The 72,089-nt window shown below is 40.0% G+C and overlaps 2 protein-coding genes, 1 long non-coding RNA gene and 1 other non-coding gene across 4 annotated transcripts; 1 reads left to right on the top strand and 3 right to left on the bottom strand.

The window, feature by feature from the left end:
* Positions 1-352: 352 nt before the first annotated feature.
* LOC138892790 (uncharacterized) lies at positions 353-697 on the bottom strand. The gene has a single exon (XM_070176529.1). It carries the CDS (start codon positions 695-697, stop codon positions 353-355), a length of 345 nt encoding a protein of 114 aa, XP_070032630.1.
* A 25,918-nt stretch (positions 698-26,615) lies between these two features.
* LOC117276384 (small nucleolar RNA R71) lies at positions 26,616-26,722 on the bottom strand. The gene has a single exon (XR_004506653.1). It is a non-coding gene; the product is annotated as a small nucleolar RNA R71 (small nucleolar RNA).
* Positions 26,723-27,650: 928 nt separating this feature from the next.
* LOC138892789 (uncharacterized) lies at positions 27,651-53,145 on the top strand. Its single transcript, XM_070176528.1, has 9 exons — positions 27,651-27,993; positions 28,116-28,383; positions 28,599-28,658; positions 29,066-29,910; positions 30,255-30,493; positions 32,758-32,832; positions 45,569-45,686; positions 45,769-45,913; positions 52,956-53,145. The coding sequence occupies exons 1-9, from the start codon at positions 27,651-27,653 to the stop codon at positions 53,143-53,145; spliced, it is 2,283 nt and encodes a 760-aa protein (XP_070032629.1).
* A 1,753-nt stretch (positions 53,146-54,898) lies between these two features.
* LOC104094675 (uncharacterized) lies at positions 54,899-57,660 on the bottom strand. The gene is made up of 2 exons (XR_001969001.3): positions 56,445-57,660; positions 54,899-55,448 (listed from the first exon to the last, which is right to left on the bottom strand). It is a non-coding gene; the product is annotated as an uncharacterized lncRNA (long non-coding RNA).
* Between the last annotated feature and the right edge of the window lie 14,429 nt (positions 57,661-72,089).

Genomic DNA, 72,089 nt, shown 5'->3' with positions numbered 1-72,089 from the left:
TGGTCTTGTGAGATTCAACATATTGTCGATCTAGACAATCTTGATTGAGCTTTAATTCATAAGTCTCCAAATTACCAATGAGATCATCAAGAGTCATTATGTTCAAATTTCTTGCTTCAGTAACTGCATTGACCTTGCTATCCCATGAGGAGGGCACAGTGCTTATTATTTTCCTCACAATTGTGTTTCGAGGGATAACTTCTCCAAGATATGTCAATTCATTGATAATCGATGTGAGCCTTGTATGCATCTCCAAGATGGTTTCCCCCTCTTTTATCTTAAACAATTCATATTGCCTAGTTAGCATATCAATCTTTAACTGTTTCACTTGAGATGTACCGTCATGAGCACACTACAAAGCATCCCATATAGATTTTGTATTTCTACATGCTGAGATCCTATTGTATTCATCTAGACTAAAATCACATATCAAAATCTTCTTGGCTTTAGCATTCTTTTGAACTCCTTTAACATCATTTTCTGAATATTTTTCTCTTGGCTTTGGTTCAGTGGAGATGCCTTTTTTATTAACCATCATGGGTTTATTTGGTCCCTTTTCAACAATATCCCAAAGCTTTAGGTCTTCACCTTCCAAAAAATCATGCATCCTTTCCTTCCACCAACCGTAGTATTTTCCACTAAACAGTGGTGGCATGATAATTGATTTTCCTTCTTGAGCATCTGGTGGTGCAGCCATTATAGATCCTTTCAAGGTGTTGGCCTCTTTAGAAAGAACTATACCAATTGTTATATTAAGACGCAACTTGACACAATAATGGGGGGGTTAAAGTGTGTCTTACCCGATTTTTGCGATTTCAAAGAACCTGGTTCTTTTAATTATGCAAATAGACACAAACATAAACAATTGCAAAAATTAATCAACACAGAGATTTTTACGTGGAAAACCTCCTTGCTCAAGGAAATAAAAACCACGACCTACCTAGTAGGATCTTTCTCAAAACTTCAAAGAGCAGTTTTAGGTTACAACTCTATAACCAAGGGGACTAACTCAAGTATCCTAACCCCTATAATTAACTCAATTGTAGCAACCCCAAACTAACTCTTGTATAGGAAGCTAACAAAAACTCAAAGTTTCTACACTAACCTATTGATTACACTTCTCAAAAAGCAAATAGGTTATAGTTTAGAACAATTTGCTCAACCTAACAACTAAATAGCTTGAGCAGCTTCATCTTCAAGAACTGGTTCTTTAGTCGATTAGCTTGAGTCTCTAGAAGTATCTTTTTACCGTGATTGCTATTGTTAAAAGTGATTCTATATGATTTATCTCAATAGAAGTAGTCTTGAATTGAGACAAAAAGTCTCCTTTTATAGTTGCAAAGTTGGCCAAAGATCTTCTTCAAGTAATGCTCCAAAACATAGAATATTTCGGTTAAGGAAAACCTCTCCTCTTTTGATTTGGTTTCCTTATTTGTTTCCAACACTTCAACTTCTCTTTCTACGCAAGTCTTTCCCTTAAATACAATACATAATCGTTTTTTATCACAAACTCCTTCAATTGACATATTCCTTTTAGGGCACGGACAAGACTTTTTGAGGAATCCAAATTGCAAGGGTATTTTGACATTACGCATTTCATCAGCATTCTACCATTGATCTGCAACAAACCTGGTTCACTTGTGATTCGTATCTTTTGTATGCTTACCAATCTAGTAGCACATCAACCTACAACATGAAACCTTGTTCTCTGCTATGGTTTGTTAATCATCAAAACATAAGCCCATACTCAGCTCAACACGAAGGATACTCAATGAGTTCAAATAATGCTATAGAAATCAATCCCATATGAAAATGATTCAATCTTAATTAAAATCTCAAAAGTCAATTAAAATTCAAACTTGAGTCCTCAAGGTCAACTCCAAAACCAAAGTGAAATCCCATTGACCCATAATCCCATGAATCGAAATCTACGCTTAAATTTTCAATTTAAGGTCATTTAAACATTCAAATAATCATTTAGGCGATTCGAGGTTTGTTTCCAAATATACATCTTGATTTCACCGTAATCCTTATTTCTAAGATGAAATTGGCGATAGAATATAATAAAGGTGACAGGGGGTCGGGCCTGTCCGGTCCGGGTGACTGGAAAAGTTGATCAGTCGGTCACCGAACTGGGCCGGTTACCGATTTTTCCATATCTAGTTTACCGAGTCTGAGTCCATCCGATTATTTAATGAACCAGAATGGTCCCGGGCCTAATGGGCCGAGCCGAGCCGGTTTTGTTTAATTGTTTTAATTTTTTGATATTTTGTATGAACCGGAAAGGTCCCGAGCCCAAAGGTTAGCAGAATGCGATTATGCGACCAATTATGTGACCATTTTGCGATCGCAGAAGTGATTATGTGACCGCAAATTGGTCGCAGAATGGACCAGAACATCCCAGTTCTGGGCACCAATTTTTGCGACCACTGTGCGGCCCGCATACCCATTCTGTGGTCCATTATGCGATCGCAGACCTGCGTTCGAAGGTTTAGTTTTTCTATTTTCATAACCCGACCCCATTTTGATAAATAGGCTTTGGGGTTTATTTTGGGGCAATTATCTGAGGGATTTTAGAGAGAAGTGAGAGTGTTCTAGAGAGATAAAGTAGATGAAGTGTTTTGTTCATCAAGATCTTTCCCAAGCTTCGAAATCCAACAAGAAAATCTCACAAGATCTTCATCTAAGAGGTAAGATTCAAACCCCTAGTCTTCAATTTCGAGTTTGGGGTAAAAGATGGGTGATTGGGATTATGATTCTTGGGTGTAAGAGTATTATGTATATATTCTTGTACCAATAAGGTTTGTGGGAAGATTGTTGAGCTCAAATAAGTAAGGATTGGGTTGTGGAGTGAAGGAAATCTTGTAGAAGAACCTTGTAATCAAATTTGCACACCTAGTGTTTGGTAAAATGCTCAAATGAGCTGAAGCCATTAAATTCTTCCTAATTATGATTCACTTTTGTTATGTTTCTAAATAGATTGAAGTTACTAGGATTTCTGGAACCTCGTAGTAATGTAAGGAAGGCTCAAGAAAGATTGGAGCCGTCCGGAGGTCAATTCACGTGAGAAAGCTATTTTGGAATATCGGCCTAACTTAAAAAAGGTAAGTATCTTGCCTAACCTTGAGTGGGAAAATTACCCCTTAGGCATTGAGTCTTATGTGGAAATTGTATAATTGAAAACCATGTACGTGAGGTGACAAGTACGTACTTGGTTTAGATGTGCAAACTATATCGGTTGAAATTCGTAGACGCCCTTATCTATTAAATTGGAAAATCGTTGGAACTTAGTAAATCCTTGATTTGTCATGCCTCGTTCCCCGTTTGTCGAATTTGTATTTATATGATAATTTTGTGTTATTATCGCTTGGATTTTTATGTGAATTCTGTGCGTTGTTGATTTGATCTTTCTTGGAAATAATCACATTATGAATTTTTCATCAGCAAATAATTCATAAAATAAGATTAAATTGAGGAGTTTATATATTTATCAAAAAGTTGGATTAAAGAAGGCGTTGTCCTGTGATGAGTTATTTTCTCATCCTTGTGGTTGTTTTTGAGATCTTATATACGTTGTGTGGAGCCTTGGGCTATTTGTTGAGAAATTTATTGATTCTACTACATATTTGGAATTTGGTTGTGGTTAGTGGCAAATTGTGATATGAATTGTTGTATTGTGTTGTGGTTTAAACACTCTCCTTGAGGTTATTTATGCTTCCTAACTTGCTTGTTAACGATATAAATGTGCTTGGTAAGGAAGAGTGTAAATCACAAAGGCTGATGATGTGCCATTGAGAGCGTAAAGCACGAAGGGTGATGCCGTGCCAATTGAGAGTGTAAAGCATGAAGGGTGATGCCGTACCATTGAGAGTCTAAATCACGAAGGGTGATGTCGTGCCAATTGAGAGTGTAAAGCACGAAGGGTGATGTCGTGCTAATTCAACTATATTATCACGTGAGGATGAGAGTAAAATCATGAATGGTGATGTCGTGCCATTAGTTTTATATTATCATATGTTTATGGCACGAAGGGTGTTTCTGTGCAGGCGAGGATAAGAGACATACATTATATTGCGATATTTTTTTGTTGTGTATTCATTCAGTCCTTTATCTTGAGATGTTATTGTGCACCTATATTTTCTATGTGACTTGTAGCCGTTGTTGCTTCATTTGTGCCTCCCACTTTATTTCCTTTATTGTTATTGGCATTTTTCCCATCTAGTTGGTACTGTTATATGTATGCACGGTGAGAAAGAGACAAATGCACGAAGGGTGTTGCTGTGCCAATTGATTTGATCTACATATATACATTGGGTTAGAGTGAGACAAGTGCACGATGGTATTGCCATGCTATTTGATGTAATATATCGAATATATTTATCACACCAAGAAAGGTAAATGAGGTGTCACATGGTGACTTTTATTTGAAAGAATTATATTTGAAGATATTTATTTGAATGAATTATATTTGAAAGAGATTTATTTGAAAGAATTATATTTGAAGATATTTACTTGAAGGAATTATATTTGAAAGATATTTATTTGAAAGAACTATATTTAAAGATATTTATTTGAAGGAATTATATTTGAAAGAATTATATTTGAAGATATTTATTTGAAGGAATTATAGTTGAAAGATATTTATTTGAAGGGAGTATATTCGAGATATATTTATTGGAAAGTATTATTTGAAAAGAATATAGGTGAAAGATTCGTAATTGAAGGACTTGATTAATTGGTTGTACTTGTATTCATTATTTGTTGAGCAACATTAATGGTGTTCTTATTGTCCTGCTGTGTATATCACTGGTTGATTAGTGTTTCCATCATTTTTATTTGTTTTCTATTATATTTTGTATACTATATCGCACAGGTTATTAGACTAGTGAGTGTCTTGAATGTACCTCGTCACTACTCCACTGAGGTTAGTCTTGATACTTACTGGATACCGACTCTGGTGTACTCATACTACACTTCTGCATATTTGTTTTGTGCAGAACCAGGTATTGGAGATATCGGACTCGGATAGAGTTAAAGTGTGATCACAAATATTCAAGGTAGAGCTTCTTGGTCACCGCAGTCCCTTGGAATCTTTCCATTTTTATTGTACTGTTAATTTCTTATTCAAACTGTATTGTACATTCGGTCCTCGAGATCATTTCATGTATTCAGTCAGAGTTCGTGACACAGTATTACCAGTCTTGGGAGGTTGTTTGAATATTTCCGTTGTTGGGTTCGACATGTGAATTTGATTATCTATTTAAACAAAATGGCTTGAATTGTTAGTATAATTGGCTTACCTAGTCTTAAGAGACTAAGTGCCATCACTTATCTTATGTGACAAGTTGGTATCAGGGCTCTAGGTTCATAGGTCGTACGAGTCACGAATGAATTTAGTAGAGTCTTGCCGATCAGTACGGAGACGTCTGTACTTATCTTCGAGAGACTACAGTGCTAGTAGGAAAAAATTTCACTTCTTTCATTCCTTATCGTGCGGCATTTATTCAGCTTGAAGCATATATCTTATGTTCTTTTGAATCCACTCGTGTATGAAATTGTGCACTCAGTATCAACTATGCGCCAACGGTTCGTGATACTACAGAGGGGTTATAAGGGAGCTAGGGTTGCTCAACCATTATTACAACGTGTCATCCAGATCGAGGATGTGGAAGTATTGAGAGATCATTCAGTTGTGCACATTGGGGTGCAACAGATTCTAACATCTAGTTGATAAGTATGATATCAAGAAGGTTTAATTAATTGCCTAATCATCACAATTGTGGTGGGGTCACGAGGTGGATGTAGATTTGAAATAGTTGGTGGTATTAGAGACTATGTAGTTCGTATGGGATTTCTATTTAGCGAAGGGTACATACGCAGCCAAGGCACTGGAGGAAGCGAGTTTAACAGTCACGAGGATGACATGCGCCAAATAAATGGCTTGATGTGTATTATGACCGGTGTCCTACGAGCGATGAAGGTTAGTATTGTGGATGTGTTGTTAGGAGTTATTTTGGTGTTACGCTAGCAGGTGGATAGGCCCCATTTACAAGGGAGACTCTGTCGAAATTTTTGAAAACATTGGGAGTTAGTAAAATTTGGGGGATTGAGATGTGCGAAAGAAGAGATAAGTTATGTTATGTGTTTGAGGGCGGACTCTACTTCTCATTCAAGGGCGAATGATCCTAAGTGGGGGAGAACGTAACACCACGGAAAAATTTCGAAGTACTTTAACACTATCAAGAAAGTTGATGTGTGCATAGGCACACGTTGCTATAGCCAGTTGAGACTAATACCATGCGTTGATGTGAAAATCAGGCATTTTGAAAATGTTTGGAGTGTAAGACATTGGTTTTAAAGTTTATATGTATGAATAAAAGAAATAATCTCAACTGAGATGGTGTTGTCGGACCCATGTTAAATTGCAGAACGTAGAATCACCCACGAGTATGTGTGTAAGAATACACTCAGTAATTTAATGTCCTCAGAAAGATTCTTGGCACGTTCGAGGACGAACGTATGTTTAAGAGGTAGAGAATGTAACGACCCGACTTGTCGTTTTAAGAATTAACACCCCGTTCAGTGACTTAAGGTCTCGAGCAGCTTCGTAATATGTATTATGACTCGCGGGTGTGGTTGTGATGACCCAAAAGGTCATCTTTAAATTTGATAATTAAAGACAAGAGGGGTTGCTCTAATGGTAAGCAACCTCCACTTCCAACCAAGAGGTTGTAAGTTCGAGTCACCCCAAGAGCAAGGTGGGGAGTTCTTGGAGGGAAGGATGCCGAGGGTCTATTGGAAACAGCCTCTCTACCTCATGGTAGGGGTAAGGTCTGCGTACACACTACCCTACCCAGACCCCACTAGTGGTATTATACTAGGTTGTTGTTGTTGTTGTAATCTTGTGTTCTAAGACCTCGAAAAATACTATTTACCACTCCTCGACTTACGTGCGAAGTCCATACAATTTTCCGGAAAGTGTTTATGTGAAAAATGGATTAAAATGTGAAATAGAGCTTTAAAACTCAACTGAGTTGACTTTGGTCAACATTTCAAATAAACGGACTCGGATTAGTGTTTTGATAGTTCTGGTAGGTCCGTATCGTGATTTTGGATTTGGGTGTATGCCTAGAATCGAAGTTCGAGGTCCCTAGCCCGAGATATAGAATTTTAATAAAAAATTAAAAGTTTGAAAGTTTGATGATTTTAAGAATTGACCGATGTTGGATCTTGTTATACCGCGTACACATTGTGGTTCCGGAGCCCGGTACAGGTGCACTAAAATATTTATGACTTGTCTGTCGAATTTGGTGAAAAACGGAGTTGATTTGACGTGATTCACACGTCCGATTGTGAAAATATAAGCTTTAAAGTTTTCTTGAAAATTTCCTTTGATTTGGTTTCCGATTCGTAGTTCTAGGTGTTATTTTGATGATTTGATCACGCGAGCAGGTTCGTATGATGTTTTAGGACTTGGGTGCATGTTTGGTTTGGAGTCCCGAGGGCTCGAGTTGATTTCGGGTGGTTAACGGATCAATTATGGACTTGGGAAAATTGTAGAAATCTTCTTCTGGTTTCCTTCTTCGCGTTCACGAGAGGGGTCTCGTGTTCACGAAGGAAAAAAGGCTGGTCAGGAAAATTAGCCTTCGCGTTCGCGAAGGGCATCTCACCTTCGTGAAGGTCAATCCAGGAAAGCATCACGTTCGCGAAGTAGGCCTCGCATTCGCGAAGGGTAAAATTTGGACTGGCACATTTTGTACTTCGCGTTCGCGACCAAGGGCACGCGTTCGCGAAGGGTTGAGGTGCAAAGCTTTGCGTTCACGAGGTTGCCTTCATGTTCTCGAAGGGCAATGTTTGGCAGCACAAAAATGTTCTTCATGAACACGAGGGTACTATCTCGTTCGCAAAGAAGAAAAATCCGAAAAACAGAACGTTAGTTCTAGAAATGGGATTTCGTCCCATTTTCAACCATTTTCCATTTTTGAGCTCGGGTAAGGCGATTGTTGGGCGATTTTTACGGGAAAAAAATTAGGGTTAGTGTTCCTTATGCTATATTGATTATATCGCATGATTTCATACTCATTTATATCATGAATCCGTGAAATTATGGGAGAAAAATCAGATTTTTATAAAATCTTCCAAAAACGAAAATTTAAGATACGAATTAATTGTTATAATAATTGTTTCTCTCATATTTCTTGTCAAATATTAATTCTTGAATTCCTGCAATAATTGTTACATGATTATTTGATTTATGTGCCCTAATTGCTACTTGACATTTAGCTTATTAAATATTAAACTGTCTATTTTCTCCTTGATTTCCACAATTAATTGCTACTTGTCATTATTTATTTTATAAGTAAATTATAATTACTGTATGACTTGATGCTTAATTGTTTCTCATTGAACGTGATAATTATTAGAGTATTTTTATTACATTTAAGAGTTGTATGAATATATTGGAGAAACAGGTTGCAGGCCGCAACAGAATTGATTGAAATAAATATATTGGAGGAACGGGTTGCATGCCGCAACAGACTTATTAAAAGTCATATTGGGGGTTCGGGTTGCACGCCGAAACAGACTTATTATAAGTGTATATTGGGGGATCGGGTTGCACGCCGCAACAGACTTGTTTAAAAGTCTATATATATTGGGGGATCGGGTTGCACGCCGCAAAAGACTTGATTAAAATAAATATATTGGAGGAACATGGTTGCACGCCGCAACAGAATTGAATATGAATATATTGTGGGAGCGGGTTGCACGCTGCAACAGAAATTGATTAAAATAATAATTGGTTATGACTGCTGAGTTGGCTTCAACTATTAAAATGAGTTTCCTGATTTATTTCTATTATTGTGGTTATTACTATTATTGCGTACAGGTTAATGTAAGTGATCCGCCTTAGCCTTGTCACTACTTTGTCGAGGTTAGGCTCGGCATTTACCGGTACATGTGGTCGGTTGTACTGATACTACACTTTACACTTCTTGTGTAGATTTCGGAGTTGGTCCCAGCGGCGTACTATAGACTTGCTCGGATTTTAGCTATTCAGAGGAGACTTGAGGTATAACTGCACAGCGTCCGCGGTTCTGAAGTTCCCATCTACCTTATTTTAGCTGTGTGTTTACTTTCAGACAGCTTTATTTTATTCAGACCTGTATTTGTATTATTCTAGAAGCTCGTGCACTTGTGACACCAATTCTGGGATGGTATTTATACATCGCTATTTTTATGGATTAATCACTACATTTGAAACTTTAATTCCGCATTAGTTTCTTTGTTATTAATTAATTTAAAATTATTTTAAAATGGCTAATATTATTCTAACGTTGTCTTGCCTAGCAAGTGAATTGTTAGGCGCTATCACGGTCCCGAAGGTGGAAATTTCGGGTCGTGACAGTTGGTATCAGAGCACTAGGTTACATAAGTCTCATGAGTCACGAGAAAACATAGTAAGAGTCTGAAGGATCGGTACGGAGACGCCTGTACTTATCTTTCAGAGGCTATGAAGTTTAGGAACAATGTCACTTCTTTCTTATTCTGTCATGCGATTTTATTTCTATCATCGATAATTGAACCATTCTATTCTTATTCGCTCGTAGATGGTGAGAACACGTAATACATCTACCGATGGACATGAACCAGAGCGCCCAGTGGCAACTATGGCCAGGAGTAGAGGTTGAGGCCGAGGTCATGCTAGAGGAAGAGGTAGAGCTCAGTCTAGAGCTCGAGCAACTGCACCTGTTGTAGAACCTCAGGTGGATCTTCAGGAGGAGGTTCCAGTTCAGAATGTATCAGTTGGACCAGTTCAGGTCCCGAATGGATTCATAGCTACTCTAGTGCTTCAGGATGCTCTAGTCCGTTTGGTGTGTCTTATGGAGGGCGTGACCCAGAATGGTACATTTCCAGTTGCACTAGCCGTCTCACAGGCTGAAGGAGGAGCACAAACTCCCACTACTCCCGCTCCGGAGTAGATGGCTCCAGCAGCCCCGCCAGTTGGGGTAGTTCAGCCAGTTGTTGCAGCACAGACCGGTGATAGGCCCGCCATGTCTTTTGAAGCCTTATTGAGACTTGATAAGTTTACTAAGCTCTTTCTAGTTCACTTCAATTGTACACCTTCTGAGGACCCACAGGATTATCTTGACCGTTGTCATGAGGTGCTGCGAAACATGGGTATAGTTGAGACCAATGGGGTCGATTTTGCTGTATTTCAGATGACGGGTTCCGCCAAGAGGTGGTGGAGAGATTATACATTGACCAGACCAGTTGGATCACCTGCACTTACCTGGGAGCAGTTCTCGCAGCTATTTCTGGAGAAGTTCCTTCCTATCACACTAAGAGAGGATTATCGCAAGTAATTTGAGCTTCTACAGCAGGGCAGTATGACTGTTACTCAATATGAGTCCTTTTTTGTGGATTTAGCACGTCATGCTCTCTTTATAATACCTACTGAGGGAGAGAGAGTGAGGAGGTTTATGGAGGGACTCACTCACCCTATCAAGTTTTAGATGGCCAAGGAAACCGGAAGTGAGATTTCCTTTTAGGCGGCTGCTAATGTCGCGAGGAGGATCCAGATGGTTCTTACACGGGAGAGAGGGTAGAGGTCCGATAAGAGGCCTCGTCAGTTCGGTGGTTTCAATGGTGCCTCATCTAGAGGCAGGGGTAATTTTAGTAGGGCTCATCCTCCCAGACCGTTTCATTTAGCACTTCAGGTATCTCCCAGTGCTTTTGGGAGTCACGGTCCTATTATGCCTTACTCTGGGCAGCCAACATTTAGTGCACATTCAGCTCATATTAGTGCACCACTACTCTATAGTCACTACAGTGGTTATCCAGCCCATTCAGGTCAGCTTCAGCTTCAGCAGCCATGACATCAGGATGGTTGTTATGAGTGTGGGAGCATTGGTCACATCAGGAGGTATTGCCATTGGTTGTCGAGTAACAGATCTCGGTAGGATTCTCGTTCCATCATACTGGCACCGGTTGTTTCACCGTCTTCTCAGCCAGCTAGAGGTAGGGGTCAGAAAGCTAGAGGTGGAGGTCGGTCCATTAGAGGTGGAGGTCAGACAGTTAGAGGTGGAGGCCAGCCAGTTAGAGGTCATCCTAGAGACGCAGTTCAGAGTGGTGGGCCTAAACCCAAATTTATGCTTTACCAGCTAGGCCTGAGGCTGAGTCATCTGATGCTGTGATCACAGGTATTATTCCAGTTTTCCATAGAGATGCTTCAGTTCTATTTGATCCAGGATCTATTTATTCCTATGTGTCCTCCTATTTTGCTTCATATTTGATTGTGCCTTGTGATTCTCTGGGTGCTTTTGTGTGTGTATCTGTACCGGTGGGAGACTCTGTTGTAGTAGATCATATCTATCGTTCGTGTGTGGTTACTATTAGTAGTCTTGAGACTAGTGTGGATCTTCTACTTCTTGATATGGTAGATTTTGATGTCATCTTGAGTATGGATTGGTTGTCACCTTATCATGCTATATTGGATATGCCAAGACAGTGACCCTAGCCATGCTGGGGTTACCTCGGTTAGAGTGGAAAGTAACTCCTGGTCATTCTACCAGCAAGGTTATTTCTTATATTAAAGCTCGGCGTATGGTCGAGAAAAGGTATCTAGCCTATTTGTCTTATATTTTCGATCCCAGTGCAGATGTTTCTTCTATGGACTCAGTACCAGTTGTTCGTGAATATCCAGAAGTATTTCCTGCATATTTGTCGGTGATGCCACCCGACAGAGATATTGACTTTTTATTAATTTAGCTCCGGCACTCAGCCCATTTCTATCCCACCATACCGTATGGCCCGCCAGAGTTGAAAGAATTGAAGGAGTAGCTACAAGACTTGCTTGATCAGGGATTCATTAGACCCAGTGTCTCGCCCTAGGGTGCACCAGTATTATTTGTAAAGAAGAAAGATGGTTCAATGCGAATGTGCATAGATTATTGGCAGTTGAACAAGGCTATTATCAAGAACAAGTATCCACTGCCAAGAATTGATGACTTATTCGATCAGCTTCAAAGTGTTACATGGTGTATTACCTATCAAATAAAAGATCTTTGAGTCTAGTTTCTAACTCTTCAAACCGTTCGTTATTTGGACATTCGTACAAGAAGTTATTACAAAATTTCCAAAGGTTGGTAGAATACGATTCTGCGACCAATTCTGTGACCATTATGCGATCGCAGAAGTGATTATGCGACCGAAAACTGGTCGCAGAATGGACCAGAATAGCCCAGTTCTGGGTATCGATTTATGCGACCATTGTGCTTCCTTCATACCCATTATGTGGTCCATTATGTGACCGCAGACCTGCTTTCGGAGGGTTAATTTTCCTATTTTCCTAACCCGACCCCATTTTGCTAAATAGGCTTTGGGGTTCATTTTGGGGCAATTATCTGAGGTTTTTTAGAGAGAAGTGAGAGTGTTCTACAGAGATAAAGTAGATGAAGTGTTTTGGTCATCAAGAATTTGCCCAAGCTTTGAAATCCAGCAAGGAAAGCTCACAAGATCTTCATCTAAGAGGTAAGATTCAAATTCCTAGTCTTCAATTTCGAGTTTGGGGTAAAAGATGGGTGATTGGGAGTATGATTCTTGGGTGTAAGAGTATTATGTATATATTCTTGAACCAATAAGGTTTGTGGGAAGATTGTTGAGCCCAAATAAGTAAGGATTAGGTTGTGGAGTGAAGAAAATCTTGTAGAAGAACCTTGTAACCAAATTTGCTCGCCCAGTGTTTGATAAAATGCTCAAATGAGCTGAAGCCATAAAAATCTTCCTAATTATGGTTCACTTTTGTTATGCTTCTAAATAGATTGAAGTTACTAGGATTTTTGAAATCTCGTAGTAATGTAAGGAAGTCTCAAGAAAGATTGGAGCCGTCCAGAGTTCAATTCACATGAGAAAGCTATTTTGGAATATCGACCTGACTTCAAAAAGGTAAGTATCTTGCCTAACCTTGAGTGGGGGAATTACCCCTTAGGCATTGAGTCTTATGTGGAAATTGTGTACTTGAAAATCATGTACGCGAGGTGACAAGTGCGTACGTGGTTTAGATGTGCAAACTATATCGGCTGAAATTCGTAGACGCCCTTATGTATTAAATTGAAAAATCGTTGGAACTTAGTAAATCCTTGATTTGTCATGCCTCATTCCTTGTTTGTCAAATTTATATTTATATGATAATTTGGTGTTATTTTCGCTTGGATTTTTATGTGAATTCCCTGTGTTGTTGACTTGAGCTTTCTTAGAAATAATCACATTATGGATTTTTCATCAGCAAACAATTAATTAAATAAGATTAAATTGAGGCGTTCATATATTTATCAAAAAGTTGGATTAAAGAAGGCGTTGTCCTGTGATGAGTTATTTTCTCATCCTTGTGGTTGTTTTTGAGATCTTATATATGTTGTGTGGAGCCTTGGTCTATTTGTTGAGAAATATTTTGATTCTACTACATATTTGGAATTTGGTTGTGGTCAGTGGAAAATTGTGATATGGATTGTTGTATTGTGTTATGGTTTAAACACTCTCCTTGATGTTATTTATGCGTCCTACCTTGCTTGTTAACGATATATATGTGCTTGGTAAGGAAGAGTGTAAAGCATGAAGGGTGATGTCGTGCCATTGAGAGTGTAAAGCACAAAGGGTGATGTCGTGCCATTGAGAGTGTAAAGCACGAAGGGTGATGCCGTGCCAATTGAGAGTGTAAAGAACGAAGGGTGATGCTGTGCCATTAAGAGTGTTAAGCACGAAGGGTGATGCCATGCCATTGTGAGTGTAAAGCACGAAGGGTGATGTCATGCCAGTTGAGAGTGTAAAGCACGAAGGGTGATGTCGTGCCATTGAGAGTGTGAAGAACGAAGGGTGATGTTGTGCCACTTCAATTATATTATCACATGAGGATGAGAGTAAAAGCACGAATGGTGATGACGTGCCATTATTTTTATATTATCATATGTTCATGGCACGAAGGGTGTTTCTGTGCAGGCGAGGATAAGAGATATACATTATATTGTGATATCATTTTGTTGTGTATTAATTCAGTCCTTTATCTTTAGATGTTATTGTGCACCTACATTTTCTATGTGGTTTGTAGTCGTTGTTGCTTCATGTGTGCCTCCCACTTTATTTTCTTTATTGTTATTGGCATTTCTCCCACCTAGTTGGTACTGTTATATGTATGCACAGTGAGAAAGAGACAAATGCACGAAGGGTGTTGTCATGCCAATTGATTTGATCTACATATATACATTGGGTGAGAATGAGACAAGTTCACGAAGGTATTGCCGTGCCATTTGATGTGATATATCGAATATATTTCTCACACCAGGAAAGTTAAATGAGGTGTCACATGGTGACTTTTCTTTGAAAGAATTATATTTGAAAGAGATTTATTTGAAAGAATTATATTTGAAGATATTTACTTGAAGGAATTATATTTGAAAGAGATTTATTTGAAATAATTATATTTGAAGATATTTATTTAAAGGAATTATATTTGAATATATTTATTTGAAGGAATTATAGTTGAAAGATATTTATTTGAAGGAATTATAGTTGAAAGATATTTATTTGAAGGGAATATATTCGATATATATTTATTGGAAAGTATTATTTGAAAAGCATATAGGTAAAATATTCGTATTTGAAGGACTTGATTAATTGGTTGTACTTGTATTCATAATTTGTTGAGCAACATTAATGGTGTTCTTATTGTCCTGTTGTGTATATCACTGGTTGATTAGTGTTGCCATCATTGTTATTTGTTTTTTATTATATTTTGTATACTATATTGCACAGGATATTAGACTAGTGAGTGTCTTGAATGTACCTCGTCACTACTCCACTGAGGTTAGTCTTGATACTTACTGGATACCGACTCTGGTGTACTCATACTACACTTCTGCATATTTGTTTTGTGCAGAACCAGGTATTGGATATATCGGGCTCGGATAGAGTTAAAGTGTAATCGCAAATATTCAAGGTAGAGCTTCTTGGTCACCATAGTCCCTTGGAGTCTTTCCATTTTTATTGTACTATTAATTTCTTATTCGAACCGTATTGTACATTCGGTCCTCGAGATCATTTCAAGTATTCAGTTAGAGTTCGTGACACAGTATTACCAGTCTTGGGAGGTTGTTTGAATATTTCCGTTGCTGGGTTTGACATGTGAATTCGATTATCTATTTTTTTTTAAACGGCTTGAATTATTATTATAATCGGTTTACCTAGTCTTAAGAGACTAAGTTCCATCACGACGCCTGTAGTGGGATTTTGGGTCGTGACACTCATGCCGCCATCCCAACGGTGAAAATTCCTTTGTGCGAGGCTCTGTTTGCTTTTGCAAGTAGAATTGAAGTTAATCAATGTTCCTGCTACTGGTTTGAATGGAAGGAAATGTAGAACAAATATTATAACCATCAAGGCCTTCATCATCATCCATAGTAGCATATGCAGTAGAAGTAGTACAATGCATGGTGGGATTAAACATTGCCTACATTAATAACAACAACATCAATTATATTTGCATAATAATTATATAATCGTTGTAATTAATCATTTAGCTTGTTCATACAACTATATATATATATATATATATATATATATATATATATATATATATAGGTTTTAGTTGGTCCAATCTCCATATAAGTATATAAAAGCATTGATTAATTGGTGACAATTAGACATCTTAATAGAAGGATTTAAAACAACACCAATTAAGTAAATCGGAGGAATTGGAAAGAAATATTTTTTGAATTTTTCTTGCATTTTTTCAACAACATCCTTATATTTTTATTTCTTATTAAATTCACAGAGGAGAAAAAAAATTCAGATATATGTACTAAAGCCATAGTAACATTAGGGTAATATGCTCCAGAAAACTCAACAGTAGTTTTATACAATTTATGTAAAAATTTAACATCATTAATGGCCTCACAAGTATTAGTTGTTAACATACGGTTTGGATCAATACAATGTGCATTAGCAACTTTAGTTATCGGCAATCTATATTTGTAGCAATATTTTAAAAATAAGTATGTATAATTCCATCTAGTAACAATTTCATCTGGCATGAATCTGGGGTTAAGGTTATGCTCGGTACACCTAGTCTTAAATTCCCTAATTCTAGATTGTCTATTATTTCCCTGAAAATCACCAACTGCTCTTCTAACATGAGTAATCTCAGTTGAAAATAAATCAAGCCCACTTTTAACAATTAAATTATAAACATGACATGCACACCTAACATGAAACATTTCATCAAGTGGTGCTTTCAAATACAGTCTTAATATTGAAATAGTGGCATTATTGTTAGAAGCATTATCAAAAGACATACACAATACTTTTTTTATTAAGATTATAAAATTCAACAACTTCGCAAATAGTAGTATTTATAAAATAACAATATGACTTTGATCTTCATCATATTTAAAAGCGATAATACGTTTTTGCATATAATTATTATTATCTATACAATGACATGTAATTGTCAAAAAATTATTTCCATTAACAGCATGGCCAATATCAAAAGTTAGAGAAACTATACAAGGAAGGTGTTCAAACAAATAACATATGTATGTCTGATATTGTCCATGAAGTCTAAAGATTTCAGATTTACAAGTACTTCTAGGGATACCTTTAAATAAAGGATTATATATCCTTTGAATATACATAATAAGATATAATGAAGAAGCAAAAGAAAAAGGTTGACAACCCAAAGCAATCATTTTTGCTAACCCCTCACGATCCTTCATTTTATCATATTTCATAAGTCCTTCAGTACTAGGGTGTAGAGTTCCTTGATTTTCATTTAAATCAAAGCCCCATTCTATAGGATGAGTAATTCTTAGATGTCTACTAAGTGTCCCAGTCCCCTCCTAAACTTCCTCCAGTCTTATATTTAAAATCATCTTTACAAATTTTACATCTAACTCTATCAGAATTCTCTATTTCCTCACAATATTTCCAAACTTTACTTCTCCTTCTCCGATTACTAGTGGGACCCACATGTGGTCTACTACTAGTGCCATGACCACCACCCCTACTACCAACTCCAACACTACTAGGTGTAAGTGGTGTCTCATCTTCAATTTCTAATTCATTATCTTCTATACCGAAATCTTCCTATAATTGTTCATAATCTATATTATTATCAGGTGATATTTCAGAAACATGTGTGAAGTTATTTAAATTACTACTAGAAGTTGAAGTATTACCTCTTTTTCTATTTTCCCGATTACCCCGATTAGCAACCTTATTACAAACTCTTTTTACAGCATTAAACATATTGTGAAAATTTAACTACTAACAAAAATTAAATATGCAAATAAAATAGTAAATAAGAGAAAGAGTTGGAGGGAGTGCACCGAATTTCTTGATAAATTGAACACTTGATGATTTTTGAAGTCTTGAATATTTGAAATTGAATTTCGCAACTCCATTGTTACCACGAAGAAACGTCAAGTTTTCAAAGTTCAAACTTCAAACTTCAAACTTCAAATAATACCATAAATTAAATTCCAAAAGAAATGAGAGTCAAATAGTTTATTGCAATTTAGGTGAAGAATGAGAGAATAACAATTGAGAATTTGAGTTTGAGAAATGAGAGATGAGTGAAGAAATGAAGAAGAGGGGGGTTGTGATAGTTTTTCAAAGGACTAAATTAGTAATTACTAAAAGTGTTATTTTTTAAAAATAATGCCAAAAAGGGGAAATTCTTGCAAAATATCCATTGGACAACGGTCATATTGGATGTTGATCGTTGCCAACAGTCAAGTTAATTTAAAAATAAAATCCTGAAATAGCCGTTGGACCGGTCCGGGCCGATCCGATTAATCGATTCACCAGTGAATTGACTTTACTGGTTTAGACCGGTCCGGTTAACTGAAATTTCGAAGCTAGCAGTCTGAACCCCTTACCCCCCAAACCCAGCCCTGCCCGTCCCCCTACCTACCGGTCCGGTTTAATACTGATCTGGGTCAGACCGGAACCGGGTCAACCCTACCCGTTAAACACACATATGATATAATGATAGATGTGAGTTAGAATCACTTACTCCAAGGCGTTTGATGAAAGGTCATGCTCAAAATTGCCCAAAATTAAGCTCACAAGTCTCCAAAATGGTAGAAAATAATCTAAAATCACGATATGAGTCTATTTATAGAAATATGAAATTTTGCCTTGTGCTTATGGGCATGCGTTTCACACCTAAGTCTCCTTCACGCATAAAATTTTGGCATGATTTTGCAAGAACATATCTCCTAATCTATAATGAATCTAGAAAAGAACCAAAAATGAAAGTCGTCTCTCTTTTAGTCTAGTTTATAGCCGTTCAAACTGTTTGTCATTTAGATATTTATATAAAATGTTATGCCCATTTTACAAAAGAGTAACTGAGTAAAATCTGGGCATGCGATGGGCGCATGAAGCACGCCTATTTCCCAACCCTACAATTTTTCGCAACTTGCCAAAAGCTCTCTAGTTGTCCCGAAACTCGCTCGAGTCACCCAGGACCCATAAACCATCCTAATACGTCCAAATACCCCCATACAAGCCTATCCAACAGCTCGAAATGAAGCGACACACTACAAACCAAAATAACGACTCAATTCAACCTAAATAGTCTTTAAAGTTCTACCTTTCATGCAATTTGCTGAATGTTTTGGATCTACTTGGTTCCTAATCTGAACATATGTACAAGTCCAACTACATCATATGAACTTGTTAGAAGCTTCAAACCAAGATTTTGAGCACATTATCCCAAATTGTTGACTTTGTTCAACTCTATGAACCTCAAGGCTTCAAATTTGGAGTCAAGTGTTCCAAAATACTTTTGAACCCTTCGGAAACCTAATGATCCATACCTGCAAGTCACAAATTACAAATGAACCAAGGAAAAGTCTCAAATAAGGAAAGGGGTGCTAAACTCAAAATGACCGAACTGGTCTTTATAGACATAGCCTAAGATGTTTTGACCTCTACAAAATTGTACAAGTTGAGTCTTACAAAAAAAAATAAAGATTTGGTTAATTTGAGTTTAAAAAGTGAGGTGATGGCCATGACTGAAATACATTGGGGATGTAGAGGGAATAGACATTAAAATGGAGGGGTCTGAGGGGAAAGATGTCACGACCCAAAACTCATTATAGATCGTGATGTCGCCCAACGTCGTCGTTAGGGAAGCAAACAGTGAGATGCCAATTTAATTATTATTTTGAAACCATGAATCTTATTAGATGGAGAGATCAATGCATTAAATATCGTAGATATGTACAATTTAATTAAAATATAAAGTAAAAGTGTGTCAATGTAAAGCAAACCATAAACAAATTCTAGAACACTCTCAAAATCCGATGTCACAAGTGCATGAGCATCTACTAGGAAGTACAATAACAATACAAATCTGTCTGAAATTATGATAGACAGGATAACATAAATGTATATGAAAGAGACTCTATGTGGTGCGGAACGTAACATGGAATGCAGCTCACCGTAAAGTCCTCTGTAACCACTGCGCCCTTGCACCCAAAAGACCACTAGTAATATATATACCTGCATAATAAGTGCAGAAGTGTAGCATGAGTACATAAATCAATGCGTACCCATTGAGTATCTAGCCTAACCCAAGAGAAGTAGTGATGAGGGATCGATATTGGCACTTACTAGTGGTCCAATAAATCAAATATAATGAAGTAAACAAGTATGAAACATGGTAAGTAAACAAGGACCACAAATATAGGCAAATAATACGGTCTACAACTGAGCAATGAAAACAAATTCTTCAATTATCGGGTACCTCCTCAAATAGAATATGTAACGTACAATACCAAATCAACGGTCACATCTCAAGACAGGAAACACATGAGTGCGCGGACTCCTTATCAAGTATTACACACTATTCTGTCGAGGCGAGCGGCCGGATCTTATAAATGTAATTCATAGAACTACTGAGGTGAGCGGTTCGATCCCATAAAAGTATTTCATAGAACTGCCGAGGAGAACGGCCCGATCCCATGAGAGTTCGTTACAATATCCTGCTGAGGCGAACGACCTGATCCCATAAGAGTGTGTTACAATATCATGCCGAGGCGAACGGCCTGATCCCATAAGAGTGTGTTACAATATCCTGCCGAGGTGAACGACCCAATCCCATAAGAGTGTTGCTGAGGCGTTCATCCCGATCCCATTAGAATATGAAGCTTTTACAGGTCCTTGATCCCACTCACAAATATACGTGTGAATTATGGAATTCAAGAGAAACTTTCGGATGAATATGCACAACACGAGAGAAAATCCATAAGAGAAGTACAATTCTACGGCTAATCAAGTAGCTCGTCAAATATCTAGAATAGTTAGTCCATCACTCCACACGAGTCTAATCTAGGTAATAATGGGAAATTAAGTAATTTAACAAGAAAGAATAACTCAAATAGTACAATTAAAGCATGGCGTGAATCTAAGTCTACCCGGACATAATCAGAAACTCTAGCGTATGCACGGACACTCGTCACCTCGTACGTGCGTAGCTCCCACAACATGTAGCATGTAATAAATATCACATATACAGGGTAATTTCTCCCTCACAAGGTTATAGAGGAGACTTACCTCACTCTAAAGTTCCATAATCGGCTCCAATGCCTCTCTAACACCTCAAACTGATGCCCATCGATCCAAAACTAGTCAAACAATGTGTAAACCAATAAAAATATACTCTAATACTCATAATTAATCAATTTACAACAATTCCCAACTCCGCTCGAAAAGTCAACAAAATCAACCTCGGGCCTACGTGCCCGATTTCCGAAAATATTCAAAGATAAACATTACCCATAGCGCCACGAACTCAAATATATAATTTATTCTAAATTACATGCCCAATTCTGTGGTCAAAACTCGAATTTATAAATTCTAGGGCTCCTGCCAAGAATCCCACATTTTCACTTAAATTCTTGAATTTACAAGCCTAAATTCATATAATTAGCTCACAATGTGTAGATATCACTTACCCCATAATAAATGATGAAAATGGTACTCCAAAATTACTCTGAATTTGGCTCCCATGGAAGAAATGAAGTGAAAATGAGCCAAACCCCTAATTTTAAAATAAAACTTCCCAGTACGACCTTATTCGCGAACACGGCAACTCCCTCACGATCGCGAAGCACTACCAGCTCCAGCTCCAAAACCGTTCTTCGCGAATGCGAGTCTAATCTCTAGAACGCGATGCTTTACCAGGCGAACCTTCATGAACGCGGTGCACCTTCCGCGAACACGAACGTTAAAATCTCCCAGGCCCAGTTCCCTTTCGCGAACGCGATGACCCAATCGCGAATTCGTTACTTTTCTCCTCAAACCTTCGCAAACGCGTGCCCCCAGTCGCGAAGGCGAAGCACAAAAATCCAACAACGAAAAATCCCTATTCGCGAACGCGATAACACCTATCCGTTCGCGATGAACAACACCAGAACCAGTGAGAGCATCACCAAAACATGGAGAAATGATATGAAATCACCCTGGAACTCACCCGAGACCCTCGGGACTCCGTCCAATCTCGCCAATGAGTCCCAATAGCTTAACCAAACTTATCAAAGGTTCTAAACGCCACAAATAACATTTAAATCATGAATCGACGATCAAAATCTTTCTTTCAACTATCAAACATTGAAACCTCGATAAACGCATCTAAGTCATACTTAAACATCCCAGAATGACGCCAAACTTTCTACACAAGTCACAAATCACGATACGAACCTATTCCAAGGCTCGAAACCTCAAACGAACATCGATAACACCAAAGTCAACTTCAAAATCAAACTTAAGAATTTCTTAAACTTTTAAAATGCCAACTTTCCATAATAAGCACTAAAATACTCCTGGACCACCCGATACTGAACCCGAACATTCTCCCAAGTCCGAAATCATCATACGGACCTATTAGAGCCTTCAAATCCCGATTCTGTGGTCGTTTACTCAAAAGTCAAACCTTGGTCAACTCTTCCAACTTAAAGCTTCCGAATTGAGAATTTTCCATCTGAATCAACTCTGAACCTCCCAAAATTCAATTCTGACCACACGTACAAGTCATAAAACATGAAGTGAAGCTACTCAAGGCCTCAAACTATCGAACAATGAGCTAGAACTCAAAATAACCGGTCAGGTCATTACATTCTCCCCCACTTAAACATACATTTGTCCTCGAACGTGCCAAGAATCATTCCGGAGTTGATCAAAATCACTTTTTAACACCTCGTGCACCTACTCGTGCCACCACAACCCACGTGAGCAGATTAGCTCGAGGTAGACTGAAGATCCTCCCTTTTACCTTAGCCAACAAGCCTTAGGACCAAATTCTAACATCCAAAATTCTCCACGAGACATGATTCTAACATACGAACACCATAACAATCTCAACCCACTGTACCAAATATGATCATGCACCCATGGTGAGATCACTCAATGCTCCGCACAATTTGTATGTCCATAATAACATCCTCCGACTATAATAGCTGCAAATTCATGAACTAGATGCCCGTAGTATACCTCATAACACATATAAGCATGGTATCAGCCCTCACAATACTGCAACGATGAAAGAGATGTGCAAGAACTCATAACCACCCGTCAACTCAATAACTCATGGAGTTTCTCCACTTGACAAGAACCGTTACTTCATTCTGAACTAAATAGTGACATTTTCTCTTTAATATACCTTATATAAATCCGATCGCACTGATTTCAGGTCCAATAACCGCGTCTCTCCCAGTATAAGCTGCTCAGCCAATAAGACACCTCAAACACTTAATAAAATCTCATATGACATCATCAATGCACCAACAAGCTATAACTCGAATATGATACATAAGGAAGAATGAACTCTAACAAAGAACTACACAGTCCGCATAGCGAATAAAATGGCCAACATATGCTATGAACCTTTATCAGAGATGAGAAATAAGACACACAAAAATAAGTATAGGGAACCGTACTCAACATCTCACTGTTGCGGCGTGCAATCCGATCCACACATGATACCATTGCGGCATGCAACCAGATCCAAACATCATACCTGTGGCAGTGTGCCACTTGATCCACACATAATAATCAATAAGGAAATACCCATCGAGCCATAATGCTTATACCTACGAAATGCTCGAATATCGACCACAAGCACACCAAGTGCATAAATATGACCCTGGGGAAACGGATAGCGCCACGCGCTACAAAAACTCAAGCAAGAATAAGGTGTAATAAATGACCTACATCGAGAGAGCCATCTTGCTCATATAACACCACAAGCTTCAAGGGATCACAACACATGTGCGAATAATCAAGCCATCTCACAACCCACATTTCATAATAGAGTATTACAAAGAATAGCTGACGACAGGGATAACATTCAACGCCTGAAGACTCCTCCATAAGCAATACTATGGTGAAACAACACATCCGACCAGATGTAGAGAATATATTCACATTAGATCCACTTAAGGACCTCAAGTCGATTCTGATCATCCCATACTGGGCCAATAACCTTTCAAGAATCCACAATGACCATATTCATGACATATACAAGCAGTCATCCAATCCGGAACAAACTCACACAGTCGACACCAAAAGGAATAGAGAGCCTCTCGGACATAACCTCTCCCATTGGCGACAATACCAAAATCTCCATACCTACCTTCAATCTCCAACAATCAAATGACTAACACGTCACACTTGTTCGATCTTCCCATGGGATATGCTCCCACAACATTCCGCACCCAATAGTAAAAACATGGGCATCAACCTTCCACATTTCAATACCCAACACTCCTTCCACAACACATACCCTCCTCAGGCCATCCAAAAAATAATGTCAGCATACTCTAAACATCTGAAATCCTTCCTCGCTCTTCGAGCTTGGGACATTCTCATCAACACCGAACCGAAACCTTGATCCATAACTTTCAATTTCCATACCGCTCACTACACCTATCATGCTGCTACGTGAGAGTACAGGAATTTAATCACAACACCTGAACCACCAATAGAATAAACACTTCATCGACTAGAGCCCCTTTCAATCCACTTATTTCAGAAAAACAATTGCAACATGCAACCAAATTACCAAAATCGCAGAAAATAAAAGCTCAAGTTGTGGTCTAAACCGCCATAACTCTTCCGAGATCCATATACACATAACTGAACCATCAAAATCAAATTTCTCCAATTCAATCAAATCACGGAAGCTATCAAACCCGCACGTACAACCATGAAACACTTGTATTGCCTTACCACACCGAAGGAACCGATCATTTCCTTAACCATGCCGATCCAAACCACTACTAGGCTGATTCACCTTCTTCCAATTGTTTCTTGATTTGCCTTCAAAATCAATACCTCAATTCAATCATATAACGGATCCCAATCAGCACTCATCCCGAGTGACATGAATTGCGAGACCACGTCATTGATGGTAGGCTAGAAACTCATATTTTAGTCGTAGTATTGCACTCAAATTACTACATTTTACTTGTGTTGAATTTTAATTTGTAGTGTTTTTGCACTTATTGTATGTTTTATGCCTTATAGGAGTGATTTCAAGTTATGTAGATATGGTGGATCTAATTCGAGCTATTTTGAGCATTGAAGACTGAGTAGAAGCCCAAGTAATTAAGTCGGGATCACGTTCGGGGGTCGAAGACCAAGACTGGATGTCAAAAATTAGAGAAACAAAATAACTCTATGAAAAATGTACAGCCGCGCCACATGGGGCGCCGTGAGATAGTGCAAATTGTTCCCAGAATCGAAGTTTCAACATGTTCTGGAAATTTTCATAAGCGCGCCACATGGTGCGGTGCGGTAGCCCAAAATTCTTAGAATACTTTTCATTCCACTAAATAAGGGTAGTTTTGTCCAAGGGTTATTTTGAACTTCGGCTTAAATGCACCAAAACACCCTTTTTGAGTATTTTTTGACCTAGAGAAGATTGTAGAGCCACCAAGGGAGAAGATTCAAGAATTCATCAAGATTTCAATCTACAATCTGTGCAATACGAGAGTTTGTATCAAATCTTTAGAATTGATGTTTTCTTTGTTCTTAAATTTATTTGAGATATCCTACTCCATTGTTATGAAGTAATTTCCATTTGGGTGTTGATAGATATGGTGATTCAATAACTTGATTAGGGATTCGATTCTTTAGACTTGCTAGAATTAATTGATGGAGCTTAATTTGTATTGTGGAGTTATTTAGTATTTTACTTAATCGAAAGAGAAGTTTGATATTAAATTTCTGCACATCTTATGCTCTACTTTAAATTCATAATTCAAATAGGTAATCAAAGGAGCCTCGTGAATTATTGATTGAACTAGAAAATAGGGAATATTCGTGAGAAATTACCCTTTAGAACATAAACATTATTTTTATTCTTGCAATTGTTTACTATGCTTAAATTGGGTTAATTACTGAAACTAGTATTTAATCGAAAGAGGTATATTAGCTTCAAGTGTAATATGATAATCAGTTGAACTCGTAAGAATCGATCCTATTATAGAGTGAATTAACTCAAGAATGAGATCCCAAGTCAGTTATCGTGCACCTATCTAGTCAATTACCTTTATTTTTCTCATAAATATTTCTTCGTGCTCACATACTCTTTTTAGTGATCAAGTGTTATTTGCTTGAACTTAAATAGTTTTTCGTAGGAATAGATATCCAATCAAGTGTTAATTTTTCTGGATAGTAATCAACTGAAGATTATTCAAGCACTGTTTGATTAGCGAGCACAATTTAAGTGTTTATTTTGCGCTCGTCCAATTTTGGCGGTGTTGTCGCGGATTGGCAATCGATAGTGTTAAAAATAATTTTTAGTACTAATTCAGGAACCAATTTTTACTTTAATGTATTCGCATTTTTCTCACTTGCGCCCAGGGTACTAATTTTGATTTCTCTGGTGTATGACTCGATCCTTTTCAAGGGAAGTGATACTATACAAACCAGAGTTGGAAAAATACCTGCGACATATGAGAAAGGAAAGAGAATTAACTAAAACATTGTTGGGACAAACTTCAACTCAAGATACCATGGCAAATGAAGACAATGAAGGAGTAAACTTACCTGCAAGGGAGGCAGCACAACAAAAAGCTACACGGATGATTGCTGCTGAAATAGTCGACCTAAATGGGGGTCGAAGATTCAATCTAAACCGACCTTTGGTCAAAGACCAGTTCGAGAATGCAATACCCCGACTTGGAAGATCTTTGGGTGACTATGATAGGCCTGTATATAATCAAGGAATGTCAAGTATCAGACCTCCACCCATAGCAGCTAACAACTTCAAATTGAAGCAAGGCTTGCTTCAAACTATCCAAAATAATTGCACTTTCAAAGGGAAGATGAACGAAGATCCTAATACTCACTTTATGGACTTCGACGATATCATGAACACTTATCAATACAATGGAGTATCAAAGGATGCTATCTACTTAAGGACATTCCCCTTTTCACTGAAAGATGACGCGAAGCAATGTCTTCACAGCTTACCCGCAGGTTCTATAAGGACATGGGAAGATATGACCAAGAAGTTTCTTGACAAATACTTTTCGGCTGCAAAAATAGGAAAGTTCATAAGGAAAATTCATAATTTCTGTCAGAAGGAGACAGAAACAATTTTTGAAGCTTGGGAACGATTCAAGGAGATAGTCAGGAAGTGTCAGCATAATGGAATTGATTTGTGGATGCAACTCCAGAATTTTTAGGATGGACTGACATCGTCCTCGCGAGAACTCTGAATACTGCATGTGGAGGTCCAATAATTAAGAAAACATCGGAGGAGGTTGTCTTAATCCTTGATGAATTATTTGACGATGCTAATGACAGAAGAAAATCAGTTGGGGTTCACCAGGTGGACTCTAACATATCTATGCAATCCCAGATAGACACCATGGCTAAGGAGATAAGAAAGCTTGCATTAGCTAAGGTACAAAGTGAGCAGCAAACAACATGTGACTTTTGTTGATTGGGACACCCTACACACGAGTGTCAAGAATCAACTGAAGAAGTCAACGTAATGGGGAACTTTAATAGAGGAAACTACCAAGGTGGGAACAACTATAATGCTATGGGTCAAATATATACAAGTTTATCGTGGAGTTCACCTAGAAGAAGACTGAATTCATGGCAGCAAAATAATCCCAGACCTTAGGGTCAAGGATCGCCAGGATTCCAAAATCAACAGAGGCAGGAATACCAGCCACAACAGCCAAATCAGTCTAGTATGGAATATCTCATGAAGGCATTAATCAACAAATCGGATGAAAAATTTGAGACTCAAGGGATAGTCATTTGAGAGTAGGGCATAGCCATCCGGAATTTAGAAAGACAATTGGGACAAATTGAAAATATGTTATCTGAGAGGACTCCTGGGACTTTTCCCTCTGACACTAAAAAGAACCCAAAAGAAATAATCAAAGTTGTATCTCTAAGAAGTGGCAAAACATTGGCTGATCCAGTAGTGAAAGCTAGACCCGAGATGGTGTGCAAGCAGGCGGAGACACGGTAGAAAAAGAAAGTGAAGAACAGAAAGGCCAGGGTAGTGGGTACGGAAGGAGATTGAAGAAAGTAGACATATTCCAGCTCTGCCATTTCCGCAAACAATGAAGCGGGAAAAACTTGACAAATATTTCGGGCGATTCTTGGAAATGCTCAAGCAAATCTATGTGAACATTCCCTTCATGGAGGTACTCACTCAGATGCCTGCTTATGCAAAGTTCTTGAAGGAAATCTTATCTAGCAAGAGAAAATTGGAAAAGACAACCGTGGTCAAGTTGAATGCCCACTGCAGTGCCATATTACAAAATAAAATTCCCCAAAAGTGTGGTGACCCAGGAAACTTTACCATACCATGCTCGTTGTGGAGTGGAAAATTCGATAAGGCCCTCTGCGATTTTAGTGTGTCCATAAAGCTAATGCCTCTGTCTGTATTCATAAAACTGGAAGGTGTGTTTGGGGTGATCAATCAATATCAGTATCTCTACAACTAGTTGACCAAACTACCATTTTTCCTGAGGGAATCATCGAGCATATTCTAGTATGGGTGGACAAATTTGTGTTCCCTGTAGACTTTATTGTGGTGGATATGGAGGTGAACAAGGAAGTGCCTCTAATTCTGGGGAGGCCATTCTTATGTACATGCAAAGCTATCCTAGATATCTATGAAGGGAATCTCATGCTCAGAGTGGGTAACGAAAAAGTAGTGTTCCAGATGAAGAGGATGATGAAATACCCCAGCGATGAGGCATCCACCTACTCGTGTTTCAAGTTGGATATGGTTGAAGAATTGGCTGAAAAGTACAAGTTTGATAATCTGGTGGAGGATAATCTCGAGAGGTGTGTTACTCAGTCTGGCACAATGTAGGATGAAGATCCTACAATAAAGAAAGAGGTTAAAGCACTTGAAACCGAGGATCAAGCGGTCGATGAGGAGAGATTAAAAGATGAGGCTTCTAAACATAATGTGGAACTGAAAGTCCTCTCCACTTACTTAAAATATGCTTTTCTTGATACTCACAATTTTCCTGTGAATATTTATACTGATTTGACAGGTACACAGAAGCGAAAGCTGGTGGAGCTACTAAAGAAGCACAAAAAAGCCATTGGCTGAAGTATAACTGATATTCAAGGAATCAGTCTAGCAATTTGCATGCATAAAATTCTATTGGAAGAAAATAGCAAACCAGTTTTACAGCCCCAACGCAAGCTGAATAAAAATTTGGAGAAGGTAGTGCACAAGGAGATCATCAAATTGCTGGATGCAGGAGTGATTTTTCCCATCTCCGATAGCTAGTGGATTAGTCCAATACAAGTTGTACCTAAGAAGGGCGGCATGACAGTGGTGAGAAATGAAGATAATGAATTGATCCCCACAAGAACAGTCACCGGATGGAGAATGTGCATTAATTATAGAAGGCTGAATGATGCAACAAGGACCACTTTCCACTCCCCTTTGTTGATCAAATGCTAGATAAAGTGGCTGGACATGGATTCTACTGCTTCTTGGATGGGTACTCAGGCTAAATCAGATACCCATTGCCCCAGAAGATGTTGATAAGACCACATTCATGTGCCCGTCAGGTATTTTTGCTTACAGGAGAATGTCATTTGGGTTGTGTGATGCACCTGCCACTTTTCAGAGGTGCATGATGTTTATATTCTCTGACTTAAATAGGAAGTGTTTAGAAGTATTCATGGATGATTTAACCCTCTTTGGTGATGACTTTGAAGACTGCTTGAAGAATTTAAATCTCGTGCTTGAACGTTGTGAAGCCACGCACTTGGTTCTTAACTGTGAGAAGTGTCACTCCATGGTGAAAGAAGGAATTGTCTTGGGCCACAAAGTAACTGCACATGAAATTGAAGTTGACAGAGACAAGGTGGACGTAATTGCTAGGCTCCCTCCACCAACTTCTGTGAAGGGCATAAGGAGTTTTTTGGGACATGCTGGATTCTATAGGAGGTTCATCAAAAACTTCTCCAGCATTACCAAACCATTAACAACATTGCTAGTAAAGGATGCCAAGTTTGTTTTCAATGTGGAATGCTTAAGAGCATTCGAATTGATAAAGGAAAAGCTGGTAAGTTCTCCTATTATGGTAACATCTGAATGGAGCCAGCCATTTGAAATAATGTATGATGCCAGTGGTGTACCTGTGGGGGCAGTTCTAGGTCAAAGAAAAGATAAAATGTTTCGACCAATTTACTACGCCAGCAGGACGTTGAATGATGATCAAGTTAACTATGTCACTATAGAGAAAGAGTTCTTTGTTGTGGTCTTTGCTTTTGACAAGATTATATCATACCTGGTGGGGAGCAAGGTGGTTGTACACATGGATCACTCAGCCTTGAAATATATGTTGAGTAAGAAGGAGTCCAAGTCGCATCTGATGCGGTGGGTATTGTCTCTCCAAGAGTTTGACTTGGAGATAAAAGATAGGAGGGACACATAAAATCAAGTTGCTGATTATCTATCTCGATTTGAGAAACCTCCAGTTGAAACAGTCGACGTGAGAGAAGAGTTCCCTGATGAGCAGATTTTCTCCATTATTGTAGTGTCCGAAACACCACCTTGGTATGCTGATCTAGCAATATTTTAGCCAGCGGATGGTTACCTCGTGACCTCTCTCGTGATCAAAGAAGGAAGCTTCAAGGTGAGGTAAACATTTATTTTTGGAATGATCCTCTCTTATTTAAACTGTGTGTAGATGGTGTGATTCGAAGGTGTGTAGCTGAAGGAGAAATGGAAAGCATTATTTCTCATTGCCATGATGGAGCAGCTGGAAGAAACTACGGTGGAAATTGCATTGCAGCAAAGGTCATAGAAGTCGGTTTCTATTGGACTACTTTGTACAAAGACACTCGAGCATATGTAGCTGCATGCGACAAGTGTCAAAGGCCTGGTAACATCAGCAAAAGGGATGAGATGCCACTAAACTCCATTCTGGTATGTGAAATGTTTTATGTTTGGGGCATTGACTTCATGGGTCCGTTTCCATTGTCTTTTTCACATGAATATATCCTAGTAGTCGTTGATTACGTCTCTAAATGGGTCGAAGCAATTCCTACTAGGACCAATGATGCTCGGGTGGTATCTGAGTTCTTACGAAAAAATATCTTTACCCGATTTGGGACACCTCGAGTGATTATTAGCGACACTATATCACACTTTATGAACAAACAATTTGCCGCATTACTGTCCAAGTACGAGGTCACACAAAAAATAGGAACCCCATACCATGCCTAAACTAGTGGGCAAGTTGAAGTGGCTAGCCGTGAAATAAAATGAATTCTTGAAAAGACGGTTAGTTCTTCTCGTAAGGATTGGTCTGTAAAAGTGGAGGAAGCTCTATGAGCGTATAGAACTGCATTCAAAACAACCATAGGGACTTCACCATTCAAATTAGTCTATGGAAAATCGTATCATCTACTTGTTGAGATAGAACATAAAGCTTACTGGGCTATTAAGATGCTTAATCTCGATCTTAGTCTTGCAAGCAAACACAGGTTGACGCAGATGAACAAATTAGAGGAGTTTAGACTCGACGCGTATGAAAACGCGTGTATCTTTAAAGACAAGACCAAGAGGTGGCATGATCGTCTGATTAAGCCAAGGGAGTTTCATAAAGAAGACAAAGTTTTATTTTACAATAGTAGACTTAGATTGTTCCCCGAAAAATTCAAATCAAGATGGGCAGGTCCGTATGTGGTGAAACATATCTCATCGTACGGTGCCATTGAAATTCAGGATGAAGGAGGGAATGAAAGCTTTAAGGTGAATGGGCACAGGTTAAAATAGTACGTTGTTGAAGGATTTGACAAATAATCCTCTAGCATCGTGATCAATTGAGCCTAAGTGACAGAGTCAAGCTGACGACAATAACTCAGAACTGCTTCTAACCAATTTTCTTGCTTTTGTAGAATAGTTAGACAAATGTTTTGCAATATTTTCAGTGTTGGTACTTGTTTGGGAAGGTATAAGCATAAATTGAACATAAAAAAAAGTACATAATAGTGTCGGGGTGCAACCCGTGGCCTAAAACTCAAAATATTTCTGGAACTCTAAGAAATTTGGCCTAGCACGCCGCATGGGGAGACGCGCCTGGCCAAAATGTCTGCCTATCTCCTTTTTCATAACGAATTGGAATAACACACTACTGCGCCGCATGGGGCACCGCACCCAACGACGCGGTAGCACAAAATTATTAAATTTTGTTTTGTTTTGTTTGCTTTAATAATCGTATCCCCTCCCCTTTTTCTCATATCTTTCATACTCTACCCATTCATCTCTCTCTTACACACATTCCAAAACCCTATATCTTCCCCAATTCCTCCATTTTTTCAGTTTCTTCTCATCTACATCAATTGTAAAGGTAAGTCCTTCTTCTCATCTCTTTTCTTGTAGTGGTAATCTAAGTTGTTTGAGTTAATACCCTAACCCTAGCTAATTTTTCAGATTCTTTTTGTTAATGTTCATCTTATGGATGGATTGCTTACATAAACTTGGGTGTTTTTCATTGTTCTTATAATTAGAGGTAATCTTTTTGTTGTGAGATTTGATGTTGCTTAAAAAACAAAATTTTCTCTGTGATGGGGTTTAGTGTGGTGGCCAATATGGCCGAAAATTATTTTTTTTGGGTGGTGTCTTGCTATTGTCACCCTTTGGTGGTGGTGTGATTGTTGTAGGGTGGTTGATTGATGTATTTAAGAAGTGACCTTTCAATAATCGGAGTTGCAATAGCGATGTATATTTGCTGCCTATCTTGTGTTTTGATGAAATGCCTCAAGGACAATTGAGCTTAATTTGGGGGGATTATTATGAGAAATATTGTAAGGCTTGATAATAAGAGTGGAGAGGGAGGTGTTCATGTTTATTTATGTTAATCTTTAACATGTTAGCCTTTGTGTGTCTTGTGTAGTGATGTTTTTCAAATTTTGTAGTAATCAATTAGTATAACTTCTTAAGCAACTAGGAAAGTGTTGTGTGTTTGTATATGGACTAGCATAGTCTGTGGCAATGTAGTCTCACTATCATGAGTGGTAAGTGTGGGGTTTGTCGGAAAGGCATTTCGTGTTTTAAAAAGGGGTAGTCTGAGTTCCTGATATACATTGTACTTGTGAACATGCCAAAAAATATAAGTGCAGGGTGGTTACCTTGTTTGGTCTTATTTTGCTTTAAGAATTTTGGCTAATGTTGTTCGCCTTTTGCAGGTACAATGTCTTGACTCCCTAGCAAATATTCTAACACAGGTTCCTCAGAACCTTCCTCTAGTAGCCAGCGAGGAGGTAGGCAGGCGCACATCGCCCCGAGCCGGTGGAGGAGGAAGATGAGCGCATTGACCCAGATGCAGATTTAGTGCCAGACTGAAAATAAGGCATCAGGGTTGTGCCAGATCATGCTAGGCAGTGGTTACGGAACTTTGTTCCGGTAGTAAGTCCCGACTCGGAAGTAGGGATCGACGATGGAAAGCTTGTAACAAAGTACCCGACGGTTTACAACAATATCAGGTACTTGGGTTTTGAAACCTTATTTCGTCCTGCTGAATCGGTGAATGTGAACATGGTTAAGGAATTTTATGCAAACTGGCAACCTGAGGCCAGCTTAGATGTTGTATACGAATTCCAAGTGCGCGGCAAAACAATTACATTCTCTTCCCGGGTAATCAACCAAACCATGAGGTTCACAGAGCATTCACATAATTTATTCAGAAGATTGATGCATCGACCACCATATACTGATATTAGACACCAGCTGTATGGCGCGGGGTCTCTTGCCACCTGGTCCCGAGATGCTTATGAATTCCACAAAGATATTAAAAATGTCATTTCCAACGTCCTGCCCGAGTTCTTCTAAGGCTGATAAATGCAAAGATCATGCACACTCATAACGACACTGATGTCTCAAGGATGAAGGTGTGTCTAATTTATGCTCTTTTAACTCGGATTAAGCTTGATATGGGTAAGAATATTCTCGAGCACATATCTCGAGTGCGACCAATGGGGGCCTGCCGCCTGTATTTTCCAAGTATGATCGTGCGGCTTCTGATCCACACCATTTGAGGTGTAGTTAGTTTTTATTTTATTAGCAATAATGAAGTCTTATGTCGTGTAGTAAATAGAGATGAATTTTCTTGACGTTGTTGTGCCTTGAGAGTAGTAAGTGCCTAAGTTGTGACGCCTAGGCTCAGCTCTTGACTCATGGATAAGTACCTTAATTTGTTTGATCTCAACTCTGCTTAACTCCTTTGACTAGAAAGTCGGGATAGATCCGATCCTAAGTGAGTTATGTGCTAATATGCGTGTGAGGTTTTGTGATATTATGTGCTTGTCAATTGATGTCTAGAACTTGTCCCGTATGTTTACAAAGGGAAATAGTAGTCTTGTTCAGTCTAGGAAGTAATATAGGCATTTCCTTGTTGAGCCAGATATATTCTTTTACCTACAAAATAAATGTGTATCTTGAGTTGAGCCTGTAATCCTATTTCATTGGCAACCACACTACAAGTTTGATCCCTTTATTTGAATTGTCTCTCTATTTGAACCTTTTACCTCTCATGGGCACTTGATTTTCTTATGAGCTTGTAAAAGCTAAGTGAAGTATGGTCGGGTTTTGAGTGAACTATAGAAAAAGGAGAAAGGTGCACGGTTTAAGAATTTGTGAGAGCCACATGCAGAGAATAGAAACAAACGATTCATTGCTAGTGTTAGTTCTTACCTTGTATATGCTTAAAGATATGGGGAGCTTGAAGCTATTATGAATGAAGGTTGGGGTTTGGTTCGACACAAGTGTGAGGTTTAAATTGCTAATGTATATGTATTAAAGCTCTTAGGGAGGTGTAGCCACTATATCCAAATATATCATACCCGTCCCGCAGCCTACATTACAACCAATCAAAGTCCTGCTTTATCTTTGACTGAATGAGCTTGAATTAGTAGAGTATTATACCACGGGCAAGCCTATGGTACGTCTTCTGTGGCACATGAATTTTATTTCTGAGAGTGAGTTAATTCTTTATATCTTGAGTTCCTAATGGTTCTTGAACTTTATTGTGTTTGGAACTATTATTTATTGATTGTGTGAGGGCACGTAACTTGTGAAGGGAAGGTAATGTCTATAGCTTCTTTGTTAAAGTAAATGAGCAGGTTGTGAAAAATATGTGGTGCTTTTAAGTCAAAATTTTGAGGCAAGGATGTTACATTAGAGTGCTTAGTCTACTTTAAATATTCTTGGTATGATACATGAGGGAAGTTGTCTGATAAGAAGGTAGTCTCTATGTAAAGTGCAGTTTGATTGCTCGAGGACGAGCAATGATTTAAGTGTGGGGTGTTGATGGTAGGGTAGAAACTCGTGTTTTAGTCGTAGTATCGCACTCAAATTATTGTATTTTACTAGTGTTGAACTTTAATTGGTAGTGTTTTTGCACTTATTGTGTGTTTTATGCCTTATAGGAGTGATTCCGAGTTATGTAGATATGGTGGAGCTAATTCGAACTATTTGGAGCTTTGAAGTCTGAGTAGAAGCCCAAGTAATTAAGTCGGGATCACGTTCGGGGGTCGAAGACCAAGTTCGGATGTCAAAAATTGGAGAAACAAAATAACTCTAAGAAACACGCACAGTCGCATCGCATGAGGCACCACGAGGCACGGCGCGGCAGTGCAAATTGTGCCTAGAATCGAAGTTTCAACATGTTCTGGAAATTTTCAAAAAATCGCCGCATGGTGCGGCGCGGCATGCGGTGCGGTAGCCCAAAATTTTCAGAATACTTTCCATTTCCGCTAAATAAGGGTAGTTTCGTTCGGGGGTTGTTTTGGACTTCGGCTTAAATGCATCAAAAATACCCTTTTTCAGTATCTTTTGACCTAGAGAAGATTGGAGAGCCACCAAGGGAGAAGATTCAAGAATTCATCAAGATTTCAATCTACAATCGGTGCAATAAGAGAGTTTGTATCAAATCTTTAGAATTGATATTTTCTTTGTTCTTAAACTTATTTGAGATATCCTACTCCATTGTTATGGAGTATTTTCCATTTAGGTGTTGATAGATATGGTGATTCAATAACTTGATTAGGGATTCGATTCTTGAGACTTGCTAGAATTAATTGATGGAGCTTAATTTGTATTGCGGAGTTATTTAGTATTTTGCTTAATCGAAAGAGAGGTTTGATATTAAATTTCTGCACATCTTATGCTCTAGTTTAAATTCATGATTCAAATAGGTAATCGAAGGAGCTTCTTGAATTGTTGATTGAACTAGAAATTAGGGAATATTCGTGAGAAATTACCCTTTAGATCATAAATATCATTTTTATTCTTGCAATTGTTTAACATGCTTTAATTGGGTTAATTATTGAAACTAGTGTTTAATCGAAAGAGGAATATTAGCTTCAAGTGTAATCTTATAATCGGGTGAATTCGTAAGAATCAATCGTATTATAGAGTGAATTAACTCAGGAATTGGATCTCGAGTCAGTTATCGTGCACCTATCTAGTCAATTACCCTTGTTTTTCTTATAAATATTTCTTCGTGCTCACTTACTCTTTTTAGTGATCAATTGTAGTTTGCTTGAACTTAAATAGTTAATCGTAGTAACAGATATCCAATCAACTGTTAATTTTCCTGAATAGTAATCAACTGAAGATTATTCAAATACTGTTTAATTCTAATCCCTGTGCACACGATAATTAATCTATATTACCTTCGATTAGCGAGTATAATTTAAGTGTGTGTTTTGCGCTCGTCAGTTGTTTCAATACCAATATCCATTTCATAGCCTCCTCGTGTAGTCTATAGTAATTCCAACTAATACATCGACGTTGATTAGATCTTCTGTGAACCCGAAGTTGTTTCTCCTATTTTTCTAACATTGCACCGTAGACCCGATGAAAAAATAGAAATTCTCCAAGTACCATTCGCACTCAACTCAGTCCCTCACTACCCAACGAACCTAAAAATACTTAGGCATTGCACTTTAATCCCTGAACCCACTAAAACCATTGTTAAGATCACCCACTCTGACCTAGTCCCAAATATGTAACCAAACTCTAGTACTCCTCCATCACATGAACACTTTCAAAGAAGCAACCGGATGAATTCTTTTCTTTGCACATCACATCCACAGGAAGCATAAATTTCGAATCATCCCCAACACTTGCACATGAGTAGATAAGGCAAAATGTAGCCCACATTCCTCAAGTTCTTTTCCCAAATTACCCCTGATATTTTCTTTTCTTAGTCATAACTAATTTACCAATGCACCGATAACCAGAAACCGCATAGGCACACAACCACATGAACCAATTGTAGATAGTGGGCTCCCCCACTAAGCTTTACGCTACAATTACGTATATCCAGACCCCACAACGACTTATTCTTCCTAGTTACCATGATCCCACACCGTTGCTCAGCCAAATTTCTCATAATTTCCTGTTGGACTAATAATAACACATCCCGAATTATCAGCCATAATCACACACTCGACCTCCTAACAGTCGTACTATCTTCTTCAAGTGATCCAAGCTCACATCATAGTACATGCATCCCATGTTGGGCAGAAAGTAGAACTCTTCGTAGGAACCTCAATAAAACCACGCAACCGCTAACCTGCTCACAGGAGATAACCCACATGTGTAACCTCATATCGACCTCCTCCAACGTCATTGCTATTGTTACATCCATCATGAAATCAACTAACCTCCATGGGTCCACACTATTCTGCCGGCTGTAAGAATCCCTTTATTCATTAACATCACCCGAATGTCCAACAACGTGTTTGAAACACGAAGCCGTAGTTCATCCAAGACAACGATCGAATACTTCATTTTTTCCTACATTCCAATCAAGCCCTTCTCATCACATCCAAAATTCCTAAACATAGAAAAAAAGTCAGAGATTATCTCCCTCGAACCATCAACACTGGAAATGCTGATTCGATATTGAAGTCACAACACACAACCATCTCTGATAACTTCCTCTTAGGTTCAATCTCAAAACACCGTGCCCAGAGGCAAACAAATGAAGACCAACATACCGATGAGCCTCAATGCATTCAATCAAGGATGGCGACAGCACAATATTAACAAGAATTCCACCAAATTCAAAAATATCAAATCTCGACTGTAGGAAACACCAAAACTGGGTTGAAATGACACGACACCCCTCAACAAGGCGAAGATAATAGCCCACTCAAATACGCAGGGAGAAACATCCTGCACCACATCTACATTACCATTACAACTCCTCGATGCCCAATTTATAACAAGCGCTCAACACCATATAAGAATGAGTAGGAAGGAAATGAAGGCATAAGCTTCAGTGGAATCAAATCGCACGACGAGGAATCAAGAAAAGAAGTGCTCCTAACAGCCCTATAGCCTCTCGAAGATAAGTACAGATGTCTCTGTACCGATCTCTAAGACTCTACTAGACTTGATTATGACTCGTGAGACCTAAGTGAACCTAGTGCTCTGATACCAAGTTGTCACGGCCCAAAACCCACTACAAATCGTGATGGCGCCCAACATCACCGTTAGGCAAGCCAACGGTGAACTGCCAAATTAATTATTCATTCTATTATTATTTCAAAATCATGAATCTTATTAGATGGAGAGATCAATGCATTAAATATCGTAGATATGTACAATTTAATTAAAATATAAAGTAAAAGTGCGTCAATTTAAAGAAAACCATAAAACAATTCTAGAACACTCTCAAAATCCGATGTCACAAGTGCATGAGCATCTACTAGGAAGTACAATAACAATACAAATCTGTCTCAAAATGTAAGACAGACATGATAACATAATTGAATATGAAGGAGACTCTATGTGTTACGGATCGTAACAAGGGATGCAGCTCACCGTAAAGTCCTCTGTAACCGTTGCGCCCTTGTACCCAAAAGACCACCAGTAATATATATAATTGCACAATAAGTGCACATGTGTAGCATGAGTACGTAAATCAACGCGTACCCAGTAAGTATCTAGCCTAACCCTGGAGAAGTAGTAACAAGGGGTCAATATTGATACTTACTAGTGGTCCAGTAAATAAAATATAATGAAGTAAACAACTATGAAACATGGTAAGTAAACAAGGAGCACAAATATAGGCAAATAATACGGTCTACAACTGAACAATGAACACAAATTCTTCAATTATCGGGTACCTCCTCAAATGGAATAAGTAACGGACAATACCAAATCAACAGTCATATTTCAAGTAAAGAAAGACATGTGTGCGCAGACTCCTTATCAAGTATTACGCCCGATTCTACCGAGGCGAGCGACCCGATCCCATAAGAGTATTTCATAGAACTGCCGAGGCAAACGGCCAGATCCCATAAGAGTATGATACATAATCCCACTGAGAAGAACGACCCGATCCCGTAAGAATATGATATATGATACTACCGAGGGGAACGGCCCGATCCCATAAGAGTGTGTTACAATATCCTACCGAGACGAACGACCCGATCCCATAAGAGTGTGTTACAATATCCTGCTGAGGTGAACGGCCCGATCCCATAAGAGTGTTGCTGAGGCGTTCAGCCAAATCCCATTAGAATATGAAGTTTTTACGGGTCCTTGACCCCACTCACGAATATATGTGTGAGTTATGGAATTCAAGAGAAACATTCCGATGAATACTTATAGGGCGGGAGAAAATCCGTAAGAGAAGTACAATTCTACGGCTAATAAAGTAGCTCGTCAAAAATTAAGAATAGCGAATCAATTTCTCCACGCGAGTGTAGTCTCGGTCATAATAGGAATTGAAGTAATTTAAGAGACAAGAATAACTCAAATAGTGCAATTAAAGCATGACGTGAATCTAAATCAACCCGGACATAATCAGGAACTCCAGCGTACGCACGGACACTCGTCACCTCGTACGTGCGTAACTCCCACAACATGTAGCATGTAATAAATATAACACATACGGGGTAATTTCTCCCTCACATGGTTAGATAAGAGACTTATCCCGCTCCGAAGTTTTATAACCGGTTCCAACGCCTCTCTAACACCTCAAACCGATGCATATCGATCCAAAACTAGTCAAACAATGTGCAAACCAATAAAAATCTACTCTAATACTAATAATTAATCAATTTATAACAATTCCCAACTCTGCTCGAAAAGTCAGCAAAGTCAACCCCAGGCCCACGTGCCCTGTTTCCAAAATAATTTGAAGATAAGCATTACACATAGTGCCACGAACCCAAATATATAATTTATTCCTAATTTCATGCCTAATTACGTGGTCAAAACTCAAAATTTTTAATTCTAGGGCTCCTACCAAGAATCTCATATTTTCACTTAAATTCTAGAATTTACAAGCCTAAATTTGTATATTTAGCTCACAATGTGTAGAAATCACTTACCCCATAATAGATGATAAAAATGGTTCTCCAAAATCGTTCTAAAGTTGTTTCCCATGGAAGAAATGAATTAAAAATGAGCCAAACCCCTGATTTTAAAAGAACACTGCCCAGTCTGACCTTCTTCGCGAACGTGGCAAGTCCCTCGCGTTCGCGAAGCACTACCAGCCCCAGCTCCCAAACTGTTCTTCGCGAACGCGAGTCAAATCTCGCAAATGCAATGCTTTACCAGGCGAATCTTCGCGAATGCGGTGCACCTTCCGCGAACATGAAGGCTAAAATCTCCATGACCCAGTTCTCCTTCGCGAACGCGTGCCCCTAGTTGCGAACACGAAGCACAAAAATCCAGCAGCCAAAAATCCCTCTTCGCGAATGCGATAGCACCTACGCGTTCGCGATGAACAACACCAGAACCAGCATGAGCAACAGCAAAATATAGAGAAATGATCATCTGAAATCACCCCGGAACTTACCCGAGATCCCCCGGACCCCGTCCAATCTCGCTAACAAGTCCCAATACCTCAACTAAACTTATCCAAAGGCTCGAAATGCGACAAATAGCATCAAAAATCATGAATCGACGATCAAAATATTTCTTTCTAACTTTCAAACATTAAAACTTCGACGAACGCGTCTGAATCATACTTAAACATCCTGGAATGACGCCAAACTTTACGCACAAGTCACAAATCACGATACGAACCTATTCTAAGGCTCGGAACCTCTAACGGACATCGATAACACCAAAGTCCACTTCAAAATCAAACTTAAGAAATTCTTAAACTTTCAAAATGCCAACTTTCCATAATAAGAGCTTAAATGCTCCGAGACCACCCGATACTCAACCCGAACATATGCCCAAGTCTGGAATCATCGTACGAACCTATTGGAACCTTCAAATCCCGATTCCGTATCGTTTACTCAAAAGTCAAACCTTGGTCAACTCTTCCAACTTAAAGCTTCCGAATTGAGAATTTTCCATCTGTATCAACTCCGAACCTCCCGAAATTCTTATTGGTTCATGCAATAGAAATGTTGCAGAAGAAGATTTTATTCCGGAAAAAAAAAAAGAGGAATGTTGTTTTTGGCTGGAGAGAGGGGTCCCGATATACCAGGTATAAGTATGGAAGATCACTTAAACTTCTGATACCATATTAGAGCTAAGCTTGCAATGATAGTTTGAATGCATTTTTCCGCACCTTATTGCTCTGGTAAAGGTGTATGTATATATACAACAAGGTCCATGAGTCTAAACTTCATGATAAGATTTTGTTAAGATAGTATAAAGCTGATTCTTATATATCCCTATATAACTATACATGCTTTAAATACTCACCTTCCCCCAATTTTGAGCAACTAAATATTCTGTTAAATCTCACTTGGCATAAAAATCTCCTCTCGTACTTGTACTATATATATTAAGAGGCGGAGCCAGGATTTGAATGTTATGGGTTCTGAGTTCTAATCATTTTAAGTTATTGGGTTCTAAATTAATAATTAGTACATATTTAATAAATTTCATAAGATAAATAGAGGGTTTGAACCAAAAGTTGGGCTAGCTCCGCCTCTATATCTATATATCTATATATATATATATATATATTGATACTCCATTTGAATATAGGAATTAATCAAGTGTAGATATAGCTTAAAAAGAGAGCACATTTATCTAATAACAATCGACCCTAAAAGATCAGGAGATCCTGTAACTCTTTTCGTTATGCTTTATGTCACTTTTCAAATATTATTTATACTAATTATCTCTCGAAACCTTTTCTTCTAATAGAAACTAAAAATTACCCAAACAAAATAAATTGAAAAAAACTAAAAGCAAATTGAAAGAAGATAAGAGTTGACGAAAATCTTTTGCAAAGAAAAGTTCTCTTTTTTCTTTTTTCACATGTTTCAATACCTTGCTTTATCTTCTTTTGTTTCTTTTTATTTTTTATTTTTATCATGAAATTAATGAAAGAAATGATATATGTGTTAAGTACTGGTCTACACGATAATATTTGAAATGTTGCATAAACAATGACGCAGAGAATGTTATAGCCTTATAGGAGATCTAGTTATATTAAAATGGCCCAGAAAGTTGGTCATTAACTCTAACGTTGAGCTACCTTAATGATACATATACATTTTTGTTGGCTCTTTCAAAAATATGAAATTGGTTAGGGGAATATATCTAACACAAGATCGATACAAAACTAGAAACTGCAAAATAATTTGCGAGCAACTAGAGTTAATTTGCAACTTGAAAAATATTATAGAGTCTCAGAAATCATCCACCTGCTTGTACCCTCTTCTTAAAATATCAACTTATTTTGTGTTTCCTTTTCGAACTCTAAATATAGATGAATCAAATTCAAAACATTTAAAAAAAATCATTTCAAAGCAGTAAAATATCTATAGATTTTCTCGCATGTAACTCAATGGTCGACATGACTTGGAAAAGAATGTTGAATTGGATGAAAACCTCTATCTGTTTATGTCATGTATGCATATTTTTGTTGAGTCTAATATTTATATTTTTGACGTTTAAAAGCATACCACCAATTAGTCAATAAAAGTAGGAAAATATGAGAATCTTAACACAGATGAAAGCCAAGAATTAGGAAACATATTTTGTCTGGCGCAAAAATACCGAGAATATTGAGTCAGAAAAGATCTTATATGTCATAAGATGTACAAACAGCCATGCGATGGTAATCAAATGAAAGTTTCTGCTCCACTACTGTAAAAGAATAATGCCAATCAGTAAAATATATACATCAGAAATTGAAGTGAAAGTTAATAAGAGAAAAATACTTTTACTTGATTAAAGTCGCCGAATAGAATCTACTTTAAAGTACATTTTGCAAAGAAACATTTCTTTTTTTAAAATGGAAAAAGGGGTATCCTCTTTTCTCATTCTTTTTACCTATTTTTCTTTTGTTTATTTCTCCTTACTTTTCAGGTCACCCAGGAGAATGTTCGCTAGATAAGAGTTTGGTTAGGAGAGAAAAGCAAGCTTTAGGTTTTGGTTGGTGAGTTTTTTTTTTTTTTTGGGGGGGGGGGGGGTAAAAAGTAGAGAGGGTTAAACTGTTAAAGGGGTGTTTGGAAATTGAAATTGATTTGAATCAACCAAAGCCAATTGGTTTCAGGAGATCCCTCACAAGAAAAAGGTGGTCCCAAATATTTTTCCCCTTTCATTTCTTCCAAGAAAGGCCTCTTGCTTTATTTGGTCAAAATGTTGACTTGCATGAATGTTATTCCCTAGTAACCAACCAGAGCAAGAGATGAATAGCATATAGGCACTGTAGAACTAAAGCCCAAGTAGAAGGAAGAGAAGAGCAGTGTCTCTATATATTGTGGTCCATCAACCCAACATTTTCCTTTCTAGTGTCGTCAGATTCCCCTACTCCCTAAAGCTATACAACATCATGATATCTATTCTCCTTTTTGCGTACCCTAAAAACACACTAACTTTCTATTTAATCCATACATCCCTTGAAATTTGATGAAACCCCGCATATTAACACCCCACCCCACTCGTCCTTTTCTTTAACCCCTCCTTAGTCCTAACTTCTCATTTTTGCTTTCCATAACTTTAAGGTTGAAGGTAAAGAATATTTATTACTTAAATAACTATTTCTTGTTTACTCATCAGAAGTCGTCTTGACTCTTTGACCTTACCTTATAACCTTATCGGCTGATTAAAAACAAAGTATACACACATAAAAGAAATTGAATGGCATCTCTTCTTGATCCAACTTGAAAAATGATCTTCTATATTCATTTACAATTTGAACAGAAAAATTAAAATAATCTTTATAAATATCTCTTGTGTTTTACTTATATATTTATGTATTACTACTTTTTAATGATATGTTGCAAAAAAAAAAAAGATAATCTAACTAAGATGACATTTGTAATAGTCTGTTTACCCTCAAAATCGGATAACAATTGAATTTATATGCGGTTTTAAGGATACGCGATGCTACTTGATACAAATTAAGAAAATAGATTGGTATTGAAATTGACGATAAAAGAATAAATGCAAACCACACGAATTGAACAGCCTTGACCTTCGAGTTTGATCACCCTCGAACCAAGAAATGCTTCAACTGATGTATGAACAGAATAACAAGATGATAAGAATTAGAAATGACAGTATATTGCTTTGTGCTATATATTGCAATGTGTGTTACAAATGATCATACCCCTTTATGTACTAGGGAAGTCCTACTCTTGATACAATTCTATAAAAGGTGAAAATTTTATGATTTGCTAATTAATCGGCCTCTCATTGATACGTGCCGAGATTTCCGTCATGATCTCTAACCGATCGCGGATATTTCGGCCTTCTGTTATTTGGCTCAGCAAATTTTCCTCGATCTTGTTAGGTCTCGATCTTGTTCGGTCCCGAGGTCACGAGCTCAACGATGTAACTTCGCACCTTGGTTCGATATAACATGAGATCGAGCTCTAACCTGTCATGTTTCAGTCTTGATTGGTCACACAAGAGACGAACCCGATTTCGACCGTATACAGATAGTCCCCTCATTTTTCAGAGAGAAGATGACGAGAAACGATATGAACTTCCGAATCCCGCTTTGATGGATCATGACGTAAGCGACAAACGGTTACTAAAACGTCCTGTCAATCCAGTTACCAAGGCATTAAATGCTTGTCAGTTGTTTGTCGGCCATTACGGGTTTTGAACCATCATTAGCAGACCATAAATATCCCAACTTTCATTCATTCAACCTTTACGTTCAAAGCTCCTCCTATTCTTGTTCTTCAAAAATCTCTTCACTCTCCAACTTTTTTATCCAGATTTCTTGAACCTTTTGCAAACCACTAAGAGTACCTTCTTAATTTCCTCTTCTTCATCTCTGCTCTAAAATGGAGAAAAATTCTAAGACCGTCTTACAAAAGGATGTCGCCTCTTCGTCACGACCCACCGGTAACGGGGCTGTGGCGGAACCGTACCCTGAAGAGTTCGTTCCTGTAGGGTGCCCAACTGTTGCTGATTTCAAGGTCGAAAAAACTTCCTCGATACCGGGTCGATGCGAGCCGGTCTCGAGATATATATATGTACGATCACCGATGATCTCCTCTCCAAGGTCAAAGAGAATTACAACTAGGCCGATAAGCATGTTGTGGTGCCTTTGCCTGAGGAATCAATTACTACCCACGTGGAGAGTTTTTTAAGTGTTTACACTTACCCCTTCACGCTGGGTCCCTTAGACCAGGTCATTACCGCCTTCTGCAAGAGGTACGAGGTGACCCTTTGTCAAATTCACCCCTTCTTCTGGAGGATAGTGATTCTTCTCCGTTTCTTCGTAAACAAAATCGAGGGGTGTTCGTTCACCCTTGATCATCTTATGCGCCTGTACAGTCCCCGACTCTATCGAGGAGGGTTAATCAAACTTGTTCGCCGGGCCAGTAGGGCCCCGTTCTCGAGTATAGATGAGGCTTGGGGCCGAGGCTACATGGGCCGATTCATTCGAATGAGGACTTCAGACTTGATCCCTGCCGAGGACATGCCATTTCCCGAGAAATGGAACATGAAGCGTAAATACAACTTCTCCTTAAAGATTTTATTGATTGCTTCTCCCCTTCTGTCCCTTTTTATCGATGTTTTTGTGGTGCAATTGTGGCTCAGATACCGGATGTCGTTCCTCAACTCAAGGAGTGGGTCGAGGACCTTGTGTCACAAAGGCCATATTCCGAGCATGCATGGATAAAACTGTCGAAGGGTAGGTGGGAGGCCCGTAATCATGGTAAGTTTTCTTTTCTGATTCATTAATATTTGACTTTCTCATTGCGTTGTCGAACTCTTATCGGTCCTGTTTTCTTTGGTAGGTCACCCCAAGGATGTTGCCATGAGGCCTCCATCCAGTGATGAGTATGTGCCTCTCGAGTCCCCTGCTCCGAGGCAGAGTAATGAGAAGAAAAGAAAAAGGGGCCCGAGATCCCCGAACTCGGAGAAGCAGAAACTGAAGAAGAGGTAGGCACGCAAACCTAAGGAAAGTACCCGGCGTCCTCTCATCGTACTCAATCCACCGACTAAGGGATGAGTCTGAAGAAGAAGGAGAAGACAATTTTGAGCTAGTGGCTCGGGTGCGAACTGCTTTGCCTCGAGCCGGGGAAGTTGCTGAGAAGGCATTAGCCAAGACCTCTGAACTGGAACGGGGTACAGCTGCTTTTCCCCAAACCAGGGGAGACGAGAGGGAGACCAGGGCTGACACTCCTCGAGCAGAAGAAGTGCCCCGAAAGATTTGCTTGGGGCGATTGACCTTATCGGGTCTCCTCAGTTCTCTAATGCCATGATCCGTGAGGCCGGTATGCTAGAAGGTCGTTCTTACGAGGGGCCTCAGGGGGCGACAGATATCCACAACTTCTTGGATGGGTTAGAGTCAACTGCCTCAGAGGACGTCACTGGGCTCGGTGACTTGCTGGTGCCAAAGAAGGTACCATTATCGGGGGCCCGCGGATCTTCTTCGAGCTCAAAGTTGGTGGATCGGTTCCCAGCCCCGAGCATTAACCCTGACCAAAGACGGTCAATAGTTTTCTCTATCCCGGAGGATGCTCGGGTTTTCTTTGCCCGCATGGGGATTGCTAGCTACCTTCGGTTCTTGGTGACCGGAGAGGATCAGGTCGTGATGGACGCGGTGGAAGCACCCTGCCTATTCAATGAAGCTCAACAAGCTTTGAATCGGGTAACTTCGAGTGTCCCTTTATTATGTATTTTAAGTTAAATAATCCTAATGTTTTTGTTCATACTTGCATGCCTCGGTACTGCACCATGAGGCTTTTCTCCGATACCGGGAGGAGTTAACCCAACATGAGGCCGAGGTTCGGGAGCTTACTAAGAAGAGGGACACTTATAAGCTTCTGAGTGAGAGACTTCAGGCCAAGTTAGAAGCGGCTCGGAAGGAGCATATCGAGTGATCCGAGCAGGTAAATCGAGTACTTGAAGATAGTGATGACGAACTGGACTCAATGGTTAACAATCTGATCCTGCAGGTTTGACAAAGGCTTGAACAAATAGGGCAACTCCAGGCGCAGGTAGACACAATACAAGCTGAGGCCGAGGAGTTCAAGAAAAATATGGATCTCTTAACCTCGGAAAAGGAAGTTGTCCAAGTGCAACTAGCGTCGGTCGAGGCCCAGCTTCGGGATGCAAAAGGGAAAACCTTGGTGCAGGCCAAGAAGATCGAGGAGCTCCAATCTGAGCTAAACTCAGCTGTTTTCGGTCAAGCGAGTCTGGCCAAGGAATTACAGGCGGTCAGGTGGATGTTGCCGAGACCAAGGCTAATGCTAAAGTGGCCCAATTCAAGGTTGATGTCAAGGCGATATAGGCCCAGGCCAAAAGCATGGTGGAGCATGCAAGGTGGAAATCTCGAAGGGAATCCCTCGAGGGAGTCCATGCTCAGAACTTCGATATACATGCGGAAATCGAGAATGCCAAAGAAGAAGCGGGGGCCTGGAAGTTAGCTTTTCCCGAGGAAAATTCCGCGAGCTTAACTGAATCTGAAGGCGGGAAAGATCCCTAGGATGAAGACGCTTCCCCCGATGAGGACCAGGCCACTTAGGCCTTTATATGTTTTTATCTTTTGCTTTTTGTAAATTTGTAAGGCCGTTTTGGCCATTGTATATCTCTGTATCGGGCCATTCTCGCCTTTGTAAAAAGATTATATATATAAGGCTTTCTTTCCCTTTCGGCTTTCAAATTTCCCTTTGCTCTATTACTTGTATTCACGAAGACCGAAATGCCTTAGCATAAAATAACTTAGGTTATGTTTGAAAGTTCAAACTAACCTTGACTTTACATTGCTCTGTTTTAAGGCGTTTTGGGGGTTCAGTGTTACCGGAAACCTTTTCCTAAAGTAGGTAGCCAAGATTATAGTTTGCCGAGGGTAGCCTTTAGAACCGGTTATGAAAAACTTTCTTTTTCGAAGGCCTAGTTTTTGTTACGGGTTTCGAACGTCTCTGAGCCGTGTTAATATGGTCGTAGCCTTTTAGTTCAGGATCTGCCCATTGGACTTGCTTTCCTAAGCTATCTGGGCTTGCCTAAGATAACAGTCCCCGAGTGGGGTGGTCGTGGCCTTTAAAAGCCGGGGGGTTGCCTAATAGGTCCTATGCCCCCGAGGCCCAGTGACTTAGGCCGTTCGAGTTTGTTTTCGGATAGTAGTCCCCGGGTGAGGGAGTGATCATTCGTACTCCGGTCATAAGCGGCCCTTGAGCTCGTTACCTTTAGGAGATCGGAAGTACAAAATTCTTTAAGGGATGTAAATAGGAAAATTTTAAAATATAAGATGATTGCAAGGAAAGTACTTCTCTTTATTCTTGTGCAAAATAGTTATACATGCGTACATGTTTTATGCCAAGGCTCGAGCAATCTATGTGGGCATGGTTCGTTTGACCGTTTGGCCCGTACAATAAATCCTAACTATCGAGACCCTTCCTTTATGAAGTAATTTCCTCGCTAAAGTTGATATCCGAAGGTAATGCATATCTGAGGGCAACGCGTACTTTCATACCTAACGCAGTTTTAAGGATAAGTGATACAACTTGATACAAATTAAGAAAATAGATTGGTATTGAAATTGACGATAAAAGAATAAATGCAAACCACACGAATTGAACAGCCTTGACCTTCGAGTTCGATCAACCTCGAACCAAGAAATGCTTCAATTGATGTATGAACAGAATAATAAGATGATAAGAATTATAAATGACAGTATATTGCTTTGTGCTGCTTCTTGTCGATCACCTACAAGTGTTAGTCCGAAATAAAAGGAAGTGAATGGGGTCGTACCTTAGAAGTAATATCGTTTTAGGTGAGTTACATTCCAATTGCTCGATAGTTGTTCTCCATTCATCATTCCGAGATTATATGATCCTTTCCTGGTGACCTCAGTAATCTAGTACGGTCCTTACCAGTTGGGACCCAACTTCCCATCGTTCGAATTCCAGGTGTTTAGCGTGACCTTCCTTAGCACTAGGTCACCGACATTGAAGTATCGAAGGTTGGCTCTTTGATTGTAATACCTCTCGATTCGTTATTTTTGGGCAGCCAATCGAACAAGGGAGGCTTCACGCCTTTCATCCAATAGCTCCAAGCTCGTATTCATGGCCTCGTCATTTGACTCCTTTGTTGCATATCAGAATCTGATACTTGGCTCCCCGACTTCCACCGGTATTAGGGCTTCGGCGCCATAAACAAATGAGAACGGAGTAGCCCCGGTACTGGACTTCGCAGTCGTGCGGTATGCCCAAAGGACTTCGGGCAGGATCTCCTACCATTTCCCTTTGGAGTCAGTTAACCTTTTCTTAAGGTTTTGGATTATAGTTTTGTTGGTCGAATCGGCTTGCCCGTTCCGGCTAGGGTGATAAGGTGTCGATAAGATTCTTTTGATCTTATGATCTTCGACGAACTTAGTCACTTTACTGCCGATAAACTATTTCCTGTTGTCACACACAATTTCGGATGACATCCCAAATAAAGTCAATGACTTCCTTCTCCCTAAGTTTCTCGTATGCATGCGCTTCAACCCACTTAGAAAAATAGTCAGTCATAAATAAGATAAATTGAGCCTTACCTGGCTCCCATGGAAGAGGGTCGAATGTCTATTCCCCACTTGATGAATGGCCATGGTGACAAGACCGAGTGCAGTAGTTCCCCGAGTTGGTGAATCATCGGAACATATCTTTGGCATTTGTCACATTTTCAAACGAACTCCTTCACATCTTTTTCCATGTCGATCCAATAATAGCCGGCTCTGATCACCTTTTGAACTAATGATTTGGCGCCTGAATAATTTCCGCAAGTGCCCTCGCGAACTTCCCTCAGAACGTACTCGATATCTCCTGGTCCCAGACATATTTCTAGCTGGCCATCGAACATTCTTCTGAACAAGGTTTCATCCTCAGACAAGCTGAATCGGGCTGCCATTGTGCGCAGCACCCTCGATTCTTTTGGATTTAAGGGAAGTTTCCCCTTCTTCAAATACTCTACGTATTTATTTCTCCAGTCCCAGGTTAAGCTTGTGGAGTTTATCTCAAAGTGGCCTTCTTCTACTACTGACCTCATGAGTTGTACCACTGCCCCTAAGTTGAGTTCGACGTCCTCGACCGATGACCCTAAGTTTGCAATGGCATCGGCCTCACTATTTTGATCTCGAGGTACATGTTGCAAAGTCCATTCTTTAAACCGATGTAACATTACATGTAACTTATCTAGGTACTTTGCATTCGTTCTTCTCTGACTTCGAACGTTCTGTTAACTTAATTCACCACAAGGAGGGAGTCACGCTTAGCTTCGATCACCTCCGCCCCCAAGCTTTTGGCCAGTTCGAGACCTGCAATCATGGCCTCATATTCGGCCTCGTTGTTAGTCAATTTCACAGTTCTAATAGATTGTCTAACTATGTTACCTGTGGGTGGCTTCAATACAATGCTAAGTCCGGACCCCTTTGTGTTAGATGCACTGTCCATAAAGAGGGTCCAGATTCCCGAAGACGTCCCCGAGTTCACCAACAACTCTCTTTCGACCTTGGGTATTAGGGTCGGCATGAAGTCAGCCACGAAATCTGCCAAAATTTGAGATTTAATGGTTGTCCGGATTCGATATTCAATATCGTACCCGCTGATTTCTACGGCCCATTTGGCCAATCTTCCGGAGAGTTCAGGTTTATTCATTATATTTCACAGTGGGTAAGTTGTCACGACACATATAGGGTGATATTGAAAGTACGGTTTCAGTTTCCTAGAGGCGCTTAGTAAAGTGAACGCCAATTTTTCTAGGTGGGGATATCTAGTTTCGGCCCCACCCAAGGTCCGGCTAACATAATAAATCGGATATTGTGTACCTTGTTCTTCTCGAACTAGGACTCCACTTACCGGTATCTCCAATACTGCCAAATATAAGTATAGTTGTTCGTTTTCCCTCGGTGTGTGAAGCAGTGGCGGGCTCGATAAATATCTCTTAAGTTCTTCCAAGGCATGTTGGCATTTCGGGGTCCATGTGAAGTTATTTTTCTTCTTCAGTAACGAGAAAAATTGATGAATCTTATCGTAGGACCTCGAGATGAATCACCCCACGGCGGTTATGTGCCCGGTTAGCCTTTGCACGACCTTCACGTTGTCCACTACCGTAATATCCCTGATAGGTTTGATCTTGTCGGGGTTGATCTCGATTCCTCGGTTGGATACCATGAATCTGAGAAATTTCCCTGATCCAACTCCGAACGATTATTTTTCCGAATGCTTTAAATGGTCCTATGCTAGCAAGGACTTAACTAACGTATCGTAAATGTAAACTTCCATAGATTTCCCTATTTGTTCTTCGAACATCCGATTTACTAGGCGATGGTAAATGGCACCAATATTTTTTAATCCAAATGGCATTACGTTATATCACTATGTGCCATACTTAGTGATGAAGGAGGTTTTTTCTGATCATCCGGGTTCATTCATATTTGGTTGTACCCGGAGTAGGCATCTAGAAAACTGAGGATCTCGTGGCCGGTCATGGCATTGATCATGCGATCGATGTTAGGCAAAGGGAAAGAGTCCTTGGTCCATGCCTTCTTTAAGTCCTTGTAATATACACACATTCTCACTTTGTTCCCTTTTTTAGGGACTACTACTACGTTTGCTAGTTATTCCGGGTATTTGACTTCCCATATGGACCTTATTTTAAGGAGTTTAGTTACCTCGTCCTTGATGAAGACATGCTTGATCTCGGACTCGAGTCTCCTCTTCTGCTTCACCAGATGGAATTTCGGGTCCAGGCTCAATTTATGAGTGGTGATCTCCAGTGGGATCCCTGTCATGTCGAGATGGGATCAAGCAAAATAATCCATGTTAGCTATAAGAAATTGAATGAGTTTTTTTCCTAAGCTCGGGAGTTAACCCCGTGCCCAGGTATACGGGCAGATGTTCGATTAGTATGACCTGCTCCAGCTCTTCGATCGTTGATTTGATAGCGTCGGAATCATCGGGGACTATGAAGGATCAGGGAACCCCATAATCATCGTCTTCGTCAGTCCCCTGCTTGTCTAGTTGGGTCGAAATCGGCATCGGTGATTGCTATTTGGCTTCATGTTTTGCTTTCGAGTATGACTCCTCTGTCGATGAGAGTGTTGATATTGGAATTACTTCATCGACGGCAAATATTTCCTTCGCGACGGGCTGCTCCCCGTAGATCATTTTAATCCCCTCTGGTATTGGAAATTTTAACACCTGGTGAAGGGTCGAGGGCATAGCCCTCATGTTGTGAATTCACGGCCTCCCGAACAGGGCATTATATCTCATGTCCCCTTTGATCACATAAAACATGGTCCCCTGGATGGTTCTGACTGCGTTCACCGGTAACGTTGTTTCTCCCTTAGTAGTTTCACAAGCCATGTTGAACCCGTTTAGTACTCGGGCCGCAGGCACGATTTGGTCCTGTAGGCCGAGTTATTCTACGACCCTCGATCGAATGATGTTGGCTGAACTACCTAGATTAATTAACACACGTTTAACTCGAGTTTTATTCTTGAGTATAGATATTACCAGTGCATCATTATGGGGCTGCATGATTCCTTCTGCATCCTCTTTATTGAAAGATAGAGTTTCTTCTGGTATGTAATCTCGAGTCCGTTTCTCCCTCATGATTGATACTTTGGTGCGCTTTAACATCGGACCTTGGGGAACATCAACCCCTCCAATGATCATATGAATGACATGTTGATGTTCTTATTGTTTGCTTTGTTTATTGGAATCCTTATTTCTAAAATGATTCTTGGCTCGGTCACTTAGAAACTTCCGAAGGTGCCCGTTATTGAATAACCAGGCTACTTCTTCTCTCAATTGTTGACAATCTTCCGTTCTGTGGCCATGGATGCCATGATATTTGCACATTTGGTTGGAATCTCTTTGGGCTGGATCAAATTGTAAAGGTCGAGGCCATTTGGAAATTTTGATGCATCCGATAGCCGATACTATGGCGGCTGCATCAACATTAAAGTTGTATTCTGATAATCCTAGTGCTTCTTTAGATCCGATAGGCCTGTCAAAGTCGTTCTTGCTCATGAGTCGTCGAAAGCTCTAGCCTCGATCACTTCTCCTTTCACTTCGTACGTGATTTCGTCTAGATCAGCTGCTCCTACGATCTCCATTGTATGGCTGGTACCGATCTCTGTTCAACCTCGGTTCTCTGTCAATGTCACTCTTGATTCTATTAACTAGTCTGATAGGATAAACGGGCCCGGAAGGAGCCCCAAGTTGGTCGTCTTCGACCCTGATCTTCGATTGATATCGATTATGCACATCGACCTAAGTAACATCTGTGTATTCTATCAAATTTTGCTTTAACTATTGCGAAGCCACTGAGCTTTGAATATTGAGTCCTTGGGTGAAAGCTTGAATGACCCAATCATCGGCGACCGGTGGCAGGTCCATTTGTTCCATTTGGAATCGAGACACGAATTCTCTGAGCATTTCGTTGTCCTTCTGCCTTACCTTGAAAAGGTCTGAATTCCTACTTTCAACCTTGATGGCCCCAGCATATGCCTTTACGAAAGAATCTGGAAGCATAGCAAATGAGTCAATAGAATTAGGTGGTAAATTGTGGTACCATATCATAGCTCCCTTCGACACGGTTTCTCCGAATTTCTTTAGCAAGACAGATTCGATCTCGTCATCCTCTAGATCGTTCCCTTTGGTAGCACATGTCTAAGAGGTGACATGCTCATTTGGGTCGGCCGTTCCATTGTATTTAGGAATCTCGGGCATGCGAAACTTCTTGGGAATCGGTTTGGGAGCTGCGCTCGGGGGGTAAGGTTTTTGCAGGAACTTTTTGGAATCCAAACCCTTCAATATTGGCGGTGCCCTCGGAATTTGATCAACCCTGGAGTTGTAAGTTTCCACTTCTTGTCGTTTTCCTCGATCTTCTTTTCCCCCGACTCAATTCGTTTTGTCAGTTCTTCGAGCATCATCATGATTGCAGGATCGGCCCCCGATTCATTCTCGCTCGATTTCCTTGAAGCCGATTCAACCCTGTGGATAACTTCCTGGGACGGTTCGGGCTCGATCCTGCTCGGTGGGTGATTTTGGTTTTGGAGCTGGGCTATTGCTGCCTGTTGAGCCTGCAACATTTAGAAGATCACCTGCAGGCTGATCCCGCCCTCTTCGCCGCCATGTGTGCTTTGAGCGGCTGATCGAACATCCCTATGGACGCTGCCATCGGGATCGACGACCAAATTTGCGTTGATGGCTACATGCAAGCTGACGTCGATTGGATCTACAGCCGGAACTCAATCGGGGCCAACCGAAGGTACGTCGCTCCCTGACGCTATGTTATCATTTTCGTCGTGATGACCGAAATCATTATCCACGTCTAGGGGTGCTGACTTGAGAGTTTGACATTTTGGTCCTGGAATCAAAGATACTCCAAAGAACAAGTGTAAAATAGTACTCTCTCGATTCCAGTTTATGTGAACCTATTTCTTTTTTGGTTAGTTCCAAAACAAATGACTCTTTTCTAAATTTGGTAATAATTTATCTTAAACTTACAATTGTACCCTTAATGAGAAACTTTTATAACCACACAAATACTCAAGGCACCTTTTTGACTTGTTTAGGACCACAAATTCTAAAAGTCTTCATTTTTTCTTAAATTTCGTGTCCAGTCAAACAGGTTTACATAAATTGGAAAGGAAGGAGTATGTGTTATGGAAGTTTGTACCAGATAATCACTATTATCCTTAGCCCTACTGTGGGTACCAAACTGTTTACCCAAAAAATCGGATAACAATTGAATTTATGCGCGGTTTTAAGGATACGTGATACAACTTGATACAAATTAAGAAAACAGATTGGTACTAAAATTGACGATAAAAGAATAAATGCAAACCACTCGAATTAAACATCCTTGACCTTCGAGTTCAATCACCCTCGAACCAAGAAATGATTCAACTGATGTATGAACAAAATAACAAGATGATAACAATTAGAAATGACAGTATATTGCTTTGTGCTGTGTACTGCAATATGCGTTACAAATTATCAGACCCCCTTTATATAGTAGGGGAGTCCTACTCTTGATACAATTCTATACAAGGTAAAAATCTCATGATTTGCTAATTAATCGACCTCTCCTTGATAAGTGCTGGGATTTCCGCCGTGATCTCCAACCGATCGCGGATATTTTGGCCTTCTGTTATTTGTTTCGGCAAATTTTCCTCAAATCTTGTTCAGTCCCGAGCTCAACAATGTAACTTCGCACCTCGGTTCGATATAACTCAAGATCAAGCTTTAACCTGTCATGTTTCGGTCTCGATTGGTCACACAAGAGACGAACCCGGTCGACTCGAGATCGAGCTTTAATACAATATACATACATAGACCCCATACATACACAAATGCAATATGCATACACCCCTGACTCAATTCCATATATATACACACACCCTGAAACATCATTTGATTGCCCTTCTCCGCCCCAGTATATTCCTCAAGCCACGGTATCGCAGAGAAGTTCACATAGAAAACTGAAATAATCTTAAGTGACGTTAATAGTTGAGAGCTCCACACTAAGCAATATAAGCAAGTAGGTACACTGAAGAAGAGCCTGAAGTGTGCGTATGTAAATGATGCTAAAACACATCCGCTTTTCTTCGTTTCTCTTTTGTACACAGATAGTTGTAGATAAACATACAAATTTAAACTGAAAGAAATTATAAAAGCATTATACTACGTTTGTAATATGTTGCTAGTTAGAGCTAACTAAATACCAAATAATTGTCATATATAGAATGTCGCATAAATTAATGCTATCTCAGTGGACAAATGGAAGAGAAAAAAGAAGAAACCCGTCTAATGAATAGGGGTTTCTTTGTCTTCCTTTTTGTTTTGAATGTGTGAGTAGGGAAAACTGAAGGGGGTTGTAAGGTACTGAAGAAAGTGATAGAAAAGACAGAAATACAGAGAGATAATTGGGCAAGACATAGGTTGTAACTTTCATGATTGTCATTATGTGTATGTTTTCGATGCTTTATTGGAATATGTACAAATTAATTGTTGAGAACATACATACGCATACATACAACACAAAATAAAACACACACAACAGATCCACAAAGTGCTCAGCCATGAGCTTCCCTTCTTGTAGCACGTGAATGTATCAGGCCCCCAAATGGCCCTTGCAACACTCACAACAAACTCCTCAAGATAACTAAAGAATCAAAACCCCAATTTAGAATAAATATGTTTTTACAAATATATATATATATATACACTTAAATCTTTCTTCATGACATTATTACTTCCAAATGTATGTTACTTACCATTTTATATGTTCAGATGCAATTTAACTATATATCTTAACGGGTACGTAGTTATCATTTCAATTAAGCAACAAGAAGATTGACAAAAGAAACTATATATACAACACGGAGAAAATCCAAAGAAAATACGGAAAAGGAAAACATAAAGCAAATTAAGAAACCCTAGACAATCGACGCATAAAATGCAAGCTCAAATAGTACCTGTTGGAATTAAGATGTCAAGTTAAGTACCCTTTCCGATGCTTCACCTTCAATATCTTACCCACAAAAAAACAGCTCTTTCTCAACAAAATAAGAAAGATAAACAAAACAGATATTAGAATTAGGTAGTTAGATTACCATATATATCCGGGATATGCTTGGCTCCTCATACGCCATTCACGGGGACCCAACGGTATTCCGATGAGCTCTGCAAATGGCATACAGGGAGCCAGGCATATGCATATTATGTGAATGTAACCTACATATAAGATAGAAATTACGTTTAAACTTCTTACATATAACTGGTAACTTTTAAAACAGCCCGAATAATTATCTAAGTAAAAGAAAGAAAGCATGGTTGAACTGAAAATTTATCTGCCCGTGATCATTGTCAACAAGAATCAAGAAAATATGAAGAAATATCCAAAGAATTTTAGCTAAGAAGTAAGAAAAAGGAAATGGAGATTTGAGATTGAAAGAAGAGGCAAGCTAAGATGGTTTATATTTTAAGAGAAAAAAAGAGAGATTTGGGTGATCAAACTGAAGTCCTAATCAACTGGATCTTTTAGCCCCACCGAAAAAACATATTTACACGACCATAAGACCAAAAGCTATAGCTGTTTCTTCTACTCTCTTTCTGTTTTCATACATTAATTCATTCAAGTAGAAGGATAGACAAAGGTAGGAGTGATGAAAACAAGCTGTTTAGCACAAAGCAGCGAAATAATCAAAACAGAAAAAGAAGGGCTGTGAAGAAATCAAGAAAGAAGTGTTCTTGTTGTTCTTAATTTGTAGGGTTGCCCTTTTTCTTTTCTTCGAAAGAGAAAAGGCAAAGAAGTTTTTCTGGAGTTGTTTTTGCATCCAAGTCTACTTTACCATCTCTTTACAACACATATAAAGGGAGAATTGGAGGTGTTCTTTTGGAGGGGGGGTGGGGTTAGGGGGTGGGAAGAAATGGGGATTTGGGGTCATGTTGCTAACCACGCAATTTCCTAAGCTTCAAATCTTTACTCTTTACTCTCTCACTTGCTTTTTTCTGGGTCGTAAAAGCCACGGTTGCTTTTCTCCTCTGTCTGAAGCTCCTTTGTCTTCAAGTGTTTGGACGACATGGATTCCTCTCCACTTCCCTTTCTTTCTCTTCCTTTCCTTCAATAAACTAAAAAGTGAAAAACCCTTTAGAGAAATATTGGAAACAAAGCCATTACCCCCATAATAGTAATAAAAATAATAGTTTTATCTTCTTTTTCCCTTCTCATTCTCCCCCTACTCCTACCACTTCTTCTTTATCTTTCTGTCCCTTTGTGTATTCTATACACTATATTACAACTAATCTTATCATTTATAATATAGTTTTTACCTTTTGGAATATCCTCAGTTTCGTCCTAATAATACCCTTATACAACTACTTAATCTGTATTTCCCTTCTGTTTAGGAGAGGACAGTACTAGCTAGGGTGTGACTTTCTAATAATATAATACTAACAATTTTGTAAAACTATGATTTGGCATGACATATAGTGTTAATACTAGTAATTATTTACTCCTTCCGTTTCAATTTATTTGAACTTATTTTCTTTTTAGTCTGTGCCAAAAAGAATAACCACTTTCCCTATTTGGAAAATAATTTACCTTTATACAATGATTAATAGTCACACACAATATATTTGCATCATTTTACATCACAAGTTCAAAAGTCTTTTCTCTTTTCTTAAACTCCATGCTCAGTCAAATGAATTCAATCGAATGAAGTATTATTTTACTTACTACTAGTATATATTGTTGTTGTTTCCATTCAACTAGCTAGTGGTAATTAATATGGTTGGGCCTTATTATGGTTCTTGTTGTTAGAGCGAAGTGGCATTCCCTCAAATTATTGTGCATGGCAAGTGACGAAGAGATTGCAGTCATACTCCGAACGTCCTTATTTGAATTTCCTTTGATGAATGGTCAATCTCTTATAAGAATCTTTTGCTGTCTACACAAGTTCACCAAATAAAACTCTAGGGTTGACATCAATAAAACAAGCTAGTAGGTGTATGTACATGTGATTCACTTTTTGTCTACACTGCGTTAGACCTTTGTGTTATATAGACAATAATATACATAAAAAAATATAGAGCTTAAATTAATTATTTTGCAAAAATATAATGCTCTTTCCGACAGGGATGGCAGTGGGACAGGTGCGGAATGGGTTGAAGCTTAACCAGCAAAACCTTTTACCTGCTTCATCCCGCCCCGCCCCGCCCCACATAGTAACTCAATTAGTTTTTAACTCGCGCCACCTCGACCCGCATCAACCCGCCCCACCCCGACCTGTATAACTTTTTGTTTCCTTTTCTTTTTCCATCTTGTTATTTAGTAGTGTGAGTTGTTATTGTTTTATATAAATCTTAACAAATCTTTTATCATGAACTACCTTTTAAGATTGGGCTGGATTCGGTATTTTATTTTCTTTACGGATGTTTACCCTCAAAATCGGATAACAATTAAATTTGTAAGTAGTTTTAAGGATACGCGGATTAACTTGATACAAAGCGATAAATTAAGTTACTATTGAACAAACAAAGATAAAATAAATTCAAACCACACGAGTTGGATAGTTTCAGCCTTAGTGAAATAGTCACTCTCGAGTCAGGCTCACCACGACCGGTACAGATGAAAAAGAGCAAGAGACAGAGAAAATAATAATATATTACTTTTGAATGCCTATTGCAATGTCCTTCATGAATTATCACACCCCTTTTATATAGTAGGAGAGTCCTACTTTAGGTACAATTCTATAAAAGGTAAAAAAATCTTCTGATTTATTGATTGTTGGTTCCTTATCGATACGTGCCGAGATCCCCGCCGTAATATTCGGCCGATCACGGATATTTTGGTTTTTCTGTTGGCTATGTTGGATTGTCTGACAATGTTCTTCGAAGTCGTTCGAGGCTAGGACCGATTCCGGGACCATGCTCTCGATATTATCGAGGGCAGGCGCCATGCCCCCGGGTTCTAGCAGGTGGAACTTTGGCTCGATTTCGGTCGCTTGCCGCCATATCTCGAGCCTGGCTCATCTTGTCGGAGGTCGAGATGCACCATGAGCTCGATTTCACCCGTATACAGATAGTCCCCTCATTTTTCGGAGAGTAAATGACGAGAAACAACATGAGCTTCTGATTCTTACTTTGATACATCGTGACAGAAATAACAAAACATCTGAAACGTCTCGTCAATCAAGTCATAACGACATTAAATGCGTGTCAGTCGCCGGTCGGCCATCCCTGGGTGTGAAACGCCGCTGAACTACTATAAATACCCCCTCCTTTATTCATTTTTACTTTACATCAAACCTTCTACCCTCGTACCTTCAGGATTTCAATACTCTTTAGCACTTTTACCCCGATTATTCGAGATCTTTTGCAAGAATTTTTACCCATTTTTTTCTCAAGCCAACAAGTCTAATCCTTCAACTTCCTTTCTTTCTTCATTTTTCTCAGATTTTCCTCCATCTTCATTTTCTAAAGAAATGGCAAAGACTTCCAAAACCGTTCCCCAGAAAGAAGCTCTTTCTACTTCGCGGTCGGCTACTGAGGATGAGGAGACCGCTCCACGTGCGGCCATCGATGAACCAGTACCCGAACCCCCTTTGAAAATGTTCATCCCCGAGGGATGCTCTGTCAACGTCGATTTCAAGAATTAAAAGCCTTCATTCATACAGGGGCGGTGTGAGGATGTCTCGAGATACATCTGCTCGATTACCAAAGAGGCCCTCCCTACAGTCCGAAAAGACTGCAACTGGGCCGATAAAGACATAGTGGTCCCCAACCCCGAAGAGGCCATTACCACCTATGTCGAGGGATACCTAAGTGGTTACACTTATCCTTTTACATTGGGCCCTGTAGACCCGGTCATTTTAGACTTTTGCAGGAAGTACAACGTGTGCCTAGGCCAGATTCATCCATCACTCTAGAGGATCGTGATCCTCCTCCGATTGTTTTGAACAAAATCGATGGGTGCTCGTTCACCATTGATCATCTACTCTGCTTATACAGTCCCCGAATCTTCCGGGGGGCTGATAAAGCTTGTACGTCGGGCCAGTAAAGCCCCATTCTCAAGCATCGATGAGGATCGAGATCGAGGCTGGCAAGGCCGTTTTGTCCGAGTGAGGACTTCAAACTTGATTCTGGTTGAATGCAGACAGTTCCCTGAGAAGTGGAATACGTCACATAAGTAGAACTTACCTTCGAATGTTGATTTTATACTTACTTCTCTTTTCCTCACGGGTGTTCGTGGTGGTGCAGCCGTTGCTCGGGTCCCAAATGTTGTCCCTCGATTCAAGAAGTGGGTCGAGGGTATCATTTCACAGATGCCCTACTCCGAGCGCTCGTGGCTCAAACTCTCGAAGAGTCGTTGGGAGGCTCGTTCCCATGGTGAGACTTCTTTCCCGAGTAGGTTGTGTTAGGATTTTCTTTTACCATTAAGCCATTACTTCCTTTACTTATTTTTGCAGGCTTATCTAAGGATGTCGAGCTTAGGCCTCCAGTCAGTGGTGAGGACTTACCTGCCGAGTCCCCTGCTCCGAGACTGGCCGAAGAGAGGAAAAGCAAGAGGGCTTCGAGTTCCCCGAGCTCGAAGAAAAAGAAAACAAGGAGAAGGCTGGTGCGCTAGCTAAAGGAAAATACCAGCCCGAACACCAACTTCTGATTTGCTCTATCGGCTGAGGGACGGGTCTGAGGGAGAAAAACCTTTCGTTCTGGTGGCCTACGAGCCGTCGCAGCTTGAAGAGCAAGGGGCCTCTGAACCAAAGATTCATGAGGCCGATCTGCCTCAAGCCATGGATATCGATGAGGAGACTGGGACCGAGGCTTCCCGGGATGCATGCAGTGCCCCGAAGTAGACACTCAGTGTGATAGACATCATCAAGTCACCCTCGTTTACCGAGTCCATGTTTAATGAGACCCAAACGATGAAAGAGCGCCCCAGTAAGGGGGCCCACGGAGCCGACGACCCCCTCCACTACTTTATTGATGGCGTGCATCTCACCACCTTAGAGGACGTCACCAGATTAGGTGACTTAGAGGTACCTAGGAAAAGTCTATCATCGGGGGCAGGCAGGCCTAACTCGAGCCCGAAATAGATCAATCAATTCCCTGTCCTGCGTGCGGATCCTAGTTGGAAGCGGTCCATTATCATCACCGTTCCGGAGGATGCTCGGGTTCTTTTCGCCCCCGTAGGGGTGGCCAGTTACCTCCGGTGCCTGGTGACCAAAGAAGACCAGGCCAAAATGAATGAGGTAGGCGCGCCCTGCTTGTTCAACGAAGCACAACATGCTCTGAAACGGGTAACTCTAGATAATTCCTGACGATTTCAATTTTTCCCTTGATACTTGAACTAATTTGTTGACAATTCTAATATCTTTATTCGTATTTGTAGGCCTCGGTGCTTCACCACGAAACTTTCCTCCGATATCGGGATGAGCTAAACCAACTCAAAGTCGAAGTCAAAGAGCTTGCTGAGAAGAGAGACACGTAAAAACTTCTCAGCGAGCAATGTGAATGAGAGGCTAAGAGCCTTCGAGCTGAGTTGGAAGCGGTTCGGAAAGCACACACCAACTTGGTTGAACAGGTAAAAATCTTTAAAGTTAGTGACTATGAGCTAGACACGGTGACTAATGGTCAAAACTCGCAGGTCCAATAGAAGATTGATCGGATCTACCAACTCCGAGCCGAGATGGATATAATCAAGGTCGAGATCGAAGAGTGGAGAGGCAAGATGGATCGCCTGGCCTTGGAAAAGGAGACTGCCCAGGCGCAATTGACCTTGCTGGAGGCCCAACTTCGAGCGACGAGGGAGAAGGCTGAGGCACGGTCCCAAAAAATTGAGAAGCTCTGGTCTCAACTAAGCTCGGTTATTGCCAATCGAGAGACCCTTGCCAATGAGCTTAAAGTGGCCAAGTCGGTGGTTGAAGTAACCAAGCTGATACCGATGAGATGGTGACCCAGTATAAAGCCGATGTCGAGGCAGCCCAGGATCGCCTGAAAGACATCGTCGAATACGTGAAATTGTAGTCCCGAAGGGAGGCCCTCGAGGAAGTTCACGCTCGGGGTTTTGATTTATCAGTCGAGGTTGAAAATTCTAAGGGGATCGAGGTCGAGGCTAAGAAGTTGGCGTATCCCGAGGACGAAAAAACCTTTGAGGGTTCGGGCGGATCCGGGGGCGGAGAAGACTCCGATGGTCCCGGTGATGAGGCAAAATTCGGTGATGACCCAGCCGTTTAAGTGCCTTGTAAATTTTTCTTTTATTTTGCACCTTTGTACTTTTTGTTGAGGCCATTTGGTCTTTGTAAAGATATTTTTATATACATATATATAAGCCTTTTTTCCCTTCGACAAATTTTTAAGCTTGTTTCCTTTCTCTCTTTTCTTTATGATTGTAAAGATATCGAATGCCTTAGCACGTATTAATTAGGTCTTGTTCGGAGGTTCGAACATGCCTTGATCTTGATATTATTTTGCTTAAGACTCGTGGGGGGGTCTCGGTATAACTGGAGGCTTTCCCCAAAGTACTTAGAATATTTTAGATTACAATTTGTCGAGGATAGCCTTTTGAACCGGTTTAGAAATTTTGAAGGCCTTATTTTTTGGTTACGGGTCTCAGACATTTCTGAGCCATTCTAAAATGGCTGCATCCTTTCTAGTTCGGGTGTTGCCCAGTGGGATTGTTACCCCGAGTCATTTGGGATTAACCGAGACAACCGTCCCCGAATGGGGGAGGCCGTAGCCTTTAAAGTTCGGGCATTGCCTAATAAGCTTTGTGCCCTCGGGCTTCGTTATCCCAGGCCATCCAAACATGCCTTGGGCAGAAGTCCCCGAGTGAGGTTGCCCTTGGGCTCGATGTATTTAGGGGATCAAATGTAAGAAATAAAAATTTTCAAGGGACAAAATATTTATCCGCGAGGTAGAAACTTTCTTTCATTTTTGTGCGTAATAAACAAAGTTACACATGTGTTCAAGCTTTGTGTTAGGGCTCGGGAGGTCTATATGGGCACAGTTCATTTGACTGTTTGGCTCTTATAGTAAATCCTATCGAACCTAGACTATTCGAGCAAAAAGTTTCTTTCCTTACTAAAATCATTACCCGAGGGTGATGCCACCTAGTGTTCGAGGCCGATCATAGAGAAGCCTCGGATACTATTGATGTGATCCTCGACATCGGTTCACAACCGGTCTTCAGTTCTAAGTTATCATGATCCATTGTTTCCTCATTAAAAACCTTGCCGGAAACCCCATTTGGGACACAATCGGTTCAAGGGAAAAAGAGTGCAACACGTGCTTTCAGGCCTAAACAATTGTATCGTTCTTTGATGGCCACCTACAAATATTAGTACAAAATGTAAATCAATAAAAGAAATGAATGGGGTCGCATCTTAGAAATAGTATTGTTTCAAGTGAGTGATGTTTCAGTTGTTCGGTATTTGCTCACTGTTCATTGTTCCGAGTTTGTATGATCCTTTTCTAGTGATCTCGATAATTTGATACTGACCCTCCTAGTTCGACCCCAGCTTCCCTTCGTTTGGGCTCCAGGTGCTTAATGTGACCTTCCTTAACACTAAGTCTCCGATATTGAAGTGTTGAAGGTTGTCTCTTCGATTGTAATACCTCTCAATCCATTGTTTTTGGGCGGCCAACCAGATGAGGGTGCTTTCGCGCCTTTCATCTAACAGTTCTAGGCTCGTATTCATAGTCTCGTTGTTTGATTCTTTCATCGCATATCGGAACCTAAGACTTGGTTCTTCAACTTCGATCGGTATTAGAACTTCATCTCCATAAACTAACGAGAATGGGGTGGCCCCGGTACTGGACTTAGAGGTCGTACGGTACGCCCATAGGACTTCGGGCAAGATTTCTTTCCATTTTCCTTTGACGTCGGTCAATCTCTTTCTGAGGTTTTGGAGTATGGTTTTGTTCGTGGACTCTGTTATACCATTTACACTAGGGTGATAGGGTGTTGATAGGAATTTTTTGATCTTGTGGTCTTTGAAAAACTTGCTTACTTTGCTGTCGATGAACGACTTCCCATTGTCACACACGATCTCGGCCGGTATTCCGAACCAACATATTATGTGGTCCCAGATGAAATCAATGACTTCCTTCTCCCTGACTTTCTCAAACGCTTGGGCTTCCACCCATTAGAAAAATAGTCAGTCATAAACAATATAAATTGAGCCTTACTGGGTTCCCATAGAAAGGGGCCGACGATATCCAACCCCTATTTCATGAACGGCAAGGGTGACAAGACCAAATGTAGCAGCTCCCCAGGCTGATGAATCATCGGAGCATGCCTTTGACATCCATCACATTTTCATACGAACTCCTTCGCGTCCTTTTCCATATTGATCCAATAGTAGCCGGCTCTGATTATTTTTCAAACTAATGATTGGGCGCCCGAATGATTTCTACATGTGCCTTTGTAAACTTCCCTCAGTACATACTCGATGTGTCCTGGTCCTAGACGTATTGCGAGTGGTCCATCGAATGTTCTCCGGAACAGGGTACCGTCTTCGGACAAGCTGAACCGGGCTGCCTTCGTACGCAGAGTCCTCGGTTCCTTAGAGCCCGAGGGCAGTTTTCCGGTCTTTAGATACTCTATATATTTGTTTCTCTGGTCCCAAGTTAGGCATGTTGAGTTAATCTCGGTGTGACCTTCTTCCACTACCGATCTCATGAGTTGTACGACCGCCCACGAGTTAAACTTATCGTCATTAACCGACGATCCCCAATTAGCAAGGGCATCGGCCTCGCTGTTTTGATCTCGAGGCACATGTTGTAGAGTCCACTCCTTGAACTGATGTAACATTGCATGTAGTTTATCTAAGTATCTTTGCGTTCTTTCCTCTCTGACTTCGAACGTCCCATTAATTTGGTTCACCACAATGAGGGAGTCGCACTTAGATTCTATCACCTCTGTCCCCAAGCTTTTAGCCAGTTCGAGACCTGCAATCATGGCCTCATACTCGGCCTCATTGTTAGTTAATTTTACAGTCCTAATAAATTGTCTAACTACATTACCTGTTTATGGTTTCAATACAATGCCGAGTCCTGACCTCTTTGCGTTCGAGGCACCATCCGTAAAGAGGGTCCAGATACCCGAAGAAGTCCCCGAGTTTAACAACAACTCTCTTTCGACCTCGGGTATTATGGTCGGCGTAAAGTCGGCCACAAAGTCTGCCAAAATTTGAGATTTAATGGCGGTCTGAGGTCGATATTTAATATCGTACCCGCTGATCTCTACGGCCCATTTGGCCAACCGTCCTGAGAGCTCGGGTTTATGCATTACATTCCGTAATGGGTAAGTGGTTACGACACATATGGGGTAACATTGAAAGTGCGGTTTTAGCTTCCTAGAGGCGCTTAGCAAAGTGAGCGCCAATTTTTCTAGGTGAGGGTATCTAGTTTCGGCCTCACCTAAAGTCCTATTAACATAGTAAATTGGAAATTGCGTACCTTTCTCTTCCTAAACTAGGACTCCAATTACCGCTATCTCCGATACTGCCAAGTATATGTATAGTTGTTCGCTTGTCTTCGGCGTGTGAAGGAGCGGTGGGATCGATATATATCACTTGAGTTCTTCCAAGGCTCGTTGGCACTCCGGGGTCCATGAGAAGTTACTCTTTTTCTTCAATAGTGAGAAGAACCGGTGGCTCTTGTCGAAGGACCTCGAAATAAATCGTCCCAAGGCATCTCTGCGTCCGGTTAACCTTTGTACGATCTTCACGTTGTCCACAACAGTGATATCTTTGATGTCCTTGATCTTATCGAGGTTGATCTTGATCCTCGGTTGGATAACATTTATTTTCCAATTTGTTCTTCAAACATCCAATTTACTAGGCGTTGGTAAGTGGCGCCGACGTTTTTTAGTTCGAACGACATCACGTTATAGCAGTAGGTGTCGTACTTGGTTATTAAGGAAGTTTTTTCCTGATCACCCGGGTCCATTCGAATTTGTTGTACCCAGAATAAGCGTCGAGGAAACTGAGGATCTCCTGGCCGGCCTTTGCATCGATCATGCGATCGATGTTAGGCAAAGAGAAAGAGTCCTTGGGACACGCTTTATTCAAGTTTTTATAGTCCGCACACATTCTTAATTTGTTTCCCTTTTTAGGGACTACTACTACATTTGCTAACCAGTCTGGGTATTTAACATCCCGGGTGGACCCTATTCTAAGGAGTTTAAATACCTTGTCCTTTATGAAAGCATGTTTGACCTCGGACTAGGTCTCCTCTTCTGCATGACCGGGTGGAACTTCGGGTCCAGGCTTAGCTTGTGAGTGGTTATTTCCGACGGGATACATGTTATATCAAGGTGGGACCAAGCAAAATAATCTTCATTAGATATAAGAAATTGAATGAATTTTTTCCTGAGTTTGGGATTCAACCTCGTGCCTAGGTATACCTTTTGATCGGGCAAGTGTTCGATCAGTACGACTTGCTCCAGTTCCTCAACCATTGATTTTGTAGCGTCGGAATCGTCGGGAGCTATGAAAGATCTGGGAACCCCATAGTCGTCGTCCTCACCCATCTCCTGCTTCTCCGATTGGGACATAATCAGTGTTAGTAGTTGCTATTTGATTTCTCCCTTAGTGATCATACCCAGCTCCTTCGGTGTCGAAAGTGTGGATATCGGGACCACCTCGTCGACCGCAAATATCTCTTTTGTGGCCGGTTGTTCTCTGTAAAATGTTTTTATTCATCTCGGCATTAGGAACTTCAACACATGGTGTAGAGTCGATGGTACCGCTCTCATGTTGTAAATCCATGATTTTCCGAACAAAGCATTGTACCTCATATCCCCTTCGATCACATAGAACTTTATTTCCAGAATGGTCTCGGCGGTGTTCACCGGTAATGTTATCTCCCCTTTAGTGGTCTCACATGACATGTTGAACCCGTTTAGGACTCGGATCACAAGCACGATCAGATCTTGTAGGCTGTCCTATTCCACGACCCTCGATCTGATGATGTTGGCTGAGATACCTGGATCAATTAACACACCCTTAACTCGAGATTTATTTATGAGTACTAATATTACCAGTGCATCATTGTAGGGCTGCACGATCCCCTCAGCGTCTTCGTCGTTGAATAACAAGGTTCCCTCCGGCACGTAATCTCGAGTCCATTTTTCCCTTGTGATGGATACTTTGTTGTGCTTCAGCATCGGTCCTGGGGAACATCGACCCTACAGAAGATCATGTTAATGATGTGCTGAGGTTCCTCCTGCTCGATATGTTTACTAGAATATCTGTTCCTAAAGTGGTTCTTGGCTCGATCACTCAAGAACTCTCAGATGTGTCCGTTGTTGAATAGCCGGGCTACTTCCTCTTTTAATTCTCGACAATCTTTTGTTCTGTGACCGTGAGTGCCATGATATTTGCACATTAGGTTAGGATCCCTTTGGACTGGATTAGACTATAGAGGTCGAGGCCATTTGGTGTCTTTGATGCGTCCAATGGTAGATACGATGGCGGCGACATCGACGTTGGCGTTAAAGTTGTACTCCGATAGCATTGGCGCCTCCTTAGGCCCGATGGGCCTGTCCAAACTATTTTTGATCATGAGTCCCCGATTGTTTTGACCTCAATCACTCCTTCTTTCATTTTTCATGGGGTTCACCCAGGTCCGCTACCTCTTCGGTCTCCATTTTATGGCTGATACCGATCCTTGTCCGACCTCAGTTCACGATCAACATCTCTCCTGACTCTATCGATGGCTCTGACGGGGTAAACGGACCCAGAAGGGGCCCCAAGTTGATCGTCTTCGACCCTGATATTTGATTGATACCGATTATACACGTCGGCCCAAGTGATAGCCGGATATTCCACCAGATTTTGCTTCAACTGCTGTGAAGCCAATGAGCTTCAAGCATTGAGTCCCTAGGTGAAGTCTTGAACGGCCCAATCGTCCGCGACCAGAGGCAAGTCCATCCGTTCCATTTGAATCCGGGACACAAATTCCCTTAGCATCTCATTGTCCCTCTGCTTCACTTTGAAAAGGTCTGACTTCCTGGTCTCGACCTTGATAGCCCCGATATGTGCTTTTACGAAGGAATCTAAAAGCATAGCAAATGAGTTAATAGAGTTAGGAGGTAGGTTGTGATACCATATCATAGCCTCCTTGGAAAGAGTTCCCCGAACGTTTTCAGCAGGACAAGTTCGATCTCATCATCCTCCAAGTCGTTCCCTTTGATGGCGCATGTGTAGGAAGTCACATGCTCATTTGGGTCGGTCGTTCCATTGTACTTAGGGATCTCGGGAATGCAGAACTTCTTTGGGATTGGCTTTGGGGCTGCGCTCGGAGGAAAAGGTTTTTGAACAAACTTCTTGGAATCCAGGCCCTTTAATATCGGAGGTGCTCCTGGGATTTGGTCGACCCTGGAATTGTAGGTTTCCACCTTTTTATCATTGGCTTCAATTTTCTTCTCCCCCGATTCTATCCGTTTTGTCAATTACTCGAGCCTCTTTATGATTTCGGGCTTGGTCCCCGATTCATTTTCATTCGACCTCTCTGTGATCGGTTCATTTTTGCGGGTGACTTCCTGGGATGGCTCGGGCGCTCAACCCTGCTCAACACTCGGCTTTGGTTCTGCAACTGGCTATCGCTGCCTGTTGAGCCTGTAACATTTCGAAGATCACCCTCAAATTGATCCCATCGTTTTCACTATTGTGCGTATTCTGGGCAATCGATCAGACTTCCCTACGCACGCTGTTCTGAGGATCGGTAGGCAAATTTGTATTGATGGCCACATGCGAACTGGCGTCGATAGGGTCCGCGATCGGGACTCCGTCGAAATCGACCGGGGGCACCTCGTTACAAGGTGCTGCATCGTTGTTCTCGCTATGGTGGCTGGACTCGACATCCATGTTTAGAGGGGTAGACTTGAGGTTTGACATTTCGACTTTGACCTGGAATAAAATACACTTCAAGAACAAGTGTAAAATAGGGTGTGTTACGAATTTTTTTTATCAAATTGGCGCTTTTATCCTTAGCCCCACGGTGGGCGCCAAATTGTTTACCCTCAAAATCAGATAACAATTAAATTTATAAGTGGTTTTAAGGATACGCAGATTGACTTGATACAAAGCGATAAATTAAGTTACTATTGAACAAACAAAGATAAAATCAATTCAAATCACACGAGTTGGATAGTTTCAGCCTTAGTGAAATAGTCATTCTCGAGCCGGGCTCACCACGACCTGTACAGATGAAAAAGAGCAAGAGACAGAGAAAATAATAATATATTACTTTTGAGTGCATGTTACAATGTCCTTCATGAATTATGAGACCCTTTTTATATAGTAGGGGAGTACTACTTTAGGTACAATTCTATAAAAGGTAAAAAAATCTTTTGATTTACTAATTGCCGGTTCTTTATCGATACGTGCCGAGATCCCCGTCGTGATATCCGGTCGGTCACAGATATTTCGGCTTTCTGTTGGCTATGCTGGATTGTCTGACAATGTTCTTCGAAGTCGTTCGAGGCTTGGACCGATTCCGGGACCATGACCTCGATATTCTCGAGGGCAGGCGTCATGCCTCGGGGTTCTGGCCCAGTGGGACTTTGGCTCGATTTCGGTCCCTTGCCACCATGTCTCGAGCCTGGCTCATCTGTCGGAGGCCGGAATGCACCATGAGCTCGATTTCACCCGTATACAACGGAAAAGAAGAAAAGATATAAGAGAATTTCACATTAAGGTGGTGAAGGAAATTAATGAATCAAAATTTTTAGGCCTTTCAAATTAAACATATTACAGAACTATTCTATTATAACTCTGCTGCATAAAGGTAATTAACAAACCTGTTAGGAATTGTCTATCTCCCAAAAATTTACCTCCTGGTATTAGTTATTTTGCCAAATGTGTTACTATTAATCAATCATATGAACAAATCTGTTTTGAGTTAAAAAGTTAAAAATTGATGATGCAGTAGAGTAAGTCTAGATAAGGCTAATATTATACATCTGAGTAAACGTTTGAAGGCTGCAAAGAGACTCAACTTAGGACTATCCATAAATTGGCAAAGCTTATCGACAACATAAGACACATCAAGTCTTGTAATTGTAATTTATTAAAGAGCACCAATCAAGCTTCGATATAGTTGAAGGATCAAAATATGTAGAAGAACCATACTAAAAACTATCACGTCTTTTTTTCTCCCTTAAGAAAGGCCCTTAAATTATAGTACGTCAAATTTTGATTGTTGTAGTAATACATTTTTATTTTCTACGTAATGTAAGTTTACCCCGACGCTCACTAGAAGCGTTTGTAAACTAAAATATGGAAAGAGTTAATTAGATTTTTCTTTTTTTTGGGTCAAATGAAAGAGTTAGACGATTTAATGAAAATATAGAGGCAGCTACTTTTTTATCAACAATTTTGATAGGGTCTCTGTATTTTGGACTCTAGCTGCACATCATGGTGCTCAAGTCCCCTTCCATTTCTTTTCACATGGTTTTCACATTAGCTCAAAAGCAACATTTTCAATCCTTTTTCTTTGGGCGGTTAGAAAGAAAAGGTATTCTTTGCCTTTTGCTTTTGAAATCTTTCCGTCCAAATATTGACGCCTACGATGGCCCTTTAAATCACACAATATTTTAATTTTAAGTTGTAAGATATAAAGCTCGCCATTTTGGTCCCAGACAAAGAATACAAGGAATTAAGGAAACGATCGATAGAGTAGGTATGTTTAAACCTGATGAGTGTCATCGACGACTGTTTGTTCCTTTCGAACTAATGAAGCTTAATAAAGTGACAAAAAGATCGATAAAAGAAAAAGACGTGTCCATTTTTTCTTTCCAATTACAGTAATAGTGTAAAATACTTTTGCTTTTATACATAGATTAAGGGTGTGTTTGATACCAAGAAAAATATTTTCTAGAAAGTGAGTGATGTTTTACTTATTTTCCTATGTTTGACCGGTGAGTAGAAAAAATATTTAAAAATATTTTTCTAGTATTTAGTTAATGAGTAGAAAATATTTTTTCAAATAATATATAATTTGGGCAAACACTATTTAGTGGGGGTGGGAAGGGACGAAGGATGGAGCACGGGCAGGGGGAGGGGAGAGTGGGTTGGTGGTGTATGGATGGTGGGTGAGGGTGATGTGGGGGTGGGTGGTCAGTTGGGGATGGGATAGGTGGGTCAGTGGGGGTAGGGGATGGGGTGGTGGGTGGGAAATGTTAAAAAAGGGTTTTGGAAAATGAGAAAATTGAAAAATATTTTCTTGAAAATGTTCTGTTTCGAATCAAACACACCATAAATCCACAATTAAATGGTTAATCAGTCTAGGTCATACATAGTTTCTGTACTTTTCAGGGTCAAGTTACGCTATTATTTTTCATGATGGGATATTATATGAATCAGATGTTTTAATTTATGACGTTTCCTAAATTTGTAAGGTGACCAACCATGTTAACGATCCCAATCATGGAACCATTCCATTTCAATTTTCAATTCTAGTATGTTAGCATCACGTGTTAAACTTGACATAATATCATCGGAGTTTAAACATAAGTTCAAAAATATGGGAACAGGACACAAATAAGATATCCCAAACAATTAGTAGGTCGCACTAGGAATAACAGATAAGAAAAACGAGGTGAAAGAAAA

The sequence above is a fragment of the Nicotiana tomentosiformis genome, chromosome 5 (assembly GCF_000390325.3).
Source record: "Nicotiana tomentosiformis chromosome 5, ASM39032v3, whole genome shotgun sequence".
NCBI classification, from domain to species: domain Eukaryota; kingdom Viridiplantae; phylum Streptophyta; class Magnoliopsida; order Solanales; family Solanaceae; genus Nicotiana; species Nicotiana tomentosiformis.
The sequence above is the reverse complement of the archived record's forward strand: the minus strand, read 5'-3'. Positions and strand labels throughout refer to the sequence as shown.

Excerpts from the sequence above, each read along its gene's own strand:
- LOC138892789 (XM_070176528.1), top strand. The coding sequence starts at position 27,651 with ATGAAGCGGGAAAAACTTGACAAATATTTCGGGCGATTCTTGGAAATG. Across the intron at positions 27,994-28,115 it reads TGTATTCATAAAACTGGAAG|ACTTTATTGTGGTGGATATG; the intron begins GTGTGTTTGGGG and ends TGTTCCCTGTAG. Across the intron at positions 28,384-28,598 it reads GTGGAGGATAATCTCGAGAG|GTACACAGAAGCGAAAGCTG; the intron begins GTGTGTTACTCA and ends CTGATTTGACAG.
- LOC138892790 (XM_070176529.1), bottom strand. The coding sequence starts at position 697 with ATGGCTGCACCACCAGATGCTCAAGAAGGAAAATCAATTATCATGCCA.